General features: G+C 46.7%; 4 protein-coding genes across 5 annotated transcripts; all 4 read right to left on the reverse strand.

Moving 5' to 3' along the window:
* Positions 1 to 26,300: 26,300 nt before the first annotated feature.
* FFAR2 (free fatty acid receptor 2) lies at positions 26,301 to 28,140 on the reverse strand. Its single transcript, XM_043993881.1, has one exon. It carries the CDS (start codon positions 28,138 to 28,140, stop codon positions 27,148 to 27,150), a length of 993 nt encoding a protein of 330 aa, XP_043849816.1. The 3' UTR covers positions 26,301 to 27,147.
* A 10,359-nt stretch (positions 28,141 to 38,499) lies between these two features.
* FFAR3 (free fatty acid receptor 3) lies at positions 38,500 to 41,976 on the reverse strand. 2 transcript variants are annotated; one of them, XM_043996936.1, is made up of 2 exons: positions 41,772 to 41,976; positions 38,500 to 40,241 (listed from the first exon to the last, which is right to left on the reverse strand). In XM_043996936.1, exons 1-2 carry the CDS (start codon positions 41,800 to 41,802, stop codon positions 39,259 to 39,261), a joined length of 1,014 nt encoding a protein of 337 aa, XP_043852871.1. In that variant the 5' UTR covers positions 41,803 to 41,976; the 3' UTR covers positions 38,500 to 39,258. The 2 variants fall into 2 exon arrangements, with proteins under 2 accessions (XP_043852871.1, XP_043852872.1); XM_043996937.1 differs by lacking the exon at positions 41,772 to 41,976 and adding an exon at positions 40,623 to 40,843.
* Positions 41,977 to 41,990: 14 nt separating this feature from the next.
* FFAR1 (free fatty acid receptor 1) lies at positions 41,991 to 42,931 on the reverse strand. Its single transcript, XM_043996938.1, has one exon. The coding sequence runs from the start codon at positions 42,888 to 42,890 to the stop codon at positions 41,991 to 41,993; it is 900 nt and encodes a 299-aa protein (XP_043852873.1). The 5' UTR covers positions 42,891 to 42,931.
* A 2,111-nt stretch (positions 42,932 to 45,042) lies between these two features.
* CD22 (CD22 molecule) lies at positions 45,043 to 55,978 on the reverse strand. The gene is made up of 14 exons (XM_043996169.1): positions 55,949 to 55,978; positions 54,582 to 54,643; positions 53,762 to 54,127; positions 52,436 to 52,744; positions 50,988 to 51,251; positions 50,421 to 50,681; positions 49,383 to 49,643; positions 48,937 to 49,200; positions 48,538 to 48,801; positions 47,930 to 48,017; positions 47,549 to 47,627; positions 46,989 to 47,095; positions 46,323 to 46,401; positions 45,043 to 45,822 (listed from the first exon to the last, which is right to left on the reverse strand). The coding sequence occupies exons 2-14, from the start codon at positions 54,613 to 54,615 to the stop codon at positions 45,688 to 45,690; spliced, it is 2,511 nt and encodes an 836-aa protein (XP_043852104.1). The 5' UTR covers positions 54,616 to 54,643; positions 55,949 to 55,978; the 3' UTR covers positions 45,043 to 45,687.
* Between the last annotated feature and the right edge of the window lie 4,970 nt (positions 55,979 to 60,948).

Genomic DNA, 60,948 nt, shown 5'->3' on the forward strand with positions numbered 1-60,948 from the left:
AGGCTGCGGAGTCTGCGCAAGCCCGGGCGTTTTGGGGGCTAGCACGTGCCTCTCCCGCTAGGCCGACCTAGGGTTTGCTTGCGTCTGCGCCGGTCTGTCTGCTGCCAACTTATGCACGCATGCGTTCTGAGACAATCCTGGCAAAGCCTGAGGAGGCTTCGGGGAGCCAGTTTGGCCAGGAGTGGTTGGGACCAGCACGTGCCTCCCCGACCAGGCCTTGCGCCTGCGCAGGCAGAAAAGGCGGGAGGTGTCAGTCTGGGTCCCCCCCAAGAGGGAGGAGAGGGTGGAAAGGAGGCTAGGCTGTGAAGGGCGTGGAGAGAGCTCACCAGGGTTTCGTGTTTCTTCCCTCAGGAGGTTTCGAGCCAGGAAGGGGGAAGGTGGTGTGGGATACCCACGTGGGAATGAATCTCGTGGGGCTGCCAGATCGGGGATGGGGGAGCAGGTTGTGAGGGTTGGGGCAGGCCGAGGGAGGGAGGGGTGTCTAGGGTGTGTGGCTGCAGCCGGCAATGGGGCAGAGAACGGGTGTACCCCGCCCCAGGAAGGCTCCCCCTCCTCCCCTCGGCCTCCCTCCAAGCCCCCTTCTCTTCCTCCCTCCCTCCCTCCCACCCGAGACCTTTCCTGGTCCCTTCCCTAAAATGGCTTTGCGTGGGCTTTGTGTGTCTGTTTGTGTACAGGCACATGCTATTTCCCCAATAGAAAGTGACTTCCCTGAAACTGGAGGCGGTTTCATTTTTGCTTTTTCTCTTTGTTTGTCCGTGGTCCTGGCAACCCTTTTCTTATTCCCCTAATGCAGGGGGCCCTATTGCAATCCTCAGGGGGGCTGTTCTGACCCTTCTCTTCTCTCCTTGAGGCCCCCCCCCCCATACCATTCCCTTCCCCTGCCTTCTCAGCCAAGAATCTCTTCCTGTTTTGTTCCTCTTTTACTGAAACAAGGGTGGGGATGGGGGGGGGGCTTCATCTCAAAATAGCATCATGGGGTTGAGAACTGGGGGCTTCTCCCCCAGGGATCTGGAGTGGGAGAAAGCGCCACAATCATGGCTGCCTGAGTACAGATACTGTGGAAGGGCCTCACTGTAAAGCAGGCTGAACTTCAGGGATGGTTCATAGACATCTGCCCCTCCCAGAGGGGAGCATATTTCTATAGTAGGGTGGGGGTATCCATAGAATTTGGGGAGACCTAGAAGATATTGGTGGAGCACTGGCCTTTGTGGAATCACGCTAGGGTGTAGGTAGACTTCCAGTAATTACGAGATCACCATAGGTCAAGGGAAGGTCCTTCAGGTCATTTTGGGGGTCCCATTGAAGTTGTGGTGAGTGGCTGGGATCATTTTCAGTAGTTCTCCATGGAGAAGCAGTCCTAGGTTTCTCCATGGGAGCCATGGGCCTTAAAGGTCATTATTGGGCAGTTAGCTCTTAGGGTGTGAGATGCCATTAATAATTATGGATGTGTATTAAAGGGCATGGAGACCCTGAAGTTTTTATGGTCTCACCCTGTCAAGAATGGGGGAATCACAAGGAATCATGGGGTTTCCCTAGAGTCTGGGGGGCTCCTAGCTTTTGTGGGATTGCCACATGATAGCTGGACAAGTCCTTGTGGGGTGAATCCCAGAGTGTATGGGGGACATTGTTTTCATGGGGTGGCTTCACAGTGAGGTAGTTGTGTTACTCTGGAGTAGATGGGCCATAGTTCATTTTGTGGTTACCCTAATAGATTGGAAGGGAAAAATCAATGTTGATTCAGGCTTATCCCAAGTGGGATGTTGGTAGAACAAGTTGTGAGGTCTCCTCATGAGGGTGATTTGGGGATTACTCCCCAAGATTGCTGGTGGAGTGTTCTGGGTGAAGGGGACCAACTTGCTGTAGGATTTTCCTAAAGGAATAATGGGAGGGGGGCAGCTAGGTTGCGCAGTGGATAGAGCACCAGCCCTGGAGTCAGGAGGACCTGAGTTCGAATCCAGCCTCAGACACTTGACACTTACTAGCTGTGTGACCCTGGGCAAGTCACTTAACCCCAATTGCCTCACGAAAAAAAAAATCAAAAGGAATAATGGGAGGGGCTGCAACTTGTGTGGTTAACCGAAGGCCATAAAGGACCACAATTTACTTTTTTTTTTTGACAAATTAAAAAAAAAAAAACTTTGTGTTCCAAATTCTCTTCCTCCCTCCCTCCCCCGCAACAAGAACTCAAGCAATTCAATATAAGCTATACATGAGTAGTCATACCAAACATTTCCACATTAGCCAGGTTGTGAAAGAAAACAGACAAAAACAAAACTTCAGATAAAAGAACTAACAAAAAAAATGCTTCAATCTGTATTCAAACACCATCCACAATTTACTTTTTTTCTGTTATTACAGAATTTGGAAGTTAGAAGGGACCTTCACAGTTTATCTTGTCAAACCCATCCCTAGAAGGAATCCTCAACATAATATACCTGACAAGTGGTTTGTCCAGCCTCTACTTGGACACCTTTGGTGGGGGGAATAGCTCAGAATCCCTGAAGTATTGAGGCCCACAGCTCTCTTGGAGTGACCCTATTGGGAATGAGGCACATGTTTTTGTGAAGTCACCCTCAGGTTGGATGGGGCACAGAAGGATGGGGTGGCCCACAAGGGCTCTGGATGGGCTACATTTCATTTGTGTTTGAAGACACAAAGAGAAACCATTCTGTGAGTATGATAAGACTTGCTCTGATTGGCCCTGGAGGGCAGAACTAAGAGCAGTAGGTGGAGGCTATAAAGAGGAAAATTTAGGTTTGACATAAAGAAAAACTTCTTCCAAATGGGAATGGGTTACCCCTCACTGGGAGTCTTCAGGCAAAAACTGCATTCTTTATTGGGTGTGTAGTAGAGGGGATTCTCATTTGGGCCAGTTTGGGCTAGATGACCTCTGACAGCATTAGTATAGAGTAACATCAAATTCCATAGAGAAATAGCAAAAATGTAAAGGTTGCAAATCAATATGACTGGAAGGATGGTAGGACTGGAATAGATCCCTCAGCAGTCAAGGGAAAGTTCAGAAAAGGAAGGCGGAGGGTTGTGAGGAGGATTTGGGACACGTTGAGTTTGAAAGGTCTCTGGGTCATACAGCTTGAAAAGCCCAGGGGAGAGAGGCAGATCTGTGAGTCATGGAGATGAGAGTTAAATCTATGGAAGCCCACTGGCTCGAAATAACTGAGAGAAAGTGTATGGAGGGAGAAAAGAGAGGGCCTGGGCCGGAACTGTGGGGAACATACTTATTTAGGATGGATGCTATGAATGATGAGCCAGCAAAAGGGATAGAGGAGAAGGTAGAGAGACAGGAGGAGAACCCAGAGAAGACATTTTTAGGTGGGGAGGGTGGTGAACAGTGTCAGGTGCATCAGCTAGATCAATAAGGATGACGACTGAGAAATGAGCTCAGTTTGAAACACATTGAGTTTGAGGTGCCTACAGGACATTGAAGTCTAGGAGTCTAGCAGTCAACAAACATTTATTAATTGTTTATTTAAAGGGGCAGCTAGGTGGCACAGTGGATAGAGCACCAGCCCTGGAGTCAGGGGTACCTGAGTTCAAATCTGGCCTCAGACACTTAACACTTACTAGCTGTGTGACCCTGGGCAAGTCACTTAACCCCAATTGCCTCACTAAAAAAAAAATTTTTTTTTAATGTTTATTTAAAAGGTGTCCAGCACTTTGCTAAGTGCTGGGGATACAGATACAAATAAAAAGAAAGGCAGCCCCCTTAAAGAACTTATGATTTAATGGGGGAAGACACCTCAACACACAGAAGAAAGCTGAAAAGGTGTGTAGGGGGAAGGGATGGAGGGGGAGAAGATGCCAGTGAATTGGGCCCCTCCTTAAATAGAGGCCCTGAAGCCCACGGGCCTGCCATCCAGTCCCAGAGGGTCCAGTCAGAGGGGCAAAGGGCACTGATAAGATGTGAACATGGGCAGATTTAATCTTGCAAAATAATGAGATTTACCAATAATGAGTTTCCTGAGGAAGGAAGGCATGATGGAGAAATTTCAAGAAGGCCAAAAGCAAGGTGGGAAATGGGGAGAACGCTATGCTGGGCCCCCTCAAGTGAAAGCCCACCATTCCTGTGGTGTCAGCTGCTTTGGTCCATTAGCCAGGATTTCTAATCCTTTTTAATTGATTAAGAAACTTCACACCTCCTTAAGGAAGCAGGAAGTATAAATCTTCACTCTGGTTAATAAACATCTGAAAAGGGCACACCCTTTAGAAGGGCCACTTCAGAATCCTACTATCAGGCAGGGTTGGAAGGAGTCAGTGAAGGGATCTGCTAAACACCTCTTCCTGCTTCCCTCGCCCCAATCCAGGAGGGCCATCCTGGCAGAGGGACATCCCAGGGTCAGAAGACCAAGGGGCTGGTGGAGATTCCAAGGCAAGAAAGCCCCAGGCAAAGTGGGAACTTCCAGGATGAGACAGCAGCTGAGGCCTGGTTCAAAGTCCAGAAAGTCAGGAGCAGAGATAGAAGGCTCTTAGTAACATAATATTTTCTCATGGTTCTCTTCCTCCTTGTCTAACTTTTCCTTAGCCTACTTTGCTAGCTCATTGTGCATATCATGTCCTCTAATTATAAGTATGGAGCAGCTAGGTTTTCAGTGGATAGAACACTGGGCTTGGAATCAGGAAGACTCATCTTCCTGAGTTCCAATCCGGCCTCAAACACTTCCTAGCTGTGTGACCCTGGGCAAGTCACTTCACCTAGTTTGCCTTGGTTTCCCCATCTGTAATGAGCTGGAGAAGGAAATAGCAAACCATGCCAGTATCTCTGCCAAGGAAACCTCATATGGAGTCATGAAGAGTCAGACGTGACTGAAAAACAATTGTAAATGTTTGCCAAGGTTCTGTTTTAGCCCTTCTTATCTTCTCTTTCTATATTCTTTTGGTGACCTTATCAGCTTCCATATATCTCCATACCCATATCCAGTTTTCACCCTGGAAATCCTGGAGACGCCTCCAACTCAACATGTCCAAAACACAATTCATTATCTTTCCCCCAAAACCCATCCCTCTTCTAGCCTTTCCTATTTGTAAGGCACTACCATTCTTCCAGGCTCCCATGCTTGTAACCTTGACTTTCTCCTCAACTTATTCTTTCTTGCTCCATATATCCAGTCAGTTAACAAATCTTTCCACTTCTACCACCACAATCTCATCTTATCTCCTTTTCCTTCTCCTCCCTCTCCTCCTCCTGCTCCTTCTTCCTCTTTCTCTCTCCCTCTCCCTTTCCTTCTCTCTCCCCTCTTCTCTCTACTCACATACTCACCACCTTAGTCAGGCCCTCACCACATCTTGCCTAGATTTTTTACAGCAACTTCCCAATTAATCTCCCTGCTACAAGTCTTTCCATATGCCAGACCATCATCCACACTGCTGCCAAAGTGACTTTCCTTACCTGCAGCTCTGAGTGTGTTACAGTACATTGCAGTACACTGCAATGGCTCCCCGTTGACTCTAGGATGCAATCTGAATTCCTTTTCAGCTTTAAAATCCCTTCACAGCCTGGCCCCACCTCTCCTTCCAGTCTCCTCATAGGGACTAATACTGCTGCATTATGCAATCTGACCATGCTGGCCGCCTCTCTGCTCCTCATCTGGGACCCTCCATCCCCTAGCTCTGTCTGTACTTTTGCACTGGCCAGCCCTCATGCTCGGAAAACACTCCCTCCTGTCAGCTCCACCTCCTAGAAACTTCTCTCCCTTCAAGTTGCAGCTCCAGGACCCTGTTCTAAGTAAAATCTTTCCTAATCTCAACTGCTCGTGCCGCTTCTTTGTAGTCGTTTTCCTATTTGCTCTGTAAATGCTTATATGGGGACCTCTCGTTCCCTCCATGAGAAAGCTAGCTCCTTGAGCTTGCTTCATTCTTTTTATTTGTATCCCCGTCACCTAGCGCATTGTAGGCACTTAATTAGCCTTTACTGATTGATTGATTGATTCTTTTTTTCACTGTTGACTGCTGGCTGCTGGCTGGGGATTGGCCTAAATTGCTGAACTGGATGGTTTTAAGAGTCATCCAGGGTTTACCTAATTAATGTTCATCCTCCCTTTCTTTGGTCCCATTGTTCCTCTTCCCTTTCTAATGAACTCAAGGGACTTGTTCGTTATAAAGGGATCTCCCTGAAGATTTTTCAGTTAAATACTTCATTATGTGCTGCTTTTCTGTGATGAAATCCTGGGCTTTCAGAAGTCAGACTCTCTTACACTTAGGTGTACAACCTAGATTAGGGCTTCTTAACATTTTTCCATTTGTGACCCCTTTTTGCCCAAGAAATTTTTCCTCAACCCTGGGTGTATAGGTATATAAAATAGCTATACATAACCTTTTACTGGTGCCAAATATTTTACAACCCCCACATTCAGTTACATGACCCCATATGGGGTTGCAACCAACAGTTTAAGAAGCTTTGATCTAGATAGATAGCTAAGAGAGAAGATAGATAGGTTGATATATAGATAGGTATATAGAGAAGATGGCTGGCTGGCTGGACAGATGAGATGGATAGATGGATAAGATAGGTAGGTAGGTAGATAGATAGATAGATAGATAGATAGATAGATAGATAGATAGATAGATAGATAGGTAGATAGGTAGATAGGTAGATAGATAGATAGATATAGGTGTGGATGAGGGCTGTTCTCATCTGTAACATCTGTAACATAGGCACTGGTGATGGGTATGAATTAAGGGGAGTCCCTCACCCATGATAAGGAGATTACATAGTTCCATTGCCTCTACCAATATCTACAAGTGGAAGCCCTATCATGGAGCCCAGTGGTGCAGCCCTCTTTCCTAGGCCCAGGCTGACTGACCAGGCACATTCTACTACATTTAGGAGCATTGGATTCCCATTGGGTTAGGAATCTCTCTGCTGACCATCCCTCCTGCTTATCACCTTGAACTGGATTAGAAATACTGTGTTGGAGTGATGCCCAAGGTTTGTGATTGGAAGAAGCCGTGAGGGTAGGAGAGGAGGCAATCATCATTCTGTTGCTACCCTGTGCTTCCTGCTGAGGCTGGATGGGTCTTCTGCTTTTCCCAGACTGCACATTCCTCACCATTCCTGTTGGCACCACTCAGCAAATGACCAACTACTAGTTTCTTTAGGTAACAGTGGGAACAAATGGTTGCAAAGGAAGAAGAGGAAACAAAGGAGGGATGGGAAGAGGACCCTCCTTACTGTCTCCCCAGACAGCATGAACTATCCTAGGGCAACAGTACACCCCTGTTCTCAGTGGCCCAGCACCCACTGTCTCAGTCTAGGGCTTGGGGTGGGGGTCAAACCTGAAAACACAATACCAGAATACCTCAGCACGCAGCCACGTGGTCCTAAGAGGGAAGGCACCTCTGAACCCTGGCTCTTGCCCTGGCTTCTCCCCTTCCACTGTTTTTCTCCCAGAATCTCCACAAAGCTGTATTAGAAACTCCAGTTTCACAACATCATTAGCTGATAGATTCTGAGGTAACATTATTTCTATTCTCCATGGTGAGAGTGATAGATATGTCTGTCCCAAAAGAATGTAAGCTTCTTGAAGGCAGTGACTGTTTGATTTTTGCCTTTGTATCCTCAGGGGCTGGCACATAATAGATGCTTAATTGTTGCTTGTCCTTCTCTCAGAGGACCATGACATCAGGGTGATATCATGACTTGCAGTGAATTGGATTTAAGTGAGGGAGGGCTGTGCAAAGTCACAAGCTTCACTCTCTCCTCCAGAGTCATCTGGGTCCAATGGCAAGATAGACATCAGGATGACTGGAGATGGCCCCAGATGTTTTGGGGGTTTTTTGTTGTTGTTGTTGTTTTTGTTTTGTGGGGCAGTGAGGGTTAAGTGACTTGCCCAGGGTCACACGCTACTGTTTGAGGTGAAATTTGAACTCAGGTCTTCCTGACTGTAGGGCCAGTGTTCTACCCACTGGGCCGCCTAGCTGCCGAGATGCTTAATAAGGGCTTGTTGATCGATGAATTTCCCACCAAGGGCCACAGGCCTTACTCCAGTTTTACATAACAAAGTAGTTAAGGGCCTAGTTCCCTATTCAGGCTCTTGTTTCTCAGGCCCTTTCAGAGTCCAGGTGACATCCTGACTGTCAGATTATTTGGCAATAAAATGCCCTGTGCCCTACTCTCATTTCACTCACTTCCCAACGCCCAGGCGCCCCACTGATGTCAGGTTTTCTGCCATCTAGTACTTGGTTCTCTCACCACCTTCCATCAGTTCTAGCACTCCAATCACCCAGACATCCTGTTCCCACCATCCTTTCACTTTCATACTCGAGGACTAAGTATTCTTGTATGTATCCCCAGGCTCCCACAGCGTGGGGTAAGTGACCCAGCTTCCTGGCTTCCTTGTTATGAGGAGCGGTGATTCACTAGAAGGCACTAGGTGCAGGGGGGGACAGAACAGGTAGATCTCTTTGGGGTCAGAGCTGGATGGATGGGCTACATAAGAACCAGAGTTAAAAACAAAACTTACTCCATCTCTGAGTACTACTCTTAGCCTGTGGAAATCATGGAATTTGTGTGTGTGTGTGTGTGTAGCTATATGTGTATGTTGAGGGGGAGGGCATTTTAAGGAATTCATTGGTATCTTTTACCCTTTCTTGCTAATCAGTCTTTTCCTAGGATTCAGGTATCTTTATTTCAAGGTCTCTTGGCAAGCCAAAACCTAATGTTTTGGCTTCTACCAGTTCCAGAAACCATAGGTCTTTCTTTCTGGCTTCTCAGACCCCATGTATCTGGCTCTTCTACCTGATACCCTTGCCTCTTCCACCCCCTCAACCTCAACTTCCTTTCTTTTCTTAGAACCAAAGCTTACATCTGAACCACACACCACATGAATCACATTTTCCATCCTCCTTCCACTCCCCAGTAGAAAAAAGACTGATTAGTTTTCAGGAGTTGGGACTATTTGTGTATGAGACAATACAGTGCAATGGATAGAACTTTCTTGTCCTCTGTGCTGTCTCTACTCCTTAAAATTCCTCACTAGTTGGTCTCTCTTCTGGTTGCAGAAAAAAGAGGTGTCACTATTCCTCATAGATGCAATCCTTCTACCATTAATCCCATTCCCTCCAATCTTCTCCAGGACCTTGTTCTAGCTACCATTCTCTCACTTTCACACATCTCCAATCTTTCCATCTGCCTACCAATGTTGTTGAATTTCTCTAGTCCTAAAAATTCCTTCCCTCGACCCTTCTGAATTCTCTTACTCCAGTCCTTCCCCATATTACCAAACTTCTTGAAAAAAATATCTCTGTCCCATTTCATCACTTCCTCAACCACTTGCAATCTACCTTCCGCCTCATCCTCCTACTAAAACTGTTGTCTCAGGGGTTACCCAAAATCTAATTGCCAAATTCCTGACTTTTAAAAAAAATCGTGAACATCTTTGATCTCTCTGCAGTATTTAACACAGCAAGTTAACCACCTTCCTTCCCACTTGGCTGCTGAGATGCCATGTGGCATTGATTCTCCCTCCTTTCTAATCTCTCCTTTGTCTACTTCACTGACTTCCAGTCATCTCACAATAGACTCTTAACTGATTTCTCTGTTTCTCTGATGTCTCTGTATCTCCATTCTCTAGTTCATCTTCCAAATAGTTGCCAAAATGATACTTTTGAAATACAAATATGATCATATCACCTGCCTGCTTCTCTTCTCACTGCCACCTCCCATACACATGCTCAGAAATCTTTACCGGCCCTTTACTACTTCTCAGATGTGTAATCTGTGGTCTAGGGTCTACCTAAGACTTTGAGGTCACATTAACTAGGTCCAATCTTGTGTGCTAACCTCAGAAGGTCATTATCTCTCTGGTCCATTGCCTCACTAAGTTTACCCTGGTAAAATCTCCAAGTATAGTTCATGTCTAGGTTTGCACAAATATAGGCAATAGAGTTCCTAGTTCCTATATAAACACTCTAGGTAATAAATGTATATTGTGCATAGGACAGCCTTTATTTTACCCCCACAAAAAGTGCAGAAGATACATAAGACTTCCTGGAAGCACTAAACAGATATGGATAACATATAATCAAAAGACAAGGAGTCCATAAGCAGATACCCAAAGCAGAGAAAGTCCTCATATTAGTTTTCCCCAAAAGAAACAATACTTAGGTTTACATTGGGGAACCTGTCACATTCTTGTGGATCACACAGTGTCTCACATAGTTCCTCCCAGAGTTGGAGTGCTACCTTGTCATTTGAATTCCTCCTTAGAAGGCACACCCTTTGAGATCTCCTACGTAAATGAGCAACTCTTTTCCCATCAGACCAGCATTGTTAAAATAATTCACTCTAATAGTGTAAGGTTCACATCCCTTGTTTCCCCAAGGCCTACTTTTAAATTCTCACTACTCCTTTAAATTCAGAGACAACATAAAGATTCTTTCCTTTTTCTCAGATGCATATTGCTGAGGTAATCCCCTTTTTTCTCTATAAGATCTGGTCAAATTTAGAATTATTGTTGAGACAACTCCTAAGTTTGGATATGACCAAGAAATCTCTCTTCTCTGTCTAGAAAACTAGACTCTGGACCCATTCTTCCTAGAAAATTTCCCTTCTCTGACAAGAAAATTGACTTCCAGCATCCTTGACCTTGAGATTACTCACAAGGTACTGCCTCCCAAAGACAGATGTTACTAAGGCAATCTCCCTTCTTTAGTTAAAAGACTGGATTCCGGGATTGTACAGCCTCAAAAATAGAAGTCCTCCTTTAGACAGGAGGTTTGGGTTCAGAAATATGCTCTATGAACTCTCTGGTTGAGCTGAATGGGCAAATTCATGTTTACTTCCTCAGGAACTCCCTCATTTCCCCAGCTGCTGTTATCTCTTGAGCTGGGAAAATCCATTCCAAGTTACCAGGCTCTGACCTATATGCCCTGAAAGCTGAGTATGAGTACCTGTCACTTTGTCTCCAAGATATTCCTCATCAGTTCCCATTACCATGTGTCTGGCTCTTTTTAAAAATAATATTTTTCCCAATTGAATATAAAAACAATTTTTTTTTAGTGAGGCTATTGGGGTTAAGTGACTTGCCCAGGGTCACACAGCTAGTAAGTGTTAAGTGTCTGAGGCTGGATTTGAACTCAGGTACTCCTGATTCCAGGGCTGGTGCTCTATCCACTGTGTCACCTAGCTGCCCCTAAAAACAATTTTTAACATTCATTTTTTAAAATTTTGAGTTCCAAATTTTCCCCTTCCCCTTTCCTGAGACAGTAAGCAATTTGATAGAGGTTATACATATGCAATCATGAAAAACATTTCCATAATAGTCATGTTGTAAAAGAAAACACAGACCCCAAAAAACTCCCCACAAAAAAAAAGTGAAAAAGAATATGCTTCAATCTGCATTCAGATTCCATCAGTTCTTTCTGTGGAGGTAAATAGTATTTTTCATCATGAGTCCTTTGGAACTATCTTGAATCTTTGTATTGCTTAGAATAACTAAGCCATTAAAATTTGATCACATGGGGCAGCTAGGTGGCGCAGTGGATAGAGCACCGGCCCTGGATTCAGGAAGACCTGAGTTCAAATCCTACCTCAGACACTTAACACTTACTAGCTGTGTGACTTTGGGCAAGTCACTTAACCCCAATTGCCTCACAAAAAAAAATATTTGATCACACAATGTTACTATTACTGTGTACAATGTTCTCCTGGCTCCACTCCCTTCACTCTGCATCAGTTCATGTAAGTCATCCCAGGTTTTTCTAAAATCATCATTTCATATAACACAATAGTATCTTATTATAATTTTATACCACAGTTTGTTCAGCTATTCCCCAATTGATGGACCATCCCCTCAATCTCCAATTTTTTGGCACTGTAGAGTTGCCATAAATATTTTGTACAAATAGGCCCTTTTCCTTTTTCCATTTTTTAATTTCTATCTTTATCTCTTTGATATACAGATCTAGTAGTGGTATTTCTGGGTCAAAGGGTATGTAGTTTTATAGCCTGTGAGATTTAAAATTAGATATTAGATCATAAATCTCCCCTACTTAACCTTTCCCTTAATTTATCTCCCAGACTAGTAAATGGGAGAAGCTTTTGGTTTTCTAGATAGACCTTTTATTGTTATGGTAGTCACAAGGTAATGTTGATTAGAAGGATAGGAAAGTAGAAACACAATACAAATCGTCTTAAGTCTAAGCTTAGTCTATATTCCTTATAAAAACTCACCAAAACTGAAGGCTACCTTTGGGGAGAGAGAGACCATCTGTGCAGCGCAGTCAGGAGACCAGCAGAGCAGGAAAAAGCCCCACTTCCGTTCTCTCCACCCCAGAAGTCGAGTGCGTAGCAGGCAGTCTGACGTGCGCAGCAGGCGGACTGTTGGTCTCCTCCCCAAAAGGGTGGTCCTTCAAAAACTGGCATCTTTCAGTTATCCTAACTGACTGTTAAAAAACTTTCATATATTTTTTTTACAAGCCCTTTGAGCATGGTTCCAAATTGCTCCTCAGAATGGTTGAATCAATTCACAGCTTCACCAATAGTACATTAATGTACCAATTTTTTCACATCTGACATTTGTCATTTTCCTTTTCTGTCATGTTAGCCAATCTGATAGGTGTGAATTGGTACCTCAGAGTTGTTTTAATTTGCATTTTTCTAATCAATAGTGATTTACAGCATTTTTTTATAACTATAGATAACTTATATTTCTTCTGAAAAGTGCCTATTAATATTCTTTGTCCATTTCTCAATTGTGGAATGACTTGTATTCTTATAATTTTGACTCAGTTCTCTAGAAATTTGAGAAATGATGCCTTTATCAGAGACACTTGCTATAAAAAGTTTTCCCAGCTTTCTGCTTCCCTTTTTTTTTTTTTGGTGGGGCAATGAGGGTTAAGTGATTGGCCCAGGGCCACACAGCTAGTGTCAAGTGTCTGAGGCTGATTTTGAACTCAGGTCCTCCTGAATCCAGGGTTAGTGCTTTATCCACTGCACCACCTAGCTGCCCCCTCCATTTCCCTTCTAATCTTGGCTGCATTGATTTTGTTTGTGCAAAAACTTTTAAATTTAATGTAATCAGGGGCAGCTTATCTGGCATGGCTAAGCCACCTTTCTTCCCATTTTCCCCCATTAATCTCCTTGATACTCTTTTTTTGTGTGTGTGAGGCAATTGGAGTTAAGTGACTTGCCCAGGGTCACACAGCTAGTAAATGTCAAGGTCGTATTTGAACTCAAGTCCTCCTGAATCCAGGGCCGGCCCTTGATACTCTTGACCTTTTGTTTTTCCAAATGAATTTTGTTACAATTTTTTCTCGTTCTATAAAGTAATGTGTCTGGCTCTTAATAAATGCTTGCTGACTGCTAGGAGCAGACTGTGTCCATGAACACAAATTGGCTCTGCTTCCCTCTGAGTAGGGAAGACAGAAAACACAGCACAAAAGCAATTAGACTTGGCTGTTGGCAGGTACACCTACCAGAGGCAGGAATCCAGTTCTCTACCACTGGGTAGATAATGATGGATATATCTTCTTTGTTTATCTTTCATTCTGACTCAGATTCATTTGCATGCCAAGCCAGAGAAGATTTGAGGTGGCCTTGTTGGTGTAGTGGATAGGACTCTGGACATGGAGTCATTCCTGACCTGAAATATCTACCCATCTCAGACATTTACTAGCTCTGTGATGTTAGGCAAGCCATGTAGCTTTTCTGTGTCTCAGTTTCCTCATCTGTAAAATGAGGGGGTTAGACATCATGACTTCCAAAGTTTCTTATAGCTCTCATTCTATGATCCTAATATTGAACCCTAAGTTAGTTATCTCCTCAAAGAGATAGGTGATATAATCTTAACCTGAGAACTCAGCCTGGCTTTTATTAGCTAGATCTGCTATAACTAGAGAGCTGTTGGTGTACCTGTCTCAGGGAGAATTTCTCACCATCATCCCTAGCTGATTGGAGCTGAGCATGATTGGAGCATGAAGGCAGTTTTGAAAAATAAGCCCAGGGGAAGCTAGGTGGCGCAGTGGATGGAGCACTGGCCCTGGAGTCAGGAGTACCTGAGTTCAAATCCTGCCTCAGACACTTAACACTTACTAGCTGTGTGACCCTGGGCAAGTCACTTAACCCCAATTGCCTCACTAAAAAAAGAAAAGAAAAGAAAAGAAAAATAAGCCCAGAAGCTGGGAACAAGGAGCAATGCCCAGCAACCATCCAAAGGACCAGCACACCAGTGTCCCTGTCAGAGACAGCCCACAGAGTAGGGAGAGAGCAGCCCAGAGTCATGGACTCCCTGCCAGGGAGAGCATCCTAGGGCCATCACGAGAGCACACTGGTGGGCCTGCAGCATCAGGCCTGCACACATCATGAGATGTGCCTCCAGATGTTTTCTGTACCCCACATTTACTCATACCTGCCCCTTGTGCATGATCCCTAGCAAGATTACTCTCCCCATTTGTGGGAATGTGTGCTCCAGGTTTATTGAGTGGGAATTGGTGGAGCGGGGGGGAGATGTTCTATTGCAACTTCTCTCACTATTTTATTTTCTTAAATGCCTTTGCTTTGAAGTACTTGAGTTCTCTGAATGGCTATAGGAAAAGTAAATGTATCGTTGGAGGCTTAGGAGTGAGACATGTTTTTGTTTTTGGTGAGGCAATTGGGATTAAGTGACTTGCCCAGGGTCACATAGCTAGTAAGTGTTAAGTGTCTGAGGTCTGAATCCAGGGCCGGTGCTCTATCTGCTGTGCCACCTAGCTGCCCCGAGACATGGTTTTGAGTGAATTCAGGCCCATAGAGTATCTTAAACCTGAGGTAGTGGCTACCCACACTTGAGTGGAGGTGGGGGGAAGCAGGTACAAGTGAAAAGTGGAAAAAGCAAGCAAGTCTGACCAGTTTAGAGGGGTACTTCATGCCACAAGTATCCATCCTCCCCATGGGATCAGGCTAATTCTCAATCAGGAGCTGCTCTGGATCTTCTCAGTAAGGAACTGAGGGCATGCTCGCACTTGCCATGAAGAGGTGGCCTTCAGCAGCCCCAAAGGCCCAGTGCCCTTCAAGATCATCTTACTGAACAGGCTGCTTCCCTCATCTCCTCCCTTTCTGATGTAATAGAACATTCTCAGCCTGCTTCTCAAGTTCTTCCTGATTGGGCTTCCATCCATCTCTCCACTCTCATTCCACATCGGTCTCTGTTACACGTTTTCCATTCCAGTCAGGCTGCCCCCATTTCCTTTCCCTGCCTACCCAGTCTGCCCAACTAGATGCACTCTCTTGACCTTTGTCTCTTGGAATTCCTGGCTTCCTTGAAGACAAAGCTCAGGCGTCAGCTCCCACAGAGGATGGCACTTTGTCTTCTCCCTTGAAACATTACTTTGTGCTGTTTTGAAGACTTTACATTTGTTTTCTTTGTCCATGTGATGCCTGCCAGGAGAATACAAGTTTCTTGAAGGCAAAGATAGTTTCTTTGGGTCTTTGGAGCTCCAGTGCCTTATACATTGTAGGTATTTAATGAATGGTTATTGCATCGAACTGGGCATTGCCCCCCAAGGTGCTGTCCACACGTTCCATCTTTCTCTACCTTCACTCATTACTGCAACTTCAGCTATTGCCTGGCCTTTAACACTTTGCCATCAGATGCTCTTCAGGCACTTCAAACTCGACATGTCCAAAGCCAAGCTTGTTAGCTTTTCCCCCAAGCCTACGTCTTTTTGATGTCACTGTCTCTGTGTGTAGAACCTACATTCACACGGTTTCACAGCCTAAAAACCTTGGTATTTTATATCTTTCCCATTCCCCTAACATCTATCCTTTGCAAGTGCTGATCATTCAACTTTGACAGTAGCTTTCACTTCCATATCTCCCTCTCCATTCTCTCATTATCATTCTGCAAGTCTATTATAGTGATTTACACATAGTAAGTACTTAGTGACTGCTTGCTGAATAAATGAACTGTAAGTCTCTTAACAGATCTTCCTATCTCCGTTTTTTCTTTCCACTGCATCCTTCACACTGCTGTCAGAATCATCTTTATTGTGCATAGAACTGGTTGTGTTACTACTCTGCTCAAAAATCTTCCTTGGCTCCTTAAGGCCTACTAATTCCTTAGTTTGGTTCTTGAGACCCATCAAAACTAACACACACACACACACACACACACACACACACACACACACAAACACGTTCTCTCTTCTTTCTCTCTCTCTCTCTCTCTCTCTCTCTCTCTCTCTCTCTCTCTCTCTCTTCTGGGCCACATCTTGTGTGACTACCCTTTACCTGACTGTCCTCCAACCTACCCTGCCCTTTCCTGTGGCCACCCTACCCCTGAAATGTCTGATGTGCTGTTGAATGCCAGCCTACTTTTTAGAGCCCAACTCAAATACTTCTCTGTGTAGAAAGTCTTCTCTCTCTGTCAGAAAGGAGCTCCTATCTATATGTATATGTATAGAGATATAGAGATATAACCTATATCAGATTACCTGCTGTCTAGGGGAGGGGAGAGGGAGGGAGAAAAATCTGAAATTGGAAAGCTTGTAGAAACAAAAGTTGAGAACTATCTTTACATGTAACGGAAAAAATAAAATACCTTATACAGAAAGGAGCTCCTTCCTTCACACCTCTTCCTCTGGTGCCTTACAAAGTAATTGAGGTTAACATTCACTAGACTGTAAGCTCCCTGAGACTAGGAACTATGTCATAGCTAGACTTTTTTTTTTTTTTTGGCGGGGAAATGAAGGTTAAGTGACTTGCCCAGGGTCACACAGCTAGTAAGTTTCAAGTGTCTGAGGCCAGGTTTGAACTCAGGTCCTCCTGACTCCAGGGCCGGTGCTTTATCTACTGTGCCACCTAGCTGCCCCATAGCTAGGCTTTCTGTCTCCCCCCATGCGCACAGTACGGTGCTCTACATAGAGTAGTGTTTGCTGGACTGAGTTTAATTGAAAGCAGTTTTGATCTATAAAGAAAATATAAAGTTAGGAATTATCATTATATATCTGTGTATATATGTCTGTATCTATACATATACATAGAAGCATATGTAAATTTTAAATAACAGAATTCTCTCTGGCCATATTCAAGCCAATTTTAGCATGAAATGACAGAGAACTTGATTTGGAGTCAGGAAGACCCGAGTCCAAATACTTCTTCCATCATTATCTGTGTGACCATGGGAAAGTCACATAACCTCTCTGAATCTCAGTCTCCTCATTTGTAAAATGAAGATGGTATCTGTAGTATGCACCTCACAGGATTGTTCTAAATCTCAAATGAGATAATACATACAAAGCACTTTGGAAGCTTTGAAGTTCTATAGAAATGGCAGTTACTTGACGGTGATGATGACATTTCTGTTCTTTGTGGTCAGGGAAAGCAAGTCTGAAATGGAGCATCTGCTATGACTAAGCCCCTAATTAGACAGGCCATCTGTGGGCAATTTAAAGATGGTTCTCAGATCCTAAGCCCCACCCCTATCACCTGACCTCATAAATAACCAACCTAGAGCACCATTAAGTAGGTTACTGGGGTGCTTCGTCTGAGGGCTTCGTGATCCTTGGCCTAATTTCCTGGACGAGATTGCAATTTGGATATGAGAAATGTTCTCATTTCCTGTGACTAGAGGAAAAAATAGACAAGTAAAAGATAGTAATTAACCACAAGAGTTGAGGAGAGGGAGAGAAAATAGAGACATAAACAGACCAAATAAGAGAGGAGGAATCCTGAGATAAAGTGACAGGGTCTCTAAAATGCAATTGGCCTAGAAACAAGGCCCACAGTTTCTGTGCAACCACGGTTTGGTGAGTCTCGTCTGTGTGGCTGCATGGGGATTTCTGAGAATGGGACGAAACCCCATCTTGATAGGGAAGTGACCCAGGCAGTGCTGCCCAGCCCAGGTTGTTTCTATTTCTTCCCTGTCGGTTCTCAGGAAGCTTCCCTTCCTGTTATCCATTAACTAGACTCATGTCTGGTTACCCAGCTGTCTTCCCAGCACCATAGCCTTTAAGCTCATGTGTTTTCATCTTTACAGGGCCTCTGCTCACCGGTCATAGTTATCTACCTGATGAAGCTGCTTAGTGTAAGGGAGGTCCATGTGTGTGTATATGTTTTATTTAATATTCATATCAACCTGTGAAGCAGGCAAGGCCTGGAGAGAGCATGGTGCAATGGAAAGAAACTAGTCAGAAAAAAAATGGCTTTTATTCTCACCTTCACATCTATTAAGGCTGCTCCTAGAACCGGGAGGCCTGGGACCTCAGGCAAAGGCCTACAACTGACCCAGGGCCCCATGGACTAGACAGAAGAAGCAATGCCTCGGGCAGTGGCCCTGACACCAGGCAGAGGGCACGTTGTGCATGTGGAATGTCTCCTGGAGGCTCCTCATCAGTCTGTGTCCTTGTACTGTGCACTCATGGGAAACACTGCATGAACATTATGATCCTTCATCACCACTTGGCAGAGGGTCCCACTTCTCTGTAGCCATGGCCAGCAAATTTGCACCTTCTACTCCCAATGAACCCGTCACTGCTTCTATCCTCCCTTTCCCTGTACATCTTGCCCTCTTCCTATGCAATCATATAATTCTTTGACTCCTTCCTTCCTAGTTGCCCAACTGGGTGTATGTACTCTAAGGCTCTCTTATTTTCTCATTATGCTGTTTTACTTGGTGACTTCAGCTTCCATAAGTTTCATATCTCTGTATAGATGACTCTCAGAACTTTGTGTCTAGCACTCACTCTCCTCCAAGCTCCAGAGTCACATCACCAACTGCCTATTGGGTACCTCAAAGTGGATGGCCCATAGACAGCTTAAATTCAACCTGTCTAAAACAGAATTCATGATCTTTCTCCTGAAAGCTGCCCTCTTCCAAACTTCCCTGCTGCTAGCCTGCCAGCCCCCAGACTTACAACCTCATTGGCCTCCTCTCTTCCTCACTCTCATGATATGTATCCAATCAGCCGACGGATCTTCTTGTTTTTATCTCCACATTCAGTGTCTTGTCTCCACTAACACCACAACCACCCCTGGTTCAAGCCCAGGTCTTCCTGCCTTCAGACTCAGGTTCCAGCCACTGTGGTAGGGGGAGCCACTAAACCCTTGGGGTGATCCCTGCAGACTGCATATTGGCTTAGAAAACCACACATTGAGATCATCTCTGTTTTATTATGTTTTATTTGATCAATAGTTCCCAATCACATTGTAATCTGGTTCAGACCACACTCAGGAGTGTCATGGGCCACATGTGGCCTGGGGACCATGTGTTTGACATCTCTGCACTTGGCTATTCCAGTAGTAGAGAGAGTAGAGCTTTGGGCCTGGAATTAGGAAGGCCTGAGTTCAAATCCTGCCTTAGACACTTCCTAGCTGTGTGTCCCCGGACAAGTTGCCTCCCCTCTGCCTCAGTTCTCATCTGTGAAATGGGCATCATAGCAGTAACTATATCTCAGAGCTGTGAGGATCCATTGTGATAATCTTCATAAAGCTCCTAGCGGTGCCAGTCACAGAGTCAGTACTTGATAAATGCTCTTTCCTTCTTTCCCCTTATTTTCCCTTGGAGTCGTCCTTGACTCTTCCCTCTCCTTTACCCTCCACAGCCAATCATTTGCCAAGCCTTGCAAATTCTACCTCCCTGAGATCTCCAAAGGCAGATGACCCCTTCTCTACCCTTACACAGACACCCACCTAGGTCAGGCCCGCATCATTTCTCATCAGCCTAACAAGAGTGGGCCCACATGTGTAATGAGGCCTGTCCTTGTACGGCTCAAGGAAGACAGGGCAAACTTGTCTAGCTTCTTCTCCCCTTGACATTCTCCAGAGGAGACTCCTTCCTGCCAGGAAAGGAGTAGGAAGGTGGAGCAGATGCCACCTTGCACTCCTCGATAGAAGTAGATCTGTCTGCTCCCTCTCAATATGGTCTATCCAGAGGTCTATTATTGAGTTCCATCTAACTGCTGATCATTTTGTCATCATTACTGGGGGGTTATGGGGGACCCCAAGGTCTATGTCCAAGACTTGACCCATGATATCTGACCTTGATCCTACCATATACCAAGTCCACAATGAACACATAAAGGAAATAGAAAAGAAAACTCATTTATCCAGATCAGTAGCAAAATAAAATCAGAGAAGGCATAAGTAGGAGAACATATAACAGACAACACAGAGTAAAGGAGCCCTCTCATTGGGAGTGGGATAGCCAAGCTTAACCAATAGATATTGTTCTTGACCTCATCCAAGGGGAAACTCACAGGTGTCTGTAGTGTAGCAGGTGGCTGGGGCTAGGGGGGCCATGGAGATGCTGATTGGCCTTTTCCATCTTCTCTCTTAAAGCTGGAAGCCAGAAGCCCCTGAAGTGACTGGATGCTTGAAGAGTCTGGAAGAGACTTGAGGAAGGCTGGAACTCTCCCACTCTCACCAACCCCCCCCCCAACCCCGCCCAGGGCCAGGCCTTTATTTCTGCCAGTGAAGGAGAGTCCCATGTCAATGGGCTTCGGGACCCATAGTAGCCTATAATTGGTTTTCCTGATCCTACTATTTCCCCTGTCCAAACCACACAGCTGCCGAAATCATCTTCCTAAGACATAGGTCTGACCTTGTCTCTCCTGTTGGCTCCCCATTACCTCTCAGACTGGGGACCCTAATCTTTTTTTTGAGTCATTAACCCCTTGACCTACAGACCCCTTCTGTTTTAAAAATACATAGGAAGGAAACCAATTCTATTGAAATAAAGATGTAATTTTTTTTTCATCCAAGTCACTTACTACTTGAAATCTATCCATGGTCCCTTTGGGGGTCTAAGAGACCCAGTTTAGGATAAAACACAAACTCAAGTAGGCATTTGAAACTCTCTATGACCTGGCTGCCACTTTCATTTTCAGTCCTCCTGAACACCCCCCTCAGTTAGAGGAGAGCTCTTTCCCCCACCACAAAAGAAATCCTTAAGACACAAACAACTCATAAGCACGCATGAACAAATTCTTAAAACATAAAACAATAGGGGGCAACTAGGTGGCACAGTGGATAGAGCACCGGCCCTGGATTCAGGAGGACCTGAGTTCAAATCCGGCCTCAGACACAACACTTACTAGCTGTGTGACCCTGGGCAAGTCACTTAACCCTCATTGCCCTGTTTAAAAAAACAACAACCATAAAACAATAACTCATCACCATAATTACTGTCTCCCTGAAGAGTGAAGACAGTGTGGGATCACTGAACGGATGGTTCCATTTTACCTCTCTCCGGTGCCATCTCTGCTGCTTGCAGGTCTGGATTTCCTAATCATCGGGGCATGGCTTTCAATCAGTCGATCGATCATAACAATCACTAACCGTCTACTATGTGCCAGGCACTGTGCCAAGCACTGGCTTGGCCTTTCTTAATCCTTTTGGTAGCAACATCATCCTAAGGGTGGCACATCTCCTCCCAGAAGCCTGTCCAGCCTTGTTGCTGTACTACTATCCTTCACAAATCCTTTGTGTGAGCCACACTGTGCTAATAGCACTCACACAAATGGACACCCTGGCTCCTGCTTGCAGGACATCACATCACACATTCCATGCCTGGAATGCACTCCCTCTTTTTCTTCAGCCCTCAGAAACTCAATTCAGGTGCTACTTCCTCCAGGAAACCTTTCCTGATCCTCCCAGTTGTTAGTGATTTCCCTTCTAAATTTTCCCCTTACTACACTTGTTGGTGTTGTACCCCCACATTAATGCCTTGAGGCAAGGAATTTTTCTTCCTCCTCTCCCTCACCTAGGGTATTGAGGTGCTTAATAAATATTTGTTAAATTGAATTATGAATATACAGGGAGAGGTCCTATTTGGAATTTAGCAGATTGAAAAAAGATCATATGCAGGAAACTGAATGGCACGCTTAAAACAAAGATCAGTGTTTCCTGGTTAAAATAATTTTCAGAATCATATTTTATTCAGAAAATCCATACTGCATTTAATTGCTTATCCTGCAAAACATCTAGCTCTTATTTTCTATCAGCCACATCTGTGCACAAAATTGCAAAGTTGGTGAGATTTGTTTCAGAACATCCTCCTACCTTTCTTGTTTCTTTGAAAACATGATTTCTTGCTCCTTTGTTTTTCCATCTTGTACACTTCCCATAGCCTTCTTATTTCCCCCATCAGAGAGCCATCCTTTATTACCTGTTCAACAAAGCTAACCAGCAGCACAGAGGTGCAATATTATATGTAATGTTTCATGTTCCTAGTCCCTCACTTCTTCAAAGAAGGGGGTTGAGGGAAAGATGGATCCTCATATCTCTTCTTTGGGGCCAAGCTTAGTCATTTTCATTACACAGCATTCAGTTTCAACTTTCTGTTGTTCTTTCCATTTACTATCTTCTTGTAGTCACCCTGTCTGTTGTTTTCCTGATTCTACTAATTTTATTTTGCGTCAGTACTTCTATATCTTCCCGTGCTTTACTGTTTTCATCATATTTGCTTCTTCCCCTGTAGTAATATTCCACCGTATTCTCTAACTAAAATGTTAATAAGGGAATCTGGTTATTCAAATTATAGATGTGAAAACAGGTTGTCTTAAGGCTACACAGGAAGCTCACCTTAGTTATGTGGGGGAAAATAATTTCTTCTCCTTAGTAGCTTTGTTAGGTTAGGGAAATGGGGCAGCTGGAACTTTTTGTGGTAACAAAGAACTGGAAAGAAAGCAAGGGCCCATTGATGGGATTACAGGCAGTTAGATGGTGCAGTGGATAGAGGCCTGACCTGGAGTCAGAAAGACCTGAATTAAAATCCAGGCTCAGATACTTGCTAGCTGTGTGACCTTGGGCAAGTCACTTCCCATCTGTCTGCCTCAGTTTTCTCACCTGTAAAATGGAGGTCATGATAACACCTCCCTGCCAGGATTGTTGTGAAGAACAGATGAGATAATATCTGTACAGTGCTTTGAAAACCTTAAGGCACTATAGGAATGCTAACTATTACTATTATTGAGAAGGCTACAAAATTGTGGCATATGAATGTAACCAAACGCTAAAATAAGAAGAAGACAAATTTAGAGAAACTTGGGAAAGATTTGTATGAATGGGTGGCTAAGGAAGCAGAAACAGAAGAATAATTAATACTATGACTCTAATGTAAGTCAAAACAACATTGCAGGGCAGCGAGATAGCGTGGTGGATAAAGCACCAGCCCTGGATTCAGGAGGACCTGAGTTCAAATCTGGCCTCAGACACTTGACACTTACTAGCTGTGTGACCCTGGGCAAGTCACTTAATCCTCATTGCCCCACAAAACCAAAACAAACAAAAAAACCAAAAAAGCCATTGCAAGACATCGGAGCTCTTACCAGTACAATGAATCCATGTGACTTCAGAGGACTGATGGGGAAACTTCCTTCCTCTAGGAAGAGGGGGTGCACTCTGAAGTGCAGAATGAGACATGCCATCACAGGCTTACCAATGTGTTGATTTGCTTTGTTTAACAGCACTTTGTTGGAAGAAACACCACCCCTCCCAAAAAAAAAAAAGGAAAAAAAAAGACCCAGATGGGGCTGGCAGGTGGGTTAAAAGTATCAGTAAGGAAAAGAAAATGGAGCGGCTGAATGACACTTAAAATATCCATGTGCTGCTGAATCTGAAAATACCACAATTGAAATTGGGGTTTCTCATAAGAGCAAGAGGCTGGCTGGCCTTTTAAATGGAGGAAATGACCCATTTCTATTCCAAGTAAATATTCCAAATGAATTCTATTTCAGAATGATTGGGGGCAGCTAGGTGGTGCAGTGGATAAACCACGGGTCCTGGATTCAGGAGGACCTGAGTTCAAATCCGGCCTCAGACACTTGATACTTACTAACTGTGTGACCCTGGGCAAGTCACATAACCCTCATTGCCTCACAAAACAAACAAACAAACACAAAAACAGAGTGATTACAGGATTCACATAATCTCTGAATTTCAGAGTCAGAGGGGACTTCAGTGGCTCCCAGAAGGAATCCCCACCATAGCATGCCCAACAACCTGAAGCCTTCAGCTTCTGTCAAAAGATCCTCAGTGAGGGGGAAGCCACCAACCACAGCCCAAAGACAACCCATTCCATTTTCAGACGGTTCAGGTGCATAGATGCCTAGATCTTGAGCTGGAGGTACCTCAGAAGGCATCTAGACCAACCCTTTCATTTTATAGAGGTGGAAACTGAGGCCCCAGGAAGAAATGCTTGGTCCAAACTCTTAGACAGGAAGTATCTGAGGCATGGTTGGAACCCAGATCCTCTGGCATGCCAGTACTCTTTCCACTGGACTGAATTGCTTGAAGGTTTTTTCATGCATCAAGCCTAAATTTGCTTCTTTGCCAATTCCACTCATTTCTCCCACTTGTATGCCCTGAGGCCAAACAGAAACATCTAGTCCTTCCTCCACATGACAGGTTAAACATCACTAGTTCTTTCAGCCAATCCCCATATGGCATGGATGAAGGCTCTTTGCTATTCTGGTTGGCCTCTTGTGGATACTCCACTCATTTGGCATCTAGAACTGAATGGAACACTTCCAACGTGGCATGACCAGGGACAAGCACAGCAGAATGATTCCCCACCCACCCCCATTCCCTAAGTGCTGCCTTTTAATGCATCCTAAAATCACACCAGCTTTTTCTTCACTTAACTGAAGAAGTCCTCCTTGGAAGCTTCCTGGTCATGTGGAAGGAGCCCTGAGGTCTCAGCTCTCCAAGGTGCTACCAAGTTCTGAAGATGAGGATTGGCCATCAATACTTTGGGTATCACTTGTCCAAAGACCTGCCTTATTAAATTGGAAGAAATCTAGCATCAGGTTGGCTCTAAAGTGACAAACTTTTCAGCCATAACAACTCCCAGAGGCCCTAGAGGGGTTGTAGTTTGTGAGGAAGTATCTCCATCATAGAAATCCTGGATCCCTGACATACTAAGAGTGTTTCTAAGGAAAACACCTATACTTCACATCCATGTGTCATGGTGTTGAATGGTTGTGGAGTAAGTGATCTACTCCAAGATGATGGTCTGGAGTAGGTGAGCAGTAGACTGTGTCTGATAAGGGACAGAGAGAGTGGAAAGTGCATCTTGGCTCTAGAGACAATTAGTGTAAAGGCAAAGAAAGGTGAATGTGGAGGATGCAGTCGGTCAGTGTTCTGGGAATGGAGGGTCCCTTGGGGAAGCTACAGAAGTCAGACTGGTGATATGGAACAGGGAAGTGGATGGAGTAGTATTGAAGGTCAGGAAAAAGAGATTGGCTGTAATGTGGCTGGCACTTAGGAGCTATGTTAGGTCCTTTAGCAGTCATTCTCTGGTATAGCCTGCCATCCTTTAGACGCTCGTCCCTTCAGTATTTTCTTCTGCCACATCTTCCCTCTCTGAGCCAAGCCTACAACCTTTCTTCATTTATCTGACTCTCCAGGGGCTATTCGTTAGGTCCTTCCTCACACTTCCATTCCATTTGTACATTTAAATGGTTTCACCTTTATGTGGTTCTCTCGCCTCTACTTCACTTTCTGTGAAACTTTGTAATTATTATTCAGAATCACAGAATTTCAGAACTGGTATTTCAGAGATCACTCCTCCCCAAGAGCAATGAGACCCAGGACTCTTTAGTGCTAAAGTTTCTCTGTCATGTTACCTATCAATTCAATTCAATTTAAAAAGTGTTTTGTTCATCACCTACAATGTGCCTGCCACAATGTTAGGTGCTAGGGAGACACAGACGAACAGAAAAAGTCCCTGCTCTCAAAGGACATACATTTCACCTGTGTAGACAGATGTAGACAGAAATACAAAGTCAATTCAAGTGGGCTGTTGAAAGAGAGCAGTAACACTTAGGGAGAAGGCACAGAGTTACCTTAGATGAGCCTTAAAGGGTGTCAAGGATTCCAGTCGGAGGGAGGAGAGAGCATTCTAGGCATGGGGAAGAGCCTGTGCAAAAGCACAGAAGTGGGACCTGGAATGCAAGATAACTGTCCTGTTATCCTGGAGCCTTAGTCCCCAAGGAAAACCAGAAATGTTCTTTTCTTCCTCATTAGGCAGTGTGGTGTATGGTAGAAAGAACACTGGACTCGAGGTCAAAAGGAACCTAGATTCCAGTCTTGGCTCCATACTTTCGAGCCACAGAGTAGCCTCTGCACAATGGAGCTCATAATCCCCGTGCTCCTACCTCACCGGGAGTTGTGAGGGGAGTACTCTAGAACTGGCTCTTGTGAGTTATTTCAGATCTACCGTCCCCCCAACCTCTCTTCACCTATTCCCATGGTCAGGCAGTAAGTGCCTAGCATGGATGGAGTATTCCCTGTGTGCCAAGCTGTGGTCTGGGCACTGTGGGAGCTGTAGAGGAAGAAGACACGGTTCTCACTGTTAGGAAGTCCCCAGTTTAATAGGAAAGACAAGGTACATACTATGGAGTGGCTAAATAATATACAATATGAAAACAGAGCAACATCAGTTTGTAATGGTGTGGTTCTTTCTCCTTTAGGGAGTCTTTCTCCCCTGTCTTTTCCTGTGGTCCATCTTGCATTTGTCCTTCAACTCCTTCCTTTTGGCTCTTTCATAGCCCTGCCTATACCTGCCTACTCCCAAACCTGTGGCAGCATTGCCACTCTTCAGAGTCCAGTGCCTAAAACTTGCTCAGCTCCAGGCCCCAAGTCATGTACTAATTTGGGTCCCTTTAACACCTTACAGCAGTCTAACCTTGTGGGGAAAGCACTGGATTCGGAGTCACAAAGGCCTGAGTTAAAATCCAGCCTAAAGCTGTGTAACCCTAGGGGATTCATTGTGCCTTAGGCACCTCCCTAAAACTGTTGGAAGCCAGAGATGAGCCTCATCCACATCAGGAGGAAGTACCTGATCCAAATCTCAAAACTTTCTTGTATATTCATACTTGTGGGAAGGGGGAGAAAGGCAGAGGGTGGGATGGGAAGGGGGCCCTTTCTTGATTTAAACTCCTTTCCATTTTTTTTTTGTGTTCTTAGAGCCATGTTTATGTTTCTCTTCAAAAGGAAATTCAGTCAAGAAGTTCAAGAGAGCTGCCGAGAGATTTCTTCAAAAAGCAATACTCCTTCATGTCCCTGCCCCCCACACACACTTTTGAGTCCATGGTTGGATCACAAAGGAAGGATTCCTGAGACTGTGACAGGATTGAATTCTTGGTGCCTCACCTCTCCATAGCAATCCAACCCTAGCTCATACAAACACCAGGTACAGGTAACGCCTGGGAGACCTAGTCTGTGGTAAAGTCCGAACTTGCCACACCGTCCCCATGGCTCAAACCCATGTCCCCTGCGTCTACCTCAGCAGTTCCTCTACCGCAGCGGCCCAGAAGATAGGCCCCTTGGTTCCGAATTGCCTTCAGTCCATGTCCAACGCTCCGGCGAACAGCAGAGGAAGAGAAGTAGAAAAGGAGGGGATCCAGGCCAGCGTTGAAGGCGCTGAACATCACAGCATACTTTCGCCAGCTTGGGGTGTTGCCTTCAAAATACCCAACCACATGGGAGATATTGTAAGGTGCGAAGCAGAGCAGGAAATTGAGGAGAGTCACCAGTGCCAGCCCCACAGCTCTCCGCTGTCGCTGTACCCCCACCTGTGGTTGGCCAAGCATGAGGCACACAAAGCGCCAGTAACAGAAGATGGTCACCACCATGGGCAGGCAGAAGAGGACCAGAAAGAGCTCCAGCCGGAAGGAGAGAACCGTATCCTTCTGGTAGGAAGTAAAATTGTCATAGCACACGTCCCTCTGGTTGATCGTTGTATTGTTTGACTCCTGAAACTCCACCACGATGACCACAGTGCAGTGTCCAAAGGACAGGATCCAGGCCACCACAGCAGCGGCCAGTCCATATATGGGCCGCCGGGAGAGCTTGTACTGGACCGGGAAGGCCACCCCCAGGTACCGCTCGATGCTGATGGCGGCCAGCAGCCACGTGCTGGTGTAGATGCTACTATAGAAGCCGAAGGTGCTGAGAGCACACACCACCTTGCCCAGAAACCAATGGAAGTCTTGGGCGGCCTCAAGGATCTTGAAAGGCAGCAACAAGAGGAGGAGCAGATCTGCCAGAGTGAGGCTGAGCAGCAGGATGTGGATCGGGGCAGGGTGGGGCTGCCGGACTCTTCGGATGAAGGCACGCAGGGCCACAAGGTTGGCCGGGAGGCCGATGAGAAAGGTCAGGATGTAGAGGGAAAGGAACAAATACTTTTCTGACTTGTAATCCTCCATTCAGCTGGGGTAGAAAGGAACAAAATTAGGAGGAAGCCCCTTAAGCCTGGGTCACCCGGTCTCCCATCGACTCTCTCCTCCCAGGAACCTTGCTGTCAGCGCTGCCTGCTCACACCACCTGTCAGTGCCCCACAGAGTAATTATTGACTTTGCCTTGGGCGGGATATTAAGTCCCAGTTATTACATTTGCCATCATGTACCTCTGGGGGTGGGGGACCAGCCTCTACCTTCTAGAGGGTGTTCTTTCTTTGTCTCCCATAGCCTTCCCAGTGCCATCTGACAGTGTAGGAAGAGGCTCTGGTCACGTTCCGCTTAGAGAAATGAAGAGTGGAGAGCCTGGCCCATTATGGAGAGTGGGTCACTTTCTTGGTCTTTCCAGCAGTCTCTGGGTTTCCCCTGAAGACCCTGCTTTGTTCCTAAACCTCAGGTGGAGCTATAACTACAGCAGGGAGACCTGGGCTTTGCCCCAAAATATCCAATCTAGAGGGCACTGACAGTACTTGTAGGCTTCGCTATTCTAGAAACAAGAGGATTTAGATCCTGGTGAAGAAGAAGAATTGGCTAGCTGGGCTGGGCTGAGCTCCTCCTGCTCTCCTACTCCTCTCCTAATCTGTTCCTAATTACCCCTTCCTTAGGTGGGCCTATTTCATCACCCACCCTTCCCCTGGGTATGGTTTGTGGCCTTTGCTCCAACTCTCCAAATTCCTAGGTTTGGTTCTGGCCCGAGTATCCAGTCCTCCCCAGCCCACCTCGGCCCCCTTCACAAAAAGCAGATTTTCTTTCTCAGATCCCATTCCTATTTTACCTTATCTTTGTGTTTAAACTATGTGTAAGGGAAGCTGGTCACAAGCTGGATAGGTTTGTGAGTGGGAAGGAGTAAATGAGGCAGGAAGAGGTGAGGTGGCCCTAGTCTAAACGTTCTTACTCTTGGGTTTGCCCTGGGACATTTCATCAAACTAGTGTGCCCTCACTGTAACTGAGACAGGGCATTTTTTTTACTGCCCTCAAACCTCTCTACTTCTAATTAGGAACCACTTAGGCTTTCTGGTGCCCAACATCTCTTTTAATCTGTCCCCTCTTATGACTCTCTCCCAATTACTTCTGTAGTCCTGGTCCGCACTTCCATGGGTTTCCCCCCTACATTATCCCCTGCCTCCAAGCCTCATCCCCATATCCATCTTCAGCAGTATCCCCTTACATGACCACACCCTCAGCTCTAGTGCCAGCATCCCATTTCCAAGAGCACAAGCAATAGGAAGCTGATTGCCTTGCCTGTTAGGGAGATGGCTTCTGGAATCAGCCTCAAGTAGAAGTCTTCAGTCTTCTGGGTAAAGGCACAGAATTTAGGTGCTGCTACCATCAATTTCATGTAGGAGGCAAAAGCAAGGAACCTAGCTGGCTAAGGGCTTTTATACCAAGATAAGTCACATGGTCAGAGAGAGGAAGGTCAGTAGTTGAACTATCTCCTCTAAGCACCCCAAACCAAGTTCTCATACTTCTCGCCTCAATTCTTGCAACAACCCTGTGAGGTAGAAGTTATTATCCTCATTTTACAAATGATAAAACTGACGTGAGCAAAGCTAAAGTGATTTGTACAGGGTCACACAGCTAATAAGTGTCCAAAGAAGATGCTGATGGAATTACAGATCCTTCGAGTGTTTGCCATTAGTAAAAGTGCTCTGGAAACAAATGCTCCTCTTCTCTCTTGGAACATTGTCTGAAGTTGTCCTACATGTATGTTTTATGATCCTCTTAGAAATGCAGTTCTCTTCCTATTCCTTCCTGACCCCCTCTGCCTTCAGTCTTTATTTTCCTCTTACATGGGGTTACAGTCTACTTCTGTGTATCCATGATACCTTTTCATTGTGACTTTCTTTCCAAGATTTATAGAAGCAGCTTATTCCTAACCACGTTAAAAAGTTCTTGAAAATTATGGAATCATAGCTTTTTAGCACTGGACCTTGGAAGTCATCTAACCCATGGAACAGATAACCTAATCCATGGCCCAGGGACTCTCAGCCTTTGACCTTGGTCTCAGGTGCTGACCCAAAACTTTATTCTTTCTTTCTTTCTTTTTTTTTTTTTTAGTGAGGCAATTGGGGTTAAGTGACTTGCCCAGGGTCACACAGCTAGTAAGTGTTAAGTGTCTGAGGCCGGATTTGAACTCAGGTCCTCCTGAATCCAGGGCCGGTGCTCTATCCACTGCGCCACCTAGCTGCCCCTATTCTTTCTTTATTCATTATGCCCTCCACATTGCGTTCACTCAGAAATCTCTGACTGTAGCTCATGTCTTTAGTTTTCTAAATGTAGATAACAGGATTCCCAGCTTCTGTATAAGCACTCTTGGTAATGAATGCATAGCAGGTAGAGGACAACCTTTATTTCATTCCACCAAAAAACTCCACAAAAAAACAGATACAAAAACTATATGAAGCATTTCATGAAATCACCCTGATGTCATAGTCCTCTTTGAGAACAAAGGGGGCTGCTAGATGATGCAGTGGATAAAGCACTGGCCCTGGATTCAGGAGGACCTGAGTTCAAATCTGGCCTCAGACACTTGACACTTACTAGCTGTGTGACCCTGAGCAAGTTGCTTAACCCTCGTTGTCCCAGAGAGAGAGAGAGAGAGAGAGAGAGAGAGAGAGAGAGAGAGAGAACAAAGGACAACCAACAACATGAAACATTTAGAGTAGTTCATAAGCAATAAACACAATTATCTTCCCTTTCTGGTTAGGTCTTGACTTTCCCACGAGGGCCCTAGTAACCTTCAGGGGTGTTGACACCAAAAATGGAATCAAACTTGAGGTTACTGGTGGGGACATCAGCTGCAGGGTCCTACAAACTTAAAGTTTCTCCCAGACTTGTAGTGCCACCCTGTGGTTTGAACTTCCCCAGAAGGCAAATATATTTGGGGACTGCTGGACAGGCAAGCCTGTACTATCTAAATAACTAATGCTAATTGTGTGAAGTAATGTATAGGTCTTCTGCTCCACCATTCTGTTGATTTAGCTGCTTATTGATCCCCCCAGGTATGGGGCCAGTGGGCAGTCTTCTTGTTCTAAGAGGCATTTGGCTTAGGAACATCCTTTCTCTAAAAGACCAGATCCCCATACTCTTCTAAGAAATCTTCCTTTTATGACTAAAAGCCCAGATGACAAGACCACCATGACTAAGAAATCAAAATCCCATCTCCTTTGCAGAAGAGATGGGTGTCCATGAACACCCTCAAGGCCACGTGATAATCAAATGTTCCTGCCTCAGGGCAGCCACTTATGGGTGCTAGGGTGAGGGTAAGGGACACTGTTCCCCTTTCCCCACATATAGGTCCGCTTTTGACTGCCACCATCTCAAGATCATCCTGAAGACCTGGAGAAAAGGAAGGAGCCTCACAGGGCTTATGAGTTCTGCTGACTCACTGCTATATTAGCCAATCATCAAGCGTTTATTAAATACTTAGCACAGTGTCTAGTATGTCTTAAATACTTAGTCAAGGCTTATTGAATTAATTAAATACCAACTATGTGATAGGCAGTGGGGAGACAAAGGAAAAAAGGCCCCTGCCCTCAAGAAGTTTACATTTTATTAAGGGAACAGCATACAAGTAAAATACATAAAATACAGCCTGGGTGATTTATTTGGGTGGGGAGGACATTAGCAGCTGGACGGGGTGGGGAAAGCAGGAAAAGGCCTTGAACTGACCTTGGAAAGAAAGGAGGAATTCTAAAAGGTGGAAGTTGGGAGGGAGAGCATGGCAAGTTGGGAAGCAGCAAGTCCAAAGACTTGAAGTGACATGTGCATGAGGTAGGTAGGTGGTGTGCTGGCAAATGTTTTAACAATTAGATCTCCACAAATTTATGGAACTTAAAAAAAAAAAAAGTTTAGTCTTCATTATTATCATTATATCCCAGACACTTGACTAGCTGTGTGACCCTGGGCAAGTCACTTAACTCTCACTGCCCTGCAAAAAATTTTTTTAAAAACAAACATCGGGGCAGCTAGGTGGCGCAGTGGATAAGCACCGGCCCTGGAGTCAGGAGTACCTGAGTTCAAATCTGGCCTCGGACACTTGACACTTACCAGCTGTGTGACCTTGGGCAAGTCACTTAACCCCAATTGCCTGCCTTAAAAAAAAAATTATAAAAAAAAACAAAACAAACATCATATCCATCATGTCCTCAAGTCTAGACAGTCCATCAAAGCAATCAATCAAGCTGAAATTTGTGACATTTGCTGATTTCTGAGGTGTGAATGTGTACACTGTACATTTAAGTCTACTTTTCTGAGCTGATACGAGCTGACTCTGGCTTACCCCTGTATATAAGGAACATCAAGAAGGTCAGTTTAGCTGCACCATAGAATGGACAGATTATGTAGAATGAGATTCTAAAAGTAGGTTCAAGGCAAGACTGTGTCAAACAGAAGTGTTTGTCTTTGACCCTAGAGGTAATGGGGAGTCACTGAAGTTTATTGAGTAGAGGAGTGACAGGATCAGATCAGTGCTATAGGAATACTCATTTGGTAGCTTATGGGACAACATGAAGGGGTGATTCCTTCCACAAGAGTCTTGGCCAACCCATTCATTTTGGGGGCAGACATGGTCACCAAAACCCATCCTCCAGAATGTGCTGAAGGATCACTCCAAAATAACAAAAATCACCAATTCCTCTTGGAGCAGCCACAGTTACTGTGATTCGTTCAGGTGCTGTCTTTTGCCCTCAACAAAGTGCCAGTGTCACCCTCTAGGGAGAAGCATAGCCATCAAAGAGTCTAGGCAAATGCACTGTCCAACAGGCTCATCAGACTGATCAGGGAATGTCCCCTGACCCCATCGTAATCATGAGAAAAGGTGACAATCATTTTTTAAAAATAAAAATTTTTATTTAAAGTTTTGAAATCCCTCCTTCCCTCTCTCCCCTCCCCCCTCCCTGGGGCAGTTAGCAGATATGGGATATACATGTGCAATTATATGAAATATTAACATATTAGTCATTTTGTACAAGAAAACTAGAATAAAAGAAAAAATGAAAGAAAGCAAAAAAATAGCATGCTTCAGTATGTGTTCAATCAATATCAGTTCTTTCTTTGAAGGTGGAGAGTATGCTTCATCATTCATCCTTTGGGATCGTCTTGGATCATTGTATTGCTGAGAATAGTTAAATCATTCACAATTCTTCATCACAATATTGCTGTCACTGTGTACAGCCTTCTCTTGGTTGCAGCTCTTCTCTATACATCAGTTCATACAAGTCTTTCCAGACCTTTCTGAAATCATCCTGCTTGTCATTTCTTATAGCACAATAATATTCCATCACCATTATATACCACAGCTTGTTTAGCCATTCCCCGATTGATGGGCATTCCTTTAATTTCCAATTCTTAGCCACCACAGAAAGAACTGCTATAAATATTTTTGTACAACTAGGTCTTTTTCTCTTTTGGGGGATGTCTTTGAGATATAAACCTAACAGCAGTATTGCTGGATCAATGGGTATACACAGTTTGATAGCCCTTTAGGCATAGCTCCAAATCGCTCTCCAGAATGCTTGGATCAGTTCACAACTCTACCAGCAGTAGATTAGTGATGGCGGCAATCATTGGCACAGAGCCCTTTGTCATTCCATTCATGATGTAGATTGTAGCCCATCCATGCCTGTCCACCTTGTGCCACTGTTAGTCCATGTCCTCCCCCAAAACTGTCCAGCCAGTTAAGAAAGGTTAGGAAGGAGCAAAGGCAGGATTGGAGTTCTAAACCCAGCACTCTGTCCATGCTACCCAGCCCAGTTCTGTAGGTCTTTTTGAGATGGAGGCATCTTATTTTCCAGTTTTTCATTCTCTTTAGCTCCTTTGCTTTGAGAGGCAGCCTGAGGAGAAAGCTCTGGAGTCAGATGACTTGGGTTTGCCTCCCCATTCTGCTGTTCACTGTCTCTGTCATCTGGGGGATGTCATTTAGCTTCTGTAGGTCTTCAGTCCATCCCTCAAGGTTCAAAATGAGCTGAGATCATATAAAATGTCAAAGGAAGGGTTGAGGCCAGGATTGAGAAACCTCCAAACCAAGCCCAGTTCCATCATTTTTTCCATTCTCCACTGTGCTACCTCCTACACAAGTTGCTATTTTAGCAATTCTTAACTTCAGAAATTTCCCTCCAAGAACTCTGGAGGGGAAGAAAGAGAGCAATGACTTGCATGAGCTGGAATCTATTTGTTCACTCCCAAACTCTTTAAATCTTGCTTCATTTGCAAGACCCTAGCATTTCCCCCTCCTGACTCTAACACAGACTGTGAAAATGAGAACCTGCTTATGCTTGAGGGAAGGAAGAAAGAGCCAGCAAAGTCCTATGTCATCTCTCTTAAGCCTCCTCACTTCTCTTTCTCCACATAGATGCCAACTCGTTTCAGCATCCATTAGTTAGGGGACAGGACTGCTGGTACCAATGACATTTCTCTTCTTGGTATTAAATTATCTCATCTATTTGGTGCTCCAGCCCCAACCACCTTCTTCCCTCCAGTCACCAATGAAGAGGTGGTTCCTGCCAAGGCCAAGGCCAGTCCCTCTACTTGCTCTCTGGATGTCATCTCATTCAGTCTCCTCTGGGAGCTAGTGCCTTAGATTATCCCCTTTCTCTTATCAGCCACCTCCTCCTCTGATGCCTTGCAAGCATGCCCAGATGTCCTCCATCCTTAAAAATTACCTTCACCTTGGGGCAACTAGGTGATGCATTGGATAGAGCACCGGCCCTGGATTCAGGAGGACCTGAGTTCAAATCCAGCTTCAGACACTTGACACTTGCTAGCTGTGTGACCCTGGGCAAGTCACTTAAGCCCAATTGCCTCACCAGAAACAAAACCAAACAAACAAACAAACAAAAATAACCTTCATTTGACTATAACATCCCCATCTCTCTCCCTTTGACAGCCAAAGCCCTAGAAGAAGCCATTTACATGGATCACCTTCCCTTCCCTTGAGCTCTTCCACATCTCAATCTGACTTCTTCCCCCATTATTCTACAGAGATATTGTTACAGGTTCCCAAGACTTCCTTCTCTTCCTTATGCCTAGCACCCTGTAGGTATTTGATAAATCCTTGCTAAACTGAATCAAGATGCACTGATACTCCCCTAATTTCCCCCTAAACTTGCCCCTCTCCCTGAGCCTTACAGTTCAGACCCACATCCCCTTTCAATAGTTGTTTCCCTTCCATACCATTTCCTCCCTAACTTGCTCTCCACTGGTAGGGATTCCACATCAATCAATCAATTAAACATTTATTCAGCACCTACTTACTATGTATCAATTATGTATTAGTTTCATTATGGTATGCTTGCACAATTCTGGATAATTGATGATGCTCTCAAGCTTTCCCAAATACCAAATGAGTAAAGCAAGGACGTGTGCTTGCTCCCATGCTTTTTATTATTTGTTTGTTTATTTTTGTGGGGTAATGAGGGTTAAGTGCCCAGGGTCACACAGCTAGCAAGTATCAAGTGTCTGAGGCCACATTTGAACTCAGGTCCTCCTGAATCCAGGGCCGGTGCTTTATCCACTGTGGCACCTAGCGGCCCCCTCCCATGCTTTTTAGCTTGATGTTTTCAACAATGTTGTCAGACCCCTTCAACAAGGATGAAAACAGCACCAAGGTCAGCTACTGCACTGATGGTAAATTATTTAACTTGAAAGGGTACAAGCCAAGACTAAAGTGGAGGGAAAGTTGGTGCATCGTTTTTTGTTTGCCAATGACTGTGCACTCAGTGCAGCCTCTGAAGCTGAGCTGCAACAAATGTGCATCAGTTCTCTGCTACTTGTGCTAATCTTGGCCTAACAACACCAAGAAAACAGCGGTTCTCCACTGGCCAGCACTGCCCCATCCATACATGAAAGGAGAGATTTTGAATGCTGTGGGTAAGTCCACTTCGCTTGGCAGTATACTTCCCAGGGATGTCCACATAGATGATGAGGTTGACATACACATTGAGCTCAGTGTTTGGGAGGCTCTGAAGGAAAGTGTAGGAGAGGAGAGGTATTAGGCTGACTACCAAACTGGAAGTCTACAGAGCCATTGTGCTGACCTCATTATTGTACTCCTGTGAAATCCAGTCAGTCTACCAGCACCATGACAGGAAATTGAATGGCTTCCATTTGGATGGTCTTAGGAAGATTCTGACAATCACCTGGCAAGATAAGGTACTAAACACGGAGGTCCTTTTTCAAGCTGAAATGCCAAGAGCAGAGAGCGCAGCTCCAATAGCCAGGCCACATTGTTCAAATCCCAAACATATGTTTGCCTAAAGGACTATTTTATGTAGAACTCACACAAGGCATGCGTTCACATGGAGGTCAAAAGAAGTGATATAAACAGTGCCCCACTTTAAGGAACTAAAAGTCAAGTCAAAGAAAGGCAAGATGAGCAGACAGAGAAAGGTGAGGACCATAGAAAGTTTCTTCAGTAACAAAGAAGACCGAGGTGCACCCTCAGAGGAAGATGTCAACAAGAAAAATATGAATTGGTCTCAGGCCATAGAGGTGCTCAAAAAGGACTTTGAAGATAAAGTTAGAGAAGTAGAGGAAAAAATGGAAAGAAAAGAAATGATACAAGGACACTCTCAAGGTCTCTCTGAAGAGCTTCGGAATCGATTGTGAGACATGAGAGATACTGGCACAGGATCACCCAGCATGGCGTGCCCATATCAAAGGGCGTTGTGTTCTCTGAGTAAAGCAGATTTGCACTAGCTCAAAAGAAATGTGAGATGCAGACATTTAGAGCCATCTCCCCTCCAAATGTTCATGTGGACTGTTTGCACCCAGCTTTCCAAGCTTATATTGGCCTGATCAGCCACAGTCAGACACACTGTGACTTGACTCCAACATAGTGATGTCATTTTGGTCCTCTTCCAGAATGAAGGACGATAGCAGCAACTATGTATCAGACGCTGGACTAGGTTGCTGGAGACTTTTTTTTAATTAATAAAGTATTTTATTTTTTTTCTGTTACATGTAGTTATCATCTTTTGTTTATACAAGCTTTACAATTTCAGATTTTTCTCCCTCCCTCCCCTCCCTTCCCCCTCCCCTAGACAGCAGGTAATCTGATATAGGTTTTATATATATATATACACATATATATACATATATATACATATATACATATATATACACATATATACACATAATAACATCAATCCTATTTCTGCATTAGTCATGTTATAAGAGAAAAAAATCAGAGCACTGATGAAAAACCTCAAAATAGAAAAAAACAACAGCACCCAAAACAAAAGAAATAGTATGGTTCAATCAGCATCTATACTCCGCAGTTCTTTTTTTTTTTTTCTTGGATTTGGAGATCCTCTTCTATCATGAGTTCCCTGGAACTCTTCTGTACCATTGCATTGGTGAGAAGAATATAGTCCATCACAGTAGGTCAACACTCAATGTTGATGATACTGTGTACAATGTTCTTCTGGTTCTGCTCATCTCACTCATCATCAGCTCACGCAAGACCCTCCAGGTTTCTCTGAACTCCTCCTGCTCATCATTTCTTACAGGTGCTGGAAACTTTTTAATTGTTTTTACATCAGTCCTCCTCTTTGTGACCCCATTTGGGGTTTTCTCAGCAGAAATACTGGCGTAGTTTACCATTTCCTTCTCCAGCTCATTTTACAGATAAGGAAACTGAGGCAAACAGGGTGAAGTGACTTGCCCAGGGTCCCACAGCTAGGAAGTGTCCGAGACCATTTTTGAACTCAGAGACAAGAGCCTTCCTGACTCCAAGCCGGGAACTCTATGCACTATGGTGCCACCTAGCTGCTGGGCTGGGGTTACAAAGCCCAAAACAAAGCATTCTCTGCCTTCTAGGAGCAGTAAGTACAAAATACATGTCATGAGGGGAGGCCCCCCCCCCTGGCTAGAGGGGTCAGGGAGAATCTCATAGAGGACCTGGCAGGAGGTGTGCTTTAAAGAGATTCAGGGGGGTAGCTAGGTGGCGCAGTGGATAAAGCACTGGCCCTGGATTCAGGAGTACCTGAGTTCAAATCCAGCCTCAGACACTTGACACTTACTAGCCGTGTGACCCTGGGCAAGTCACTTAACCCCCATTGTCCCGCCAAAACAAAACAAAACAAAACAAAACAAATAAAGAGATTCAGGGAAAAAAAATTTAAAAACAAAAATAAAGAGATTGGGGGGTCCCAGGAAGGGGAGGCCATGTGTGTGGTACAACCAAGAATGTCCTGGCTTAGAATTAAAGGACTCGGGTTCAAATCCCACCTTCAGTGTTTACCATTTCTTCATCCTTGGACCAAAGCCTCCTTGGGCCTCCATTTTCTCATCTGTAAGTGAAGTGGTTTCTGAGGTCCAGCCCTTCATTCTCTCTTCTCTCAGAACCCAGTTGTTTTACCTTCTATTCCCTTACTCCCACCACCACCCCTAAATCCAAACCTCCCACATAAACTGAAAAGGCAAGTAAGAAAGAATGGCGTCCTTCTTGGTTACTCTCCACCAAATTTATTTGTTTAATTTAGCTTTTGTGATTTTACATAAATGTTAATGAGCATCATCATGATTTCATTGGAAAAGCAGAAACTCAGTGAAAAAAATGTTCTGGGGAACCAGGCTCTCTCGTATCCCTGGAGGCCTACAGGGGTACCAGGGGGAATGGGCCACAGCCTCCACCCTCCACCCAAGTCAGTAGCAAACTCCAAAAATACCTTTTTACCAAATATTCAGACATTGGATGCTTTTCCAATAGCTCAAATTATTGTTCTTGTCTTTTTACCCCCCAAAAGGCACAAAAGCACCTGATTAATCATTCCACCTTGCCCCCTCCCTCCCAGGGATGGACCTAGGAAATAATGGGTGTCTGCCACAAATGGGAACTGAGAAAACATTCCTTTGAAATCCGGCTGCTCTGTGCCAAGTTAGTCCTGAATTTCTAGGGAAATTGTATTCCCAAGTGGGCTCCTCCCTGCAAATTTCCCATGTCCCACCCAATTGATCTCATCCCTGCCCCTCTAGCCCCAGAGCCTTTGTCAGTCAGCAATGCCTTCCTTCCCCAGGGAGCTCAGCTTGCCCTCCAACTCCCATCTTTCACTCGCTCTCCATGGCCTTCACTCCATGTTCCCTCTTTTAACTATTAGACATTTCCTTCTCCTGTCTATTTCTCTCTTGTATTCCTGACCCACTTCTGACATTTCCCCGGCAAAGACCTGAAGCCTCCAACAGACTCCTGAACAGCCTGTGGAAGTCCCTCTGGAAGCCAGATGATGAGAAGTAAAAGACAAGGGGATCCACGCAGGAGTTGAGGGTGCTGAGCAGCAACACATACCCACGCCACCCCGGACTTTTGCCCTGGATATAGCCAACAATATGGGAGGCATTGTATGGGCCAAAGCAGAGTAGGAAGTTGAGCATCGTGGCCCCTATCAGCCCTGCCACCCTTTTCCTCCTCTTCCAGCTGCTCCCCTTGCTCAGGATCCACATCATTTGACCATAGCAGTAGCAGGCAAGAACGAGTGGAAGTCCAAAGAGGACCACAGCCATTTCAAGTCTGACGGGCAGCACAATAGTCAGCTGCTCTTTCCTAAAATTCAGGTAGCAGGTCTTATTGGTTTGTTGCATTGAGAAGGAATCCCCCAAATATTCAACAATATAGACCACGCTGCAGTGGGCCCCTGACAGCAGCCAGCAGCCAACACTGACCAAGCCTGCCTGGCCGGTTCTCGACCGGGTCTTGTACCACAGAGGGTAGGCCACCCCCAGGAATCTTTCCACACTCACGGCGGTGAGGGTGAGGGAAGTGAGGTAGATGGTGGTGAAGAAGAGGAAGCCTGAGAGGGGGCATAAGAGGAAGGGCAGAGTCCAGTACATGCCATTCGCTGCCTCCACCATCCGAAAGGGCAGGAAGACTAGCAGCAGCAGGTCAGAGACGGTCAGGTTGAGCAGAAGAACATCTACGGCCACAGGGCGACGCCTCAGTTTACCCACAAAGACAATCAGGGCCACCACATTGAGGGGAAGGCCGGTGAGGAAGATGAAGAGGTAGACCCAGAAGTAGAGCCAGTGGCTGCCAGGGAAGTAGCCCTCAACTACGCTCTTGTCCATGGTGGTTTCTGGGAGGGAGGGAAAGAAAAGGATTCAGAGTGGGAAAGCCTTCTGGCTGGTGGATGGAATCAGGAAGACCACTTACTGGCCAGTCACCTGACCTCTCTGGGCCTCAGTTTCCTTACATGTAAAAGGAAGGGAAAGGACTCCCTTTAAACCCATGAGCCTACAGTGCCACAATCTTCTGCAGCTTCCTGGTCCCTCATTCCCCTCCTTACCCTCATGCTCCCTTCACTGTCTCTGTGGAAACTTGCTTTTCTCTCCTCCTCCAAGACATCAGAACGTGCTTCCTTTCTCTTGCCCCTTCTCTCCTTCCCCCGATCCCTAGTCCTCACAACTGCCCAGGCCTCTCCCTTCTCCAGGGGTTCCCCAAGCACTCCCCTACTCACCTCGGTCCCAGCCTGCTCCTTCCCAGTATCCGAGTGTCCTCTCTCTTCGCTAGGACTGTCAGAGGGGCAGGGCACTTGGCTTCTTATCTCTTGGGCACCATAAACATTGAGCAGTGAGGTCACTGTTCAGTGGCAACACAAGAGGTACTTTCATCTCTTAAACCAAGAGATGGAAATATGCAAACAGGCAGTCAAATTTCATAGCTCAAGTACAAACCCTCCTGAGAAGGGTGGAAAGGCTTGTCCATGGCCCCCTGGACTGTCTCCCCCAGGGGACGATTTCCAGGGGCTTAGGTCACAGATACTCCTCCCTGATTCTTGAAAAGGGCAGAAAACTTCAGACTTATCCCATCATGCTCAGGGGCCACTGATCTCCAAGACCATTTCTCATCTTTTTTTTTTTTTAGGCAATGGGGGTTAAGTGACTTGGCCAGGGTCACACAGCTACTAAGTGTCAAGTGTCTGAGGCCGGATTTGAACTCAGGTACTCCTGAATCCAGGGCCGGTGCTTTATACACTGTGCCACCTAGCTGCCCTCTCCAAGACCATTTCACTTAGTCTTAGACCTTTTCTCCCTGGTCGTAGTCAAGGCATCTTGCTCTGCCGACTTTATTTCTACCCTCTGGTGGCCACATGGGAGGAGGACACCCTGCCCACGTATTTCTTCCTCCTTTCTCCTCTCTCCAGGAAGGCTTTCTCCAGGGACACTCATCCTCTCCCACTTTCCAACGCATGCCCTGAGGTCACATTCCCAAGTCTTTCCTGAGGGCAGGGGCTATCTCGAGGTGTTTGAGGGGCAGTCATGTGAGAGGGTTGATACTTGCTTCCCCTTGGCTCTAGGATCGTGGGGTGGGGGATGCAAAGAGGCACACTTAGGTTCAACAAAAGGAGGAAAAAACATGCTAGCCTAGAGTAGTTTAGAGTAGGGGCCTGCTAAGGTAGGGAGCCCCCACCCAGCTTTGAAGGCTGGCCAATGATGCGTTGGGAATGTCAGAGTGGATGCCCATTTGCCCCCTCGGTGGCCCCTGTTCTGGCTCTGAGGCGGCACCTCCTCCTTGCCCCCTTTTCGCACCCCTGCTCCCACAAAGGATTTCTGTGCGTGTCTGAGGTTGATGAGGAAGGACTGTGGGGTCATGAGGGGGAAGTTACCTCTCTCCATGCCAGGCTCCGCCTCCTCCATGACCTCTTCATGATTCAAAAGGAAGCTCAGTCCCCGGCAGAGCAGATACAGAAGGGCCAGCAGGTGAGTCCTGCTGCGGCTGAGCTGTGGTCCCCTCTGGCCCGCTGCTTCAGGGCCTGGGAGCCCCCTCTTGCCTTGAGGAGATGCCCAGGACCCTCCAGCCCCACACCCCTTCTGCCCAGAGTCCGCTATTTCTGGGTGGTCCCACCTTGAGTCCCTATGGTACCATGCCTCTGGCCAGCCCTGTTCCCCAAGTACCCCGACACCAGCGGGTTGAATACGGTGCTCCAGGCTCCCATGATCAACCCAAGCTTCCTCCAGGGGCTCGTGGCAGCTGGTCTCATAAAGCTGGCCACGTGGGAAGCGTTGTAGGGCCCCAGACAGAGCAGCAGAGTGAACAGTGCCCCTCCAGCCACTCGGGCGGCTCTGAGCTTCCGACTGCGGCTCAGGCCCGAGCGGGCCAGGGCCCGCAGGCAGCCCACGTAGCAGAAGGCAGTGACGACCAAGGGAAGGAAAAAGAGTAGAAGGGAGATACTGAGGCGGGCAGGGGCGGCCCATACTGGGTCCCAGGCTTCCAGACAGACGGGGGAGCCGTTGATCGGGATGGTCATTCCCAGGGACTTTGTGCTATTGTCCTCTTGACCTTCCTGAGTTTCAAGTCCAAACACCAGCCCCAAGTGGAAAAGCACCAGCCCCCAGATCCCTGCACACACACCCCAGGAATAACAGGGCCTCCGTGCAGCTTGGTACCCCAATGGGAAGGCTGCTCCGAGGTAGCGGCCGGCACTGAGGGCAGCCAGAAAGCAACCCCCAGCGTACAGCGGGACAAAATGTGTCAAGGCAAAGGCTGGGCAGAGGGAGGCTGGGAGAGGCCAGGCTCCGCCCGCCAGGGACTCAGCTGCCTTTAGAGGTAGGGAGGTGGTCAGCAGGAGGTCAGAGCAGGCCAGATGGAGGGTGTAGACAAGGCTTGGGGTGAGGCGGAGCCGGGCATGGGACACGGCCTCCCTGAGGAGTATGGCATTGAGGGGAAGGCCCAGTATAAAGGCGGCAGCATAGAGGGCAAAGGAGAGCTGGGGTGGGATGTTCATGTTTCCAAGAAGCAGGAGGGCAGGGCCCCCTTCTTGGTGACCTGGGGCACCTCCCAGGCTCTCTGGGCCTCTAAATGAAGAGAACAATCCGTGGTTCAGGACAGGATTCCCAGTGTGATACAGGTCCAAAGTGCAGCCGTTTCTCGAGGATCTCAGCTAAAGCAGTGGATGCCATGGTCCAGAGGAGCTAGCCAAGGCTCCCATGGCCGGCCAGGCCCCTTCCTCCCCAGGCAGGCTCTGGGCAGCTGCCAAATAGACAGGAGGGAACCCTGAAAGTGCAGGGCTTGGCGCTGATTGGGTTGCCCAGGGGACAGCGGGGAGAGTGGAGAAGAGGCAGAGTCATAAGGTTGTGTGTACTCCTGGGGAACGGGGAGAGGCGACCACCAGGAACAACTGGAGTGAGGGGGAAACTGGGAGATGAGAATAGCATCTGGGCATGTCCTGAGGAATAAAAGAGATAGGGGCCATCAAGAGGGAGGCAAGAGGGCAGGAGAGTCCTAGGGTGAGGAGACTGGGGAAGGGGAGCAGAAGAGAGGCACTCACCTTCTCGAAGCTGCCGGATGCCTCTGAGACTGCAGGGCTGGCCCTCGGGCTGAAGTTGGGCAGAGAGCCAAGAGGCGAGAGCAGAGGGAGGGGTGACCAAGGCCATAAACTAGAGGCCACCTTGCAGCCCGAGTGAGCACCTAATGGGGCATCTCTGCCTTCAGCTGGGGGGGGGGAGGAGCAGCCTCGGGAGAGGGCTTGGAACCCCAAGGCCCAATGCCTTGATCCTAGCAGGAGAGTGGACTCTGGCCGGGCTCCTGGCATCCAGGTGGGCCGCAGAGTGCTTTGGTGGAACTCCAAGGACCTGGAAGGGTTGCTGTTGAACTCTTCTTCAGGTAGAAGGGAGGCCTTGGGAGAGGGTCGGAGCTGGGTGGCAGAGCACCTGGAGCCAGGTTAGAGGCTGGCTTTGCCAAAGTCCCCAGGCTTCCTCAACATGAGTCATTCTGGCTTCTCTTCATGCCTCAGTGGCTCTTGTCTAGAGCCACACTGCCCAATCAATTAGCCATGAAGCAGGCTTTTGTGTCAATAGCTGGGCAGGAGATGGGGGTGGTTGCTGGGGAAACACTAGGTGCCATTAATGGTCCCCCAAGGAATCACTTTCCTCTTCTCACACATGGCCCTCCTTTCAGCCTATTAACTCACACCCTGTTTGCACCCCACAAGTCCATCCCTAACAGGGATGCCGGAGAGGGGAGGACTTCAAGATGCAGCTTTTTCCTGTTGTTTTCAAACCTGGCCTTCCCCAGAAGCCATCCAAAAGAAAGGAGATGGGGAAGTCACTGTCTATCACTGGGGCAGGGCTCAACCCGACAAACCTTGATCTTCTCCCCCACTGCCCCTCGCCCTCAATAGAGAATATTTCTGGAGCTGTTGCTTCCAGAGCTGTAAGTCCTAAAATGCTGAGGGCAGCTCAATTGAAGGGATGAACTTCCTCCCCAAGGAACATTTTGGCCCACCTTCTCCAACCTCCCTTTGCCCTGTGCCAAGAGACAACAGCCCCAGGCTCTCCTCTCTGGTGCCCCTCTCCCAGGGTTTGCCTTATCCCACCACTAAGATACTCTCTCCTGCCCTTTTTCTCCCATCTGCTTCTCCCAATAGCTATGAGGTAGGGGCCATGTTGGCCTAGGACAACTAGGTTGTACCAGTGGACAGAACATCAGGAACCTGGAGTCAGGAAGACCCGAGTTCAAATTTGGCCTCAGACACTTACAAACTGTGTGACAAGTCACTTCACCCTGCTTGCCTCAGTTTCCTCTTCTGTAAATGGGGATAATAATAGCACCTACCTCACAGAGGTATTGTGAGGGTCAAGTGAGATAGCAATGGAAGTAAGCAATTTATAAATATTGGCTATTGTTACTATTTGTAGGATAGGTTACCTACTCTTCCAACTTAATTTGCCACCAACTGGGGTGTACTCTGGTTCCCCTTCCCCTCTACATGCAGACACACACACACACACACACACACACACACACACACACACACACACACCTGGCTTCCCACCCTCATGATATCTTCTTTATTCTCTTTCCCTTCCATCCCCAAATGCATTGACCCCAATAAGAATAGCTCACTGGCCATCCATGACTTTAGTTTGACAGTTTTATTTCTCTCTGTCTCATAAGTAACATTCTCCCAGCTTCTACCATGAGGAGGGGCAGAGGCTGGGTGATTAGCTCTGTGCAATGCCTGGCTATAATTAGAAACGGAATTAAGGCTTTAGGGAAGGGACTGACAGAAAGAACTCAGCTCCCTTACCATGTCACTGCATACACTGTGTGTCCTCCCTTTGACGTGGAGTCTTAATGGGACATGGAAGCTAGAGTAGGTTTGGGGATTCAGCTCTGGAGAGGTTAAAGGCTATTGATGTGATGAATGAGAATAGGGATGGGAAGGGCTGGAGTGAAAGAAACACGTGAAAGTGACTGGAGAGAATAGAGGGCTGAAGCATGTGCTCCGTGTGCATGCACATGCATGTGGAGAGGTAGGAAGGACAAGGACCAGACACGGGCTTTTGCAAGGGTAGCACTGTCAGAGCAAGAAAGGAAGGGACCCTGGTAGAAGCCTTCTCCTAAGGCCCAGACAGAAACTTCACAGCATTCATTGGGGGCCCCAGAAAGACAGCAGGGGAGGGTATGACAGGCCACTGAGCAGCTGATCCGACAGACACGGTCGTAGGCGCCGGTCACGGATTCCTCCAGATTGCCCCCACGAAAGGCCCCCGAGGCATGAGACTTCTTCATCTCCATGGTCAATATTTCAGAGTTACGTACTCCACCCCTTCCTGCACAGGGAGCCTCTCACCCTCCCCAAACTGAATCAGTTCAGAGTAATGTAATCCTTCATCTTCTGGAAGAGATGGTGGCATCACATTCTCATAATCACCCTGGGAAGAAGAAAAGGAAGTGGGAGTCCTTACTCATCTTCCCAGCCCCTCTTTCTCAGTCATCCTTTCTCCCTCTTCCTCCTCACACTCCCGCTCTCTGCCCTTCCTGTGTTCTTAACTTCAGAGAACCTGAGACATGTTCTTCTCGTGAGAGAAGGAACTAGGGCGGAACACTCTGAATAAGAAACGGTGGCAGGGGCAGCTAGGTGGCCCTGGAGTCAGGAGGACCTGCGTTCAAATCCGACCTCAGACACTTGACAACTTACTAGCTGTGTGACCCTGGGCAAGTCACTTAACCCCAATTGCCTCACCAAAAAAAAAAAAAAGAAGAAAGAAAGAAACAGTGGCATCTGTCACCAGGCCTTGGGGATCCTCAGAGTTTCTCTGCTGAGGGACTGTGGGACCTGGGGCCCAGGCTTTGGCTCAGCTCAGCAGTACTTCTCTCCATTTAAGCCAGACTCATGCTTTCTGCCCCCTCCTCAACATCCCTGCCTCCTTACCCGATAGGGTTTCTGCAGCACAGAGTAGGTGACACTCTGGTCCTCAGTTTGAAGAGTGACTGGCGTGGTCTCCAGATACCTAGCAGATGGGACAAATGAAAGCAGATCTCCCCTTGGCCTCCCACTCACCTAACAGCCCCATGCTCAGCCCTGCCACCTTGTCCTTGGCTCTCCAGGACCCAGGCATCCTGGGGTCCACCTACATCTCCCTCAGGGTCTCTGATCTCTGACCCTGACATTCACCTTCTTTTCTCTGTAGGCCTTTTCTTCTCCTCCTCTTCCCCCTCCTCTTATTCCTCTTCCTCTTCCTCCTCTTCCCCCTCCTCCCTCTCTTCCTCCCTCTCCTCCTCTCCCTCCTCCCTCTCTTCCTCCCTCTCCTCCTCCCCCTCCTCCCTCTCTTCCTCCTCCTCTTCTTCCTCCTCCCTCTCTTCCTCCCTCTCCTCCTCCCCCTCCTCCCTCTCTTCCTCCCTCTCCTCCTCTCCCTCCTCCCTCTCCTCCTCCCCCTCCTCCCTCTCTTCCTCCTCCCCCTCCTGCAGCACATCCTCATTTTTGTTCCATGTTAGGTCCCCAACTCCCCAAACTTCTAACTCTGTCTTCTCTAGCTCTACCCAAACATCCTTTGTGTTCCCCTCTCTCCCCTGTACCTAGCTCCTGGCTGGCACTTACGGAGCCCTGGCAGGAAACTGCAAGGTGGCATAATTGATCCTCTCCTCCATGGCAGGATTATAATAACCCAAGTACTGGGGAGCAGCTGTGGATTGGGGCCTCCTTACCTGAGAAAGAAATGAGCCTTCAGCCCCAACCCTTCTCCTGTCCCTCCCCCAACCCTTGAGCCCCAGGAGTCTACCCTGCCCTCTACCCAGGAGACCCCCACAACAATGCCCTAAAGGGCCTCTTGCTTTTACCTCGTGCTCTGTGGTCACAAAGCACAATTCATGTGCTTTTAAAATCTGATGTTCGCATCAAGCCTGCCGGGTCAGTAATAACAAGAGTACTCTATTCCCATTTGACAGATCTAGACACTGAGGCTAAGTGGCTCAGTCATCTGTTTAGAGTCACACAGCCCACAGTTCCAGGAACTGGGGCCTGAATGCAGGTCTTCCGACCCTAAGCCCAGGGCCCTTTCCCCATACTCGGCTCCCTCTGCTGCTGCCCCATCACGCCTCCTATTCTCCTGCTGGCTCCCAGAGCAGTGTGCCTTCAGTTCCCTGGTCCTCGGCTCCTACCTTCTTATTCCTGATGAAGAAAGAGCCCTGTCTGCGGGGCTGCTCCTGAAAATTCTGCTCTCCTCTGATCTTCTTCCAGCTGTAGGGCAAAAGTGAATGAAGGGTGAGAGGCAGTCCCAGGACCCAGAGCCCTTAGGTCCTGGGAGCAAAGCCACAGGCTAGAGAGATTAGTGACATGAAGCTTTGAAAAGAGACCCCAGGGGCAGCTAGGTGGTGCAGTGGATAAAGCACCGGCCCTGGAGTCAGGAGGACCTGAGTTCAAATCCGGCCTCAGACCCTTGACATTTACTAGCTGTGTGACCCTGGGCAAGTCACTTAACCCCCATTGCTCCGCAAAAAAAAGAAAAAGAAAAAGAAAAGAGACCCCAGAGGGGAGCTCACCATCGGACCCCCAGCAGGGCCAGGAAGAAGACAGCCAGGCACACCCCAAGCCCCAAAGCAGTTCGCTTTCCAATGGTCTCTGGGCTGTCTGGAGAAGGAAGGAAAGAGTCTTTTGTGGATGCCCTAGTCCATCACCGGGGATGACAGAGCCCCTCTGCCTATGGGGAGACCTCGTCTGCCGCAGAGACAAAGTCCTTCCCTTTGGGGAGCTACAATATATGAAAACAGAGGCCACAGGACAGACAGAATGATTTGCTAATGTGGCCAAAATACCAAGTACAAACTGAATGCCTGAGGCTAGGAAATCCAACCTGAAGGTTCACCTGGGCGAGCTTCTTGGGAGGAGGTGAGCTCTGAGCCAGGCTTCAAAAGGAACGAATGACAAAGACATGGCTTGCTGGGCCACATGGAGTAAACTCCCCTGGGGCAGGCTAATGGCCCCATGAAAGCTTATGAGGAGGAAGAAACAGTACTTGGCTGGAGCCAGGGGCTTAGTGGAGAGTAATGAAAGAAGAGGTGGGGAGCAGGGGGAAGTGGGGTAGGGGGACCTAGACAGCCAGGCTGGGGCATAAGCGGGGATGGGGATGCAAGGGTGGGGGAGGTCTTACAATAGACGGTGAGCAAGGCAGAATCAGATTTCCCTGTCCCCAACTTGTTGGTCCCATGACACCAGTAGGCCCCCGATTGATGAGTCGTCACGGACCACAAGATCAGCCTTGGACCAAAATCACCAATCTTTTGGCCTTTCCAGTCAAACCAGGTGTAAAGGTCAACAGCTGGATTTGCATCAGCCTCACAGGTCAGGACCACGTTGGTCTTCTCCATCACTGTGTCCCCTGGGTTAATGGACACTTGAAAGTGTCTGGGTGGGTCTGCAGGGAGTGAGAGAGTCAGAAACCCAGATAACCAACCCCCACTCTCCCTGCTAGGACCAAAGAATTGTACTCAGGCACTCTCCTTGCCCCTTTTAGACCTGGCCATCCCATCCCCCAAGCCCTGCCGCTTACACTGGATTTTCAGGTCCCATTCCTGAGATCTGGTCTCTCCAATCGAGTTGGTGACAAGACAGCTGTACAGGCCAGAGTCTTCCGGGGAGATGGAGCTCCAGTTTAAGTACCTCCCCTCACAGAAGTGCTTCCCATTTTGGGTCCAGGAATAATGAACATCTGCGGGGTGACTGGAGCTGAAGTCACATCGAAGGTGGACTTGGTCTTTGGACTGGATGTCAGCTTTGGGAGTTAGCAGAATGACTTTGACATCTCTTGGGGCATCTGGGGAGAGAAGTCACTGCTGAGGTGGCTCCCAGGATCCAGGCTTCCTGACCACCTCCTCCCAGGCCTCCTTCTCCTTCAAGAACCCAAGGCCCTGGTCTTCCAATCCCGCCATCCTGGTGAGTCATCCTGATGCCCAGCTCTCCTTGCAGGCCCTGGCCTTCTTCCTCTTGTGTTCTTACATTGTACATCCAAGTGGAGAGGGGTGGCCTGGGAACATTCATCGTTGCAGGCCCAGCAGGTGACCGACTCGGCATTCCAAGGGATGCTGCTGATGGTAAGGAGCTGGGAATTGATTCTGTGTTTTTGTAAGAACTGGGCTCTCCATGAATAGCTGTAGGGAGTGGGGTTACTTTGCTCGTAGGAACAGGACAGGGTCACAGAGTCACCTTCTTGGATCGGTGTCTGGTTGACAATAGTCACGCTCACCCCAGTGGGGGGATCTGGGAGAGAAACAGAATTTAGCAGGGAGCCCAGTCATCCCAACCTGCCCTCTCAAATGCCCACTCTGCCTCTTCTCCTGCTATTCTCTTCTCTCCCCCTATCACTTAAAGAACTCTTGGACTTACTGCTCTGTTATTCGATAGGGGAAGGGCAGAAATCCCTCTCTTGCTACCTTTTAATCTAGTGTTTTTGTTCTTCTTTTTACATTAGTGTGAATCTGGCCATGAGCTTCCTGAAAGCATGCACTGTGCCTGTGGAATTTATTCAAGCCCATTGCAAGGTATAGATAGTACTTTCTAGCTATGTGAAGGTTGGGAAATCACATAACCTCTCCAAACCTCAGTACCTTCATCTGCATAATGGACAGGTATTAGCTCGCAATGACTTTTTTTTTTTAAGTGGGGCAATTGGGGTTAAGTGACTTGCCCAGGGTCACACAGCTAATAAGTGTTAAGTGTCTGAGGCTGGATTTGAACTCAGGTCCTCCTGAATCCAGGGCCAGTGCTCTATGCACTGTGCCACCTAGCTTCCCTCACAATGACTTTTGAGAATTCAAACAAGATAATGTATGTAAGGTATTCTGTAAACCATGAAATGCTATACAAATGCCAACTATTACATTGTTATTAGTATGAATTAGTGTTTTAATGAAGGCTTGGTGATAATAGCAACGAGGTGTCCTTTACTTACTTCCCTGTCCAGGACACAGTTCTGGACACAGCTCTGCACATTGTTCCTTGTTCATCCCCAAGCCCAAGCATCATATGGCCACTTACACTGCACATCCAGCCAGGCTTTCTCACTGACTTCTCCTCGGCCCTCACTGTTCTCAGCCAGGCAGGTGTACTGGCCTGCTTGCATCCGGTTGACCGCTTGGAACCTGAGCTTCTGTTTCACCTCTCCTAGTACCTGCTTCTCAGCATGATACCAGGTAAAATTGGTTGGAGGAGGGTAGGCAACAGTCTCACAAGTCAGCTCCACCGTCCTGTTCTCCATCACTTTGAAGTCAGCAGAAAGAACTTTGGAAACTGGGGAATCTGGTGGGAGAAGGTAGAAGGTAGCATGGAGTGGGCTGATCCCACTGACCAGCAAATAATCCCGAGAACCCCTGTTTTAGTTCTTGTCCCAGTCATGTCCACATCTCCCCCTCAAACAGTGGCCCCCAGCTCGCTCACACACACTCACACACACACACACACACACACACACACACACACACACACAGAGCCAAAAAACAAACAATAAACCCTCGTGAATCAGCCAATGTACCTCCTCCACTCCCCAGATTTACTCCAAAGACTCTCCGATCTCTCCCTAACTCCCCAACCCCATGACCAGCTCACGTCGGACTTGCAGCTGCACGGGTTCTGATCTCCCCCGGCCCATTTCATTGTACGCTTCACAACAGTAATTCCCAGCCTGCTGCCAAGTCACATTGGACAGAGTCAGATGTTCGCCCGAATTCTGCACACTCGTTTCATCCTTGAACCAGGAGAAGCTGCCTTGGATCTCAGGGTTGCTGCTTTGGAGTAGACACCTCAGAGTCACTGATTCCCCCTCTTTCACTTCCAGGTGGGGACTGGCTTTGATCATTATCTTTGGGGTATCTGGAAGGGCAGAGAGTAAGTCCAATGAAAAGAGGATATGTCTTGGAAGCCAAAGGAGGGGATTCCTTGGGAAGACTCAAAGGTCTCATCTTCTAGAACCCAACAGGAAAGATCCATGCAGTCTACACGGTCACACAGGACTCAGAGATGGAGGGGGCACTGTGACCTGGGCATTATGGTAGGAAGGAAATCAAAAGTGATTCCACGGCTTAAAGGATTCTCAGGCTTCACTTTTCAGATGAGGAAATGGAGGCTCAGAGAGAGGACCCGAGCTTGCCCAAGGTAGCCCAGGTATTCAGAAGCAGCGTCAAGAACCCAACCCTGAGGGCAGCTAGGTGGCGCTGCAGTGGATAAAGCACTAGCCCTGGATTCAGGAGGACCTGAGTTCAAATGCGGCCTCAGACACTTGACACTTACTAGTTGTGTGACCCTGGACAAGTCACTTAACCCTCATTGCCCCACCAAAAAAAAAAAAGAATCCAACCCCGGTCTTGATGCTTCTGGGTCCAGCCCACAATTCCCTGGGTTGTGCTGCTTCTTACAACCTGGACCTTCCATGAAGGAAGAAGGTAGGGGGCAGCCAGGTGGCGCAGTGGATAGAGCACCAGCCCTGGAGTCAGGAGGACCTGAGTTCAAATCCGGCCTCAGACATTTGACACTTACTAGCTGTGTGACCCTGGGAAAGTCACTTAACCCCAATTGCCTCACTTAAAAAAAAAAAGAAAGAAAGAAGGTGGGATTTCAGCAGAGACTTGATGAAGCCAGAAGAGCCAGTCAGGCCCAGGACACAGCCAGTGCAAAAGCAGCAGGGAAGGTGGAACAGAACGTGCTTACATGTTAGTGCCTTAAACTGAATTGTAGTCTATTGTCTATTGACCTTCAGCTGCGTTATCCTGAGGTCGATATTAAAATAAGTCTATGAGTTCAGGACAGAGGGCAGAAGGAGATGGGCTACAGCATCCTGGCATCTGTGTGTTGGGGAAGGGGAAGAGGCAGGAGGAATCTCCAGTTGGATCCACCATTGCCTATAGCTCCTATATCGAAGGTGACCGAGTTGTTCTTACCCCTCTCTCTGGACAGGCCACAGGAAAGATATTTGGGATTATGAAGATGATAATGATAGAGGAGTTCTTTCACAGTTAGGGAACGGGGACCCACAAGATAACATTCTGGAGGAGACTCACGCTTCACATCCAGCTTCAGGGTCTTCTTAGAGAGAAGCTGCCCATCAGTTTGAGAGAGGCTGCAAGCCAGCTCCTTGGTGTGGTACATCCAGTCCAGACTGAATGTGAATTTGCTCTCCATCAAGATGCTCTGGGTTTCTATGGAGAATGAGTTCTTGACCTGGTCCTGTAGAGGCTCCTGCCTATCCAGGGACCAGAGCAACCTTACAGGGTCCTCAGGACAGAAGTGGTTCACAAAGCAGGTCACAGTGACTGTTTGGAACTCGTGGAGCTGCTGGGGGAGCTGAATGTAGGGCTGAGGTGCAGACTCTGAGGGAGAAAAGCAAGGAGGGTCTAGGATGGGAGGAAGAAGGGGAGGGGACTCTTAGCCCTAATCTGGGAGGGTTGGAGAAGGGGACCCTCCACCTGGGAGTTTTCTCACAATCTCCATTAAGACAGCTTCCCAATTAGCCCTTCCTAACCCCAGCCACTGGCTGCCCAGTGGCCCCTTTGCTTCTTGGTGGTTGCTGTAGTAGTAGTAGTGGCAGTGGCAGTGGTGGAAGTGATGGTGGTGGTAGTGGTAGCAGTAGTGGTGGTGGTAGTGGCAGTGGCAGTGGCAGTGGTGGTAGTGATGTTGGTGGTGGTGGTAGTAGCAGCAGCAGTAGTACTAGTATTACTAGTACTAGTACTAGTACTAGTACTAATAGTAATGCTCATTCTAGCAATAACAATAAGTAGGAGTAACAATAATAAAAGAAACTCTTCCCATTCCTATCGTGCTTTTAAAGTTGACAAGACACTTTGGTCACAAGAGCCCCATGACATGGGCTCCCCCACCCCAAGCTGTTGCTGCTCCCTCTCCCCTTCCTGAAATTATTTCTCTTTGCATGTGTTTTGTTCCCTGCCCCTCCTCTCCCCCCAGAACGGAAGCCCCTGGAGAACAGGAAACTTCCATTTTTCTTTGTGTTCCCAGCCTCTTACACAATGCTTGGCACACAGTAAGTGCTTAATAAAGGATGTTCAGTTGGAATGTGTATTATGCCCATTCTATAAAGAAGGATATTCTGTCTGGTCTTGCTCATCTGTCCAATTGAGAATTCTCCATGGACAGGGATACTATCCCCCTTCAGACCATGGGCTGCCCTAGGACTGAGGACCTGCCTCTTCTATTGAGTTAACAGCTCCTTGAGACCAAGAACTGGGTCATCTCCAACTTTTGTGCCTCCCTGCCAGAGCCCAGCACAGAACAGCTCTTGCTCACAGAGTTTGCTTAGGGAGCTGGGGCCTGGGCTTAGAAGGGGAACCCCTCTCTGGAATGTCTTTCTTCCCCTTCCCCTGGTCCCTCACCAGTGACGTTGAGTTGCACATAGGACATCCACTTATCATGCTCGGCCATCATCCGCAGTCCCAGCTTCCCGCTGTCAGTAACTTGCACCTGAAGAATGAGCATGCTGCAGTTTTCTTCTCTTTGGTGACCCAGAAACTTGATTCTTTTGTTCTCACTGAGATCATTTGTGTCAAAGAGCACAGTCCCATAGAATGAACTGTTGGCGTTACTGAACGACGGATTATGGAACAAGATTAAGCGATCTAGTTTCCGTATGCCTCTGATGTTGTTGTAGCTGCAGGGGATCTGGACGCAGGTGCCTTGCCAAGCGTAGAGGACTTCTGGCAGTTTGACATTCCAGTAACAGAGACCCAGAACCAGGCATTCTGGGGCCCAGTGGCACGAAGGAGAGAAAAGGAGGGGATGGGGTCAAGGGAGAAGAACATGAAACAAACAGTTACACAAAGACTAGACTGAGATAAAACTGAGTGGAGCCCATGGAGAAAGAGGAAGAGCACCTGAAACCCAGAGAAATGGTCAAGAGAGGTGTCTCCCCAATAGGCTTTCCAATGAGGACAACTTCTCCCACCCCCTCTTCCTTTATTATTTTTTTTTTGGAGGGCAATGAGGGTTAAGTGACTTGCCCAGGGTCACACAGCTAGTAAGTGTCAAGTGTCTGAGGCTGGATTTGAACTCAGGTCTTCCTGAATCCAGGGCTGGTGCTTTATCCACTGTGCCACCTAGCTGCCCCCTCCCTCCTCTCCACAGAATCCTCTTGCCTAAAATCTCACACCCCCCCCCCTCAACACCTGCTCCCAGGGGCCACCAACGGGCCCTTACCAGCAACCAGAATGGAAAGATGAAGGAGGCTCATAATGACACCCCTGGCCGGCTCAGGGTTCCTGAAAAGGGAAAACCAGTTTTCAGGTTAGTCAAGTGACTTCTTTTCTCCAGGCTGCATTCCTTGGTTTCTCCCGTCCAGCTCTGAATGATTGTGGCTTTCCTTCTGAGTCCCCTTTGTGTGCTCAAAGTACACGGTTTTCATCTGTGATTGCACATCTGTCTGGCTTCCTCACCCCTTTGAATGTTTGAGCAGGGGCATGCCACTTACAGTTCATAGCTGGGTTTGTATATCTCATCTCCCCTTTATACTGGGAGTTGGGGGATGAGATTCCTTCTCCTTCTGTTTTCTCTCTCCCCCATGACATCCAGTCTAGCATTTTGTCCAGGGGAAACTCATTTAAGGATGCTGACTCACTGAGTCCACTGGTGAGCTAAGCAAGGTCATGATGAGGAGGACCCTGTCTGCAGGCCCTTCATGGGCCTACTCCCTCCACCTCAACGTCGACTCGACTTTCTGAATGCACGAATATTGCCTCCCTTGTCCCTGGTTATGATTAACATTTGCATAAAGTTAAATCTGTCTCTTTTTACATGGCAAGTGCCATTAGCGTGGTCCCTTGGGGAATGACCAGGATGTGCCAATAGAGTGTGTCTCCTGTCACATCAGATTCACTCCCATCTCTACCCTTTTTGCCGCCTCATGTATTTCCCTTCTTAAAGCTTGTGGGGAAAAAAAAAGGCACAGGAGCAAACAGGAAGATGGAAGAAGCCCAGTAGGCTGGCCTTTGGAATAAACAGAACTCCCAAAGTTACAAGTGGAGAGAGATGCCCTGGAGAAGCTGAATGCAACGAAACCTTACCTCCTCCGGGTCTCCGCAGTAGGCTGAACGCAAGGATAAATGGGTCTATCCCATAGTAAAGAGCATAGCTCTCAATCATTAGGCCCAACCTCAGCCAGCACATGCCATCCAATTCCCCAAAAAGTCCTCAGCTCTGAGCCAAGTCCGCTCCTGCCATACCCTGATCAGGAACCTGACTCAGGACCCCAGGGTGAAAAGGAAGTGGGCTACTTCTCCTTGCTTGAGGCAAACAGGAAGTCTCAGGCTAGCTACCATTAGGGGTGCTCTCCTTAGTCCTGAGTTCAGGGGACAAAGAGAAGGAGGGTGAGGATAAATCAGGACCCAGACATGGGAGATGTTGTAGCCCATGTTAAAGTTCATTTCAGGGCAACATCAAGGAGAGGGAAGTTAGTAGTGACGAAGGAGGGCAGCTTGGCCCTTGAATGGGGTTACAAGGATGGCTGGGGAGGGAGTCAAAGAGAAAGGGAAGATGTAAGACAAGGAGAGAGTAGGGTGCCTTTTTACCTGCTTCTTGCACATCTTCCCTTTCTCCCTCCTTATGGGTGAGAACAGCAATAATGAGAAAGAGGAAGTTGTTTGCTTTTTACATCTAGCCCTGACCAGTGACTCAGTCAGTCTCCTCCCCTATCTTGAAGCTCTAGGGGTAACTGAGAGCCAATCTGAAAGCTTTGATGGAGTAGAAAGAGAAAGAATTGGGGGTGAAGAGGAACTACTAATTTACTTAGATGCAGGTCTTGGTTATTTGACTGATGGAGGTACAGAGTGGAATGTGTTTAACATCAGGTTAGCTGGCCACTTTAGCATGCCCCTGGCTACTGTCTGCCCTCGTTTTCCATTCTTGACCTACTGAGCTCAAGAAATTAAAATTCATTTCAGTACAATCTAAGAACCAAGCAAATTTCAAAGACTCATGTGTTGTTGTTTTTTTAATTATCTAAAGCATTATGGATCTGTTGTTGTTGAGTCATTTCAGTTGTGTCCAACTCTTTGTGACCCCATCTGGAGTTTTCTTGGCAGAGAGACTTGGAGTGATTTGCCATTTTCTTCTCCAGCTCATTTTATAGATGAGGAAACTGAGGCAAACAGGGTGAAGTGACTTGCCCAGGGTCACACAACTAGTAAGTATATGAGGTCAGATTTGAACTCATGAAGGTGAGTCTTCTAACTCCAGGCCCAGTGCTCTATTTACTATAGTGCCTCCTTGCTGCTAGAGTGGGTTATCTGCCATTTAAAAATTATCCATTATTCCCAGAGCACAGAAGTAGGGGAATGGGGTAGAAGGTGTAGTGAGAGCCTCCTCAAAGTGGAATGAGCTGCCTCAGCTGACAGCAGCTTCTGGGCCTTCAAGCAAAGCCTGGATGGCATAGAAGGGATCCTCCAGCGGGGGTGGGTTGGCCTTTGAGGTCCCTCCCAACTTGGAGATTCTGAGACCCTTCTCCATTTGAGAAGACAACTGGGAGGTTGGTGGTTGGTGGTTTTCATTTTCACACTGGCCCTGAAATGATAGTTTCTAGACAGAGAGACCATCTGATCTGGTACCAAGGATGACAAAAGAGAAAGTTTTTACAGTTGAAACCCCATCATTCATCACCACCCTGATCAATGTTTCAAAGTTCGGATAAATGGAGGCCAAGTTATATAGATCCTACTTTGGGGGAAAGTTCTGCTCCTTCTCTTCATCCCTTCCCCACAAATGCTACCAGGAAATCATGAAAGAGAAAAGGAATCGTTATGGGATAAGCAGGGGGGAAGACAACAGATGAGGAGACTGGCTCCATCCTCTTCAACCATCCCCCTTCGTCCTCTTCAACCATCTCCCTCCCTCTTTCTGGACAATGGCTTCTCCTTGAATTTTCATGACTCTCTTCCTGCCTGCTTCTCCTACTTTTCTAGGTTCTCCTTTGGGGCAGCTAGGTAGTAGAGTGGATAGAGCACTGGGCTCAAAGTTGGGAGGATCTGAGTTCAAATCTCACCTCAGACCCTTACTAGCTGTGTGACCCTGGGCAAGTCACCTAACCCCAGTTGCCTCAAATATCTGGGGTCATCTCTAGTCACCCTGATGTATATCTTGCCACTGGACCTGGATGACTGTGGAGGAGAGAGTGAGGTTGGTGACCTTGCACAGTCTTCCCTCCCTTAAATCCAATTCATTGCAAGTCATCACCTCACCTCCTGATGTCATGGTCTTCTGGAAGGAAGGACAAACAACACAACAGCTTTTCCTTCACAGGCATCTTTTACTGGATCATCATCACAGTGTAAAGGTGAGGTATTCTTTCCCACCCCATTCAATCAGGAAGTCCGAGCCAGCCAAATCCATTTAAAGGGTAACTAGGTATGAACAAGGCCTTTTTTAAATTTGGGAGGAAGGAGGTGCTTTGATCATTGGATGAACAGATAGAGGGTACTACATTTAAAAAAATAATCCTGTGATTGACTGAAAGCATCAGACATATCTCTGGGTCTGTGTATATAACACAGTGAGCCAATTCAGAATTGTGCCTTCCAGCAGCAGTGGTGGTCAAATGCAGAAGTGAAGAACACTTGAGAAGGAACTGCCCTTTGTAGAAGTGAAGGGATGGTTTTCCCCATTCCCAACACCACTGACCACTATGTGGTGACCTTGGGAACTTCAAAAGATCAGGAGGAAGTTCCTATGGACATCAGGGGGCAGTAAAATCTTAAGGCAGAACTTTCATTGGAAACTGGGGGATATACCAAGGACAAACTCAAAGCACCAAGGAAAGACACTGACCCTCAAAGCTGAGTAGAGAGCTTTACCTAAGGAAAACTTCATAAGAACTCTACAATGGAAGGAACCTGGAGCTGGGAGTTTTCTCTTTGTCTACAAGTAGTCTCTTAAGTTTGAACCCACCCTCTCCAAGAACCTTGTGGATGCATGGGAAGAGTTTGTTCCAGTTAGGGAAGATGTCTCTGTGGCAACTGTCCTTGCTATACCTGTTTAGTAAATACCTTTTTGTAAAAGATCAAGAATCAATGGGACGTATATTGGTAGACGCCTCTATGCAACCATACTAGACAACCCAGTCCCTTAGGGTTACCTTTAGAACTCTAAGAAAAGGGGCAGCTAGGTAGCACAGTGGATAGAGCACTGGCCCTGGATTCAGGAGGACCTGAGTTCAAATTTGGCCTCAGACACTTAACACTTACTAGCTGTGTGACCCTGGGCAAGTCACTTAACCCCAATTGCCTCACCAAAAAAAAAAAAAAAAAAAAGAACTCTGAGGAAAGAAGAAGTTCAAAAGTTTAACTAGAATTCCTAGAAGAAAAGTAAGAGGTTTGTGGTGGGTTTTTTAAAATGCTAACCCTGATTTGTAAATGAAATGAGAGTGCTAAAGGAAATGATTGGGAAAGAAATGAGAATCAAAAAGGAAATTAACATCTTGACACAAGAGGAACAAAACCTGACCTAAACAACACACTCTGAAATTTTGAATGGACCAAAAAGTAGTTAACAATTCCATGAGAAAAGAAATATTGCAACAAAGTCAACTGACTGAAAAAATACTAGAAAGTGTAAGGAATTTCATATCAAAACAACTGACCTGACAAATAAATCAAAGGAAAAATCATTTAAGAATCGTTACTTAAAACCATGACCAAAAATTTTAAAGAGTCTACACCTCATAATTCAAGAAATCCTAAAAGAAAACTGCCCAGATCTCATAGAACCAGAAGGCAAAGTAAAAGTATAATGCATTTATTGACCATCTGGAAGAGGCCCCCAAACCAAAATTCCCAGGAGCATTTATAACTAACGTTCAGAGCTTGTGGGTCAAAGAAAAAACTCAAGTACGGAGGTGCCACAGTCAGAATCACACAGGATTTGACAGCTCCTGCAAGGAAGCAGCGGAGAGCTTGGAATATGATATTCCAGCAAGGAAAAGATAGAGGTTCACAACCAGAAACACCTTACCCAACAAAACTGAATGTGATCTTATAGGGGGTAAATGGACCTCTAGTGAAAGAGAAAGTTGTCTGGAATTCTGGTTGAAAGTATAGGAGCTGTGTAGAAGCTTTTGGAATGCCAATACAGGAGTCAAGAGAAACATAAAAAGTCTTCTCATCCCAGGAGGCCCCTCTGCCTCTGCCATCCCTTTGATTTCAACGAATTGCTTGGGTGGGTCATGCTCCCTTCTTCATTGATCTCCATTCACTCAAATTATTTGGGTAAACTAAAGCAATTTTGTCCCAAATACCCACCCATTTTCCCCATAACAGATACTTTTATAGAGGACTGATGGGGGTGATCATCTGACTGTGGAAAGTTCCCTTATTGAGGGAGGACCATCCCCCACTGGTGGTGGCTGGGGGGATTGGGTGAGGAGTGGCTGTGCATCTCTCAAGCCATCTCTCTCCTCCCCAACAAAAGCAGCAGTTACACCTAATCTTATCTCCCCAGGGGTGAGGGAGACTGGAATGAAGGGTGGTGGTCCTGAAGCTAGCTCAGTACCAATCTGGTGCCACTTATCTCTTTAGGTGTATCTGTCCTTTGGTTTAGCTTCTCAAGGAGAAGATTCTTTGATGTACCCCAGAGAACTTCTGGGGTGCTAGGCCCCATAACAAATAGAATATTAGAAAAGTTAGATATGATAGATATCTGGAAAAAACTGAATGGGAATAGAAAGGAATATACCTTTTTCTCAGTGGTACATGGCACATACACAAAAATTGACCATTTATTAGGGCACAAAGACGTCATAGTCAAATGTAGAAAGGCAGAAATACTAAATGCATCCCTCTCAGATCATGATGCAATAAAAATTACAAGTAATAAAGAGCCATGGAAAGATAGACTGAAAATTAATTGGAAACTAAACAATCTTATCCTAAAGAATGAGTGGGGGGAAAAAACGAGTGGGTCAAACAACAAATCATCAAAACAATAACTTCATCCAAGAAAATGACAATGAGACAACATACCAAAACCTATGGAATGCAGCCAAAGCAGTGCTTAGGGGAAATTTTGTATCTCTAAATGCTTATGATGTGGGATGGAATTAGGGGTCAAATTGATCATGAGTCATCCCAAAAGAATTACAAGACTCAATGACTCAGTTTCCCAAGTTTTATTGCAATACTGTGAGTGACCACAGGGAGAGAACCAGAATAGTGGAAAGGTATCTCTCCCTCTGTTCCTGTTATGGGCACTGATTTCTGTGGGTAAGAGAACTTAGCATCCTGACTTGTAAGTTATCCATTAACTGGGGTCTGAATCCCTCTTAGAGCTCATATCTGAATTAGAGCTTGGGCCTTAGGTTTTTCTATTAACCCTTTTTTGCCTCCTACATCACTTACATGAATAAAAAAGAGAAAGAGGAGAGTCAATGAATTGGGCATACAATTAAAAAAGCTAGAAAAAGAACAAATTAAGAACCCCCAATTAAATACTAAATTAGAAATCCTGAAAATCAAAGGAGAAATTAATAAAATTGAAAGCAAGAAAACTATAGAATTAGTTAATAAAACTAAGAGCTGGGGGA

The sequence above is a fragment of the Dromiciops gliroides genome, chromosome 3 (genome assembly GCF_019393635.1).
Source record: "Dromiciops gliroides isolate mDroGli1 chromosome 3, mDroGli1.pri, whole genome shotgun sequence".
In the NCBI taxonomy this organism is placed as follows: Eukaryota; Metazoa; Chordata; class Mammalia; order Microbiotheria; family Microbiotheriidae; genus Dromiciops; species Dromiciops gliroides.

Bases quoted from the DNA above. Each gene is read 5' to 3' on its own strand.
- CD22 (XM_043996169.1), bottom strand. From the start codon at position 54,615: ATGAGCCTCCTTCATCTTTCCATTCTGGTTGCTG. The intron at 54,128-54,581 runs GTAAGGGCCCGT...ACTGGGCCCCAG, and splicing joins TCTTTCCATTCTGGTTGCTG to AATGCCTGGTTCTGGGTCTC. The intron at 46,402-46,988 runs GTAAGTGCCAGC...CCCATCTGCTAG, and splicing joins CAGTTTCCTGCCAGGGCTCC to GTATCTGGAGACCACGCCAG.
- FFAR1 (XM_043996938.1), bottom strand. From the start codon at position 42,890: ATGAACATCCCACCCCAGCTCTCCTTTGCCCTCTATGCTGCCGCCTTT.
- FFAR3 (XM_043996936.1), bottom strand. From the start codon at position 41,802: ATGGAGGAGGCGGAGCCTGGCATGGAGAGAG. The intron at 40,242-41,771 runs GTAACTTCCCCC...CCTCCCTCCCAG, and splicing joins GGAGCCTGGCATGGAGAGAG to AAACCACCATGGACAAGAGC.
- FFAR2 (XM_043993881.1), bottom strand. From the start codon at position 28,140: ATGGAGGATTACAAGTCAGAAAAGTATTTGTTCCTTTCCCTCTACATC.